A 61,285-nucleotide genomic window follows, 5' to 3' on the forward strand; every position below is an offset into this window, starting at 1 on the left:
CCAGCTGGAGAAGTCAAGGCACAGAGGGAGGACACGAGCTGCCCAAAGTTTTGCAGGTGGTCAGCGGGAGAGCCAGGAACAGAGCCCAGGAGGCAACTTGGTCCCAGGGGGAAGATGTGGGCAAGGTTAACACAGCAAATAAAAAATGATCCCTCTGAAATAAATGTGACCCATAAAATACATAAACATTGACTAGCCATAAACAGCATTTACCATTTACAGTATCAGAGCACAAGGATATTTGCCAGCCATTTGCAGCTTAAAGGATAAACAGCAGTTCTTTTGAACCTGAGTTATCAAAAGGGTTATATTTAAAAACATTCATTTCTCCCCAGTCTTTCACCCTTTAAACCATTTGTTTTATGCTTTTCCCTGATCCCACTGCTGTAAATATCACTTTTGCAATACAGTGGCAGTGCAGTAAATATCCTTTCAGGTAACGAAGCAGGCTGGGAGGGACTCCTCCAGTCCCTGAAACAAACTGAAATAGAAACACCGTGGGGATAAAATACAAGAATTGGAGGTTTGACTAAATGGCAGCTTTTGCCACCGTTTCTCTGAGTATATGAAAAATGGAGGCTGTGAATCCAGCTCAGAAACATTCACCTGGGAACATAAAAGAAAGCCTGAAAAAGCCAAAAAAATTACTGAGCATTTTGCTAAACCTTGGAGTTTTGTGGTGGCTGGAGGGCAAGAAAGCTGTGTTTAGTACAACTAACAGGTTTGTTTAGAATGAAATAAAAATCAACAGTAAACTACCTGGGATTTGGCTTCTTATCCCTTCCCAACCCTCTTCTTGCCCTGCTGCTTCAACTAGCATGACTTAGCTGCATCTCCAGATCCCTTCTAAGAAGTATATACGGGCCAGGGCTACAAACACTGTGCTTTTTCTTTTTTTTTTTTTTTTTTTTAAATAAAAAAGAAACCCCCAATATTTTAAATGCCTTCTGCTTGAACTCTATTTGAAGTTTGGAAATGTCTTGAGATCCCTGAAGTCTGATGTCCTTTTATCCCACAGAAAACCTTCACATTCTTCTGGGTCATTTGCATGGAAACTCCTCAGGGACTGATTCATTGTGATTTTCTCATTTTGGCTTGTTACAGAGTGAAATTTTTACTAAGATATTAAATGTAGTAATGGTATGTTTATTGGAAATATGTAAATACAAAATTAAAACACTGCTTTAAAATAAAACTTGAGCAAAACAAACTGAAAAAGTAAAATGCCAAATCAAAAAAAAGCATGTCTGCCATTATTGAAACTAAAATGTCATTTTTGGGGGCTTTTCCCATCTGATCTATGTTCCTGTGAAATGTTACACATGTAGGAATAGAGAAAGAATCTGCATTTATACAGTTTATGCTATCAGACTTGCTTGTCTTATAACAAATGAGAAGTTCCCACCTCTCCCAACTGCAATGCTGCCTGTACCAGTATGCACTTGCTTTTTAGTACTTATAGTGCTTATTCTTAAACTGGGCTTTGCTCTTTCCTGGCCCATCCCAAAGCTGGCAGATTTGACAGTCAAAAAAATGAAGGCCCCCATCAGAGTGGTATTTTACCATCAGGATTTTACAAACCAGGAAAAAGCTCTTAGAAAAACAAGGAAGGATTCAAAGGAGAATGCAGCACAGTGACCATTGCAGTAGTAAGCATGGGGCATCACACAGAGCTTCCAGTCACCAGCCAGCAAAGGAAAACCTCACTCTTGCCTGGGAGCAGAGGATGATGCTTCCTTGACTGGTCATGTTGGGGAGGACAAGCTGCATGTCCTGACTTCCCACTAGAGCCTTCTGCTGGACCTTACTGCCTATGGAAAGGCATTTATTTTAATGGAGTCTCATTCACCTGTAGGTAGCAGCCTTGGCTGGATTGAGGCTGTGTCAGTTGGTAGGGCAGTGCCGAGGCTCTCCAGCCCCATTAAACATAAAATAAATACAATATTATTTTCCAGCTGAAGTTTCCCAGCAGTTTAAGCACTCCAACAGTGAGCTTCACACTGCCATGGTATTAAACATGGTTCATCCATGCTGTGACATCCAAACACTGCAGACAAGCTTAGTACAGCCAAGCTCAGTTCAGCCAAGCTCATCCATCTGAGCTGGCAATCCAACAATGGGCATCAGCAAGTATGGTCTCACACCAGTGGGGACAAGATGGCCCCAGCAGCTCCAGCCCCTCTGCCCACCCACTGGTAGGAGCGCTGAGGCTGCAGCCGTGTAGCATGCTCAGCAACATGCTTTTACCCATAGTGCTGGTATCAGCACAGCAGATAATCCCACTTTGTACTGGAGATTTCTCAAAAAAAAAATATATTTGTCTTGTCCAGCCTGAGAATGATGCAACAGTCATAATCTGAACAGACATGTGGACAGCGAGGGACCAGGGTGCAAACCCAAGTCAGAAAAACCCATATGGGTTCAGGTGTTGTCTTCCCCTGGCACCTTCTTTGCCTTGATACAAAGCATCTACATACTTTTTCTTCTCCATCTGCACTCAGATAATAATTCAATGGGACCATTGTTTGGAGAAAAAACCTCCCTGGCTATGCACAACAATTTCCCATCAGTCTGAAGCATTTGATTTCAGGAGGAGCAAGGGACCAGGATCTTCTGCTGACCATCCAGCAGTGGGAGGAAAGAGGGAAGCTGGTATTTAAAAGCACTTTTTTTACTAAGGAGACATGGACATGAATGCCTTGGAGGGGGAGGCAGACCTTCCTTGTGCCAGGACACATGAAGCCTACAAGCTACACGTGAAGCGGCTCTACAGAATGGCAGGGCTGCTCTGTGGCCAGCATAAGCCATTAATGGTTTGACTGTTTACGTTGCAAGCAGGCTCAGGAAGAGCTTTAAATGCATATTTTCCTCTTGAAATATTGAATTCAGTGTTTTCATTTTCAGAGGCCTGGGTAAAAAATATGTTTCATATTTTAAAAGTAAACATTGCTTTTACAGAGGTATAAATGCAGACCTATAGTAGCCAGCACTCCTTTGCCTCTCACCTTATTTTCAAAGCTTTAGTGTTGCTTGTGTGCCACAACCTCTGCTAGTGAAAAATATTCACCTGAAATATATTTTTCTTTCTTTGCTAATTAACAGCAAAATGACACAGAGAAACTTTATATTTTCCTCAGCAAGAACAGCCATAGAGACTTTATTTACAGAGGGCTCTGAATGATCCCTATTCACAGCAAGCAAGTACTGTCTGCACCAGTAGATCCTTGTACTGATGCCAGAGCAACAGGAGAAACCCCATCGTAGACAGGGCTGTAGATAAAATCTCCTAAATGTTATGATTCTATCTCACTTTGTTCCTTAACAGTTGTCAATGTATGGCTGTAGCTGTTCTATATATTTTGGGAGCAAACATACCTGTGTGCTTATAAGCACATGAGGATATTAGTGAATAGTATTTATACATAGTGGCACTCATCTAAATCCATGCATATATAAACACATCCATGAAAAGTATGCATGGAGAAGAGTTTTGTGTCTGTATATATGTGCACACATACATATTTATATACCTAAACACATACATGCATGTATGGTCATACGTGTATATATTTATGCATCCGTTCATAGGCATAAGCATTTATACATGAAGTTTTTATACCCGGCTTTTTGTGCATGCACATGTACACGTGAAGGTCTGCGTGTGTTTTCTATACTACTCCATGATCATAATCTGCAATTTTTACATCTTGCATGAGCGTCCTTTTAATCCCAGGGGCTCTGAAATAGCAGGCAAGTAAAGGAAGGTGCCACAAAGCTTGGAAACGGGCCTCAATGACAGAAAGAGGCAAAATGGGAGCAAAAAAAGCTCATCTGAAGCATTTGCTCCTTATGCCTAGAAAATCTCCAGCTAGCTCCAGAGATGGTTGAAAGCCTGTGACTGATGGTGTGTACTTGGGAAGATAGCAGCAGGACAAATCCGTGCTGATTTTGCATGAGAACACAGCCATCTTTAAATATTTTAATTAATAGTTTTAATGTTGAAAGAGTTAAGAATAGTCTGGTAACTTCACTGAGGACAGGCCCTTTTTTCCGTAATCAAAGACCCTTTCTCCACAGGAGGTCTCAGTCTCTGTTGAAGAACGTTTGGAGTAAAGAGTGACTCTGGGTAAGGGAAGAGAAACTGGGTTTTGAATTAAAGGTAGTTTGCCACGGTGCTGTACCAACACAATGCAGATGAAATGGATGAGTGCTCCGAGGGTGTGTGGCTGGAAAGGTAAGCAAAGACTGATCCATCAGAGGAGAAGGGCTTTAATCAACGGACGATAGTGTAATACAGTAGTTAAAAAAAAAAGAAAATAGATGCACTGCTTTGTCATGATTCATTAAATTCATTAAATTCATCTTACTCTGGAACTAAATCTCCTTACTTCTCTTCCATAAATAAAACATTGGATTTCTGCCCACTTGCAGCATCATCAGTCTTATTCGTTGATTTAGTTTATTAGCTTTTTGTGGCAGGAGCTGCATCTCCCTCGTGTGTACAGACCTGAATGCTATGCTGTAAAAAATAAATCAAACTGATGATAATCTGTTTGTCTATCCTGAGTTTCTTGTCTATTTATCTAGTTTAGGGTACAGAGTTCTTTCTTTCCCTCCCTGCTCTGCTGCACAGGGGGCACAGCCTCATAGAGCAGTAACTGTTTCCTACAGGAAGAAATTTGTTCTGCATCCTACGTTTCCATGCATGCCTCCCCAAGCCCCACTCTCCTCTTCCTCTCCCCTCCTCCTGCCACCAAGCAATCGCCTGCAAATTCAGCCAAGGAAAAAAAACCCTCTGATTGCACAGGCTGGTTTCCAGCACTTGGCAAACATGGGGACTGAGAGATGATTTGTGTGTCGCTATTCCTGTGCCCCCCTCCAACCGCCGCTGCCTCCCCAGGCTATGCCAAGGGAAGGACACAAGCCTGACACACTGCAGACCATTTGCTTACTGTGGCAAAGCCCAGGATTTTCAGACAGGAGCTGGTGATTGACAGGTTAACCCCAGTTCCCCAGGGCTGGTTTCACTGGTCCCACTGTTATGGTCCCAGATTGCCCACATACCATGCCATTATGGGTCTCTTTATAGCTTCCCATCCCCTTTGCTGAGCAATGAAGCCATTGTGGAGGGGCTGAGGGCCAGCAGGGCTGGATATCCTCCCCCTCCCCACTGTCATGAAATATTTTCTCCTAGTCCTTCTTGCTTGTCCCTCTCCCTCCGTTTGCCCCCCCCTCCCCGCCTCCCCCCCCCCCCCCCCCCCCGGGGCTTCTGTACTTCACACGTGTCAGGGGCTGGCCCCATGCCTCCCCGAGGAAGGGCAGGTTAATACCTCCGGGCCAAAGCTCTTGCTTGCCACTCTGCATCCAGCCTCCAGCTCCTCCACAGCCATGGACAGGATTTTCTCTGCCTTGCTCTCTTTGCTGCTTCTCCTCCAGAGCTATGGCGTTTGCGGGGCACCTCCACAGCAGAGAGGTAAGTGGGGAGCTCAGTGGCAGGATGCAGCATGTCGATGCTCTACCTCCTCGGCACAGCCTGCTTTGGGACTGGGAAGGAAATGAAGGAAGAAGAAATACCCAACATCAGTCAGGGAAGCAAAGGAGCTTTCTCAAGTGTTTTCCCAAGGCAGCAACACCTGGACATGTGTTTGCTTCTGCCCATGACTGCTTTAGAGAAAAAGCAGGAGATCTGTGCTGAGGACAGCCAAGGTGGTGGCATCAGCTCAGGCCTGGCCCCCAGCACAGAGGCAGCCCCGGGGTTGCTGCTTCCAGCTGCAGGAGGCCCTGGCAGGAGAAGGGCTCTCTTCTGCCATCCAGAGCTACTTCTCCCCACAGCTCTGCAGAGGGCTGGTTTTGCCGGGGGCTGGAGGAGGGGCTGGCCAGACACCCCAGGCTCTGGTTAACCTCACCGAGCAGGAAGGTCTGGGTCTGGATGCTGAGGATGGGCCTTTCCCGGGTTTTGCTTCATTCATTTTTGAGCAAAATCCTGCTCTGTTTTTCTTTCCAAGTGGGGTGTCACGCAGCCAGATGGGAGATGAGCTGCCTGCTCTTTAAGTTGCATGGTCAGTGACTCCTAGTCTGCAATTAGTGTCAGCAAGTACCGAATACCAGGGGGAGGGCTGGAGGGTCTGGTGGCGAGGAAGCATCTCTCCTCTGCCAAGGGCAGCGTGCTGCCAGGAGTTCCAGCCAGCCAGGGGAGCTCACCGCGGGAGAGATTGCCAAGGCAAAAGTTACTGCTGGCTTTTAAAAATGTTTGAACAATCTTACGATGATGCATAATGCATATACCTGGGCAGGCTGACAATTGGAAAATAAGTGTGACAGTGACTGCCGACTTAGCAGTGGGTGATGAGGGGAAGTTTTCTGATATACTGAACAGTTTCTCCTTGGTAATTTGGAAAGAGAGAGTTATCTTCGCTGCAGAACCACTAGGCACTACCAAAGTCAGTAGACTAAACAGACAGGTCATTCAACTCAGCCTTACTGTGAGCAATTGGTATTTCTAAAATAAACACCTTTTAATTCTGAGTTACTAGGCAGGTTTCCTGTTCTTTTAATGAACAGGAAGCAAAGATGCCCTAAGAGATATTTTCTGCTAAATCAGTGCGTGAAATTCAGCTATTCCTGAATAACTTCAAGTGTGAACATTTTTAAAAATAGAGGAGGATTTTATTTCTGGTTTAAGCCCTTAAAATAAACTGTGCTGAGTCAAGATGTCATTCAGAGCAAGCACGTCTGACTCTCACCTCCTGGAAATAACCAAGGCCTGTTCTGCAGACCCTGGTGTCTGGACCATGGCTGTGACCAGACAGGCTGAATTCCCAAAGCTCCCATCTGATATCTCTTCTTTTCTCTTCACTTGCCAGAAACATACTTCACTCTCATAAAAAGAGGTTTAAAATGTTATTTAAGGCAAAATCACAGAGCTTCCATAAAAAAAAAACCACCAAAACCTCAAAACTTGCATTGGATCCAACTATTCCTAGGGAAAAAGAAAACAAACACTTTTATTCCTTGGTTTCTCACTAAAAAAAATATGGAGGCGATTCATTAGTTACAGTGGCAAAGGGGAATCTGTGCTTTATTTCTTGAGCAACAGCTTGCAAGACTTTGAGCCTTTCTCTGTACCTTCATTTCTCACCTGTGAAATGGGCATAACCAACCCCTGGTAAAGGGATTTGCAGTACTGCAGACAGACTGCCAGCTGAGTTTTTCCTTCCTCTGCAACAAATTCTGGTGGCACAGTGAAAGTCACCCACATGGGAAAGGGTTATATTGCATTCTAGTGGAACTAGAGCAACTGACAAAGCAACCACTGACTGCCTGCTTCCCTTCTACACACAGCATCCTTTAGAGAGACCTTCCTGGGAACCAGAGGCAGATTCAGCATTAGTGTCTCTCAGGAAACTAACTTGATTATATTCTTTATGGATATATCACAGGGTATTTATTTTCATCTTTCTGAAGGACTGAAAGCTCAATTAGATTTCACACTGAGACCTAGCTATAATATTTATGTCATAATTTGGAACAGATTTGTTGGCCCAAAAGCTCACATTTAAAAATCTGTCCACAGAAATCTCCTTTATGATATAACCTATATAGTCCCTCTCTGTGGAAATCAAATATTAACAGAGCACTTGATGCTCCTACAGAGATAGGCTAAACGAGACAAAAAAACCATAGAGAACAGAATGCTATAGATCTGGTGGGGGAAATGGGACAATTCATTTAGAAAATCATAAAAAAGTATTAGCCCTTTTTATGTTTTGCCACCGTTGAAAATTAAGATGGAAACCAGCATGAAAATGAGAAAAAAAAATCACTCAGCTTTTTGCATTGCTAATGCTTGCTGTTTATCCCATTTACTTTTGACAGTAGATATTCATGTCTTACTATGAGGCTGTAGAGATTAACTATCAATTACATGGTTCTACATCTCCCTATTGTATTCTCCCTCACTAGCTCACAGAAATAAAGTGGCGCTGGTCTGTGCTGCGTTACAGTATTTCATTATTAGTGCCACTAGCTATGAGACTATAACTTGAGGCTGGTTCATGTTACATTGGCTAGTTAATCTGGGCATCTTGATTCACAGCCCAGTCTGAACTGCTGAGTTTCATGCCTGCTTCTGGTCATGCATGACAAAGACATAATCTGATTAATTAATATCCATGTGAATCGTTTATCCCTGTCCAAAATGTGCTGATGCCTTTAGAGACTTTGATGCAGATGTGCATACCCAGGCTTCAGTTCGCAACTTTATTCCTCCCTCCATGCTGCTGTTAAGTTTTATACAGACATTCGCAGTAGCACCGGGTGACAAGTGGGTAACCTGCTCCCACAAGTGCAGCGCCAGCATCTCATCACCTTGCTCCCTCAGAAGTACATGTTGTCAACCGATAACTGTGCTTTTCTTACAGATGCTTGCCTGTGAAAGGAAAAAGAACATTTAGAAATATTGTTAAAAGTCATTTCACTGGGCCTCTCTGAGACAGGTAGAGAAAGTATTGAAGCTTGCAGGTCCTCTGCCCTCAGCTGCTGCTCTAACAAGACAGTTACTTGCCTCTTAGGGCGATTTTTTCACCTTTTTCTTTCATTTTTCTCCTCCCTCCTTACCCTTTTCAGGCACCCTGTGTAGAACGAAACCCACTGACCTGGTGTTCGTCATTGACAGCTCTCGAAGTGTGCGCCCACACGAGTTTGAGAAAGTCAAAGTCTTCATGTCCCGGGTGATTGAGGGGCTGGATGTGGGCCCCAACTCCACCCGGGTGGGTGTGATCAATTATGCCAGTGCTGTCAAGAATGAGTTCTCCCTCAAGACCTACCAAACCAAAGCTGGGCTCCTGCAAGCAGTCCAAAGGATAGAGCCGCTCTCCACTGGGACTATGACTGGCCTGGCTATCCAGTTTGCCATTAGCCAGGCTTTTAGTGACTCAGAAGGGGCCAGGGTGAGGTCTCCTAATTTTAATAAGGTAAGCAAATTATCTGTTTCTTGAAAGCTTCTTCTTTCTTGTGACTCATCATGGAGTGGTTGGAAAAATCAGAAAGGAGGAAAGGTGTTTTTATCTTTAGCATTGATGGTGTGGGGACAAGCAGAGGTTAATTGCCAAAGGGGGCAAACCTTTGGCAGGTGGAAACCTCCCAGCTCTTCTTGAAAACAAAGCTCAACTTTCTTTTAGGCAGAGCTGGCCAGAAGTTGTCAGGGTAAATCTAATCCAACTTTACTAGCTCTCCTCTCTGCCTGGAGTGTCTGTCCTTCAGGACACGATTCCCTGCTTCCAGTGTGCCTGCCACAAATACCACCATGAAATGATGATCTCAGCCAGGTTTGCTAGGCATGAGCATACAAGGATTAATGATGCTTACCTTCCCCAAAGTATTGTAATAAAGATGCTTCAGAATCCACCATAGTAAAAAGTGAGGCAACGCTCTGAAAGTTTCTTTTGAAGTTGCCCCTTTCCACTTACATGTATATCCGCTTATATATCTTATATTCCCAGATCTACATGTATATCCACTTATATATCTTATATTCCCAGATCTAAAGCAAAGTGCTGTTTCAGTGTCCTCCACTGCTCTTCCCGTTCTTCAGAGGCTGGCTGATGGCTGTGCTTTCCATTCTGGATATTCTCTTTAGGTGCACAGATTGTACTGAGCACTTAGCATTTAAGCCTGTGGCATAAGGTTGGCTTAACTCTATACGTGGCTGCAATGGGCATCGCTGCTCCTGATCCATATTCCCTGCCCAGGAAGCTCAGCCTTTAAAAAGATATTCCCCAGATACCTCCTTCATTCCTTTGGATTTGACTATGAATGAAACCAAACCTCAGCCCAGTGACTGTCATCAGGAAAACTCTCTTCTGAGCATGCAGAGAATGTCTATTCTTGACAATATGTGCTTCAGCTAAACACCATGAACACACTTTCTAGGCCCTCATGTCCCACACCAGCTCTGCGGGTTCTCTGCTATGAGGCTGGACCAGAAAAATACACAGAAGTGTTAGCAAGCAACCAGAGTTTTCCACCACCTGGAGAAAAGCCAAACTGCTGGAGCGAGGAAGTCTGGGATTTTTCTCCTGATTACAGCATTTTTGGAACATCAGCCACTATCCATTTCTTTCACTGCTAGTAACGCTCTAGGGGAGGCTGAGCAGAACATGGAAAAGGTGCCCAGGGATGGCAAGTCAGAAATGATACTGAAAAGTGAAAAACAGATGCTAGGTAATATCAGCCAACTGCAACAATCAGCAACCTGAAGGTTCTTCTGGTCTGGAATTGACAAGATACCCCTAAAAATGAGGCTGTTTCATACAAGGATGATCTAATTAAATGTCTTGTGTGCCCCCTCACCGTGTTGAACTATAAGTAACTTGCAAATATGAGGAAATCCATCCTCACATGGTCTTTTATGGAAGAAAACCAAGAGTAATATCAGGAGAAAAATAAACACTAAGAAACTTCCACTAAGTCTCATTGGCAATCAGCTCCAGAAAGAGAAGCTCACCTGATGAGCCATCATGAGCACATCATCACTCAAGCTCAGGAGTCACCTGGTGCAAAATCTAACAACCCAGCTCTTGCAGGGGAACTCTGAGACCTAATTGCAAAGTTTTTTTATTCAAAAGGAGTAACATTGGTTTCGTTTGTCAAGTTCTTTGAGGTTCTTTAAAAGATATCATTGCAAAATTGCAAGGTGTTATTAATATTATATTGTTATCATTTTTTAGTAAAGAACTTTAAAATCATTTAGGTGCAAGAATAATTGTTCTCATTCGACTGAACTGCTTCAAAGCCATTAAGTGTGGATTCAGCCTTTAGCCTACATCTGGTATTTTCTGGAGGTTTGAGCAACTGCCTGTTGTTGCCAAGGTGTGCTTTGCTTTTTCTTGCTTTCCCAGTGGCAGTGAGTCTGCTGCAGGGCTACCGAAGAGTCAGCAGCAGTCCACACTGCCCGCTCCCACTGCTCTCAGACAGGCTTTGGAAATGAAAGCCCTGAGGTCTCATTTCTCAGAGAGCTCAAGGCTGCCTGGTTTCTCCATGGGCTTCACTGAAGGGCTGTTTGAGGCACTGCAGGGGAAAGAGATGTTTCCTGCAGTGAACCCATTGCAGTGGAGCTGGTGGGAAGGCAGCAGGTCTCCAGCAGAGCCCTCCTGCCATCTTTGCCTAGCCAGAACACCCTATAGTTGAAACCGCAGGTCTCCTCACTGAGCACAACCCTGACACAACCCCAGCAACACCCCCAGGGTCTGCCAGCCTCAGAACTGAGCAGATCCTCACCCAGCTGATGGGGGAAATCAAGAAACAGGAAACCTATGGCCAGTCACCACACTTCGAATGGTACCTGGGTCATGAATGAAGGATCCTAAAGGAGGACTCTGAACTCCAGCCCAGTTGCATGAAGACAGCCCCCATTGGCTTCACTGGTTTTCTTATTGTTTACTTTCAATAATGGGAACTTTTTAGAGATCCCATTTCCTCTAGGACTGCTATGCAATCCATTCATGTCCCTCAGAAATCTTACCGTATTTATCTTCTCCTGTCTTTACCTAATTTCCCAATGTCTATTTTAAGACAAGGTGACCACATTTAGGTCAGGACTGGGACACAGTCCTGATTTATGCAATATTTTTATAATACTTTCAATATTAGTCTCTATTTTTTTGTAAATACAGCCTGACACCTTACATGCAGTGTTGACCATTACTGTAGATTGAAGAGATATTTTCACTGAGCTGTCTATGAAAATGCTTCAATCTTTAGCTAACTAATCTCTTCCACACCATTTAAGTAAGCCCTTTCCTTGTGCACTATTTTCCTGCTCGTCTGCTCTGCAGCTGGGCTGCCAGACAGCTCATCCAACATGCTCTTGCAATCCTTGTGGTTTCCTGACATCTCAATATGCGTAAGAGCTGGTATGTCCTGCAAATAGATCAAATGAGCCTCTAGTTTAAGTATTTGAACACTTTTAAAAAGATCAGATTTATTTTAGTGGTTTACTGCAGTAGCATGGCAAACACAGCAATGTTTGTGTGGACAGTGGTACAAAGAATTCTGAAGTTGTTTTGTCTCCCTGAAACCTTATTTCCTGGACATCTGAAAAAGCAGAATAGTAGTGGTCTTTTTAATGGTTTGTCTCAGGCATTAAAAAAGAAGAAAAGAAAATCACTACATGCTTTTCGCTCTGTCCTTCCACTTTTCAGCTGATCAGACAGACAGAATCACAGAAAGGTTGGGGCTGGAAGGGACCTCTGGAGGTCATGTTGGCCAACCCCTTGCTCAAGTGGGGCCACCTACAGCTGGTTTCCCAGTGTCCAGATGGCTTTTGCATATCTCCAAGGTGGAAGACTCCACAACCATTTGCATTCCTTGGTTCCCTGGTTATTCTTTTCTTTTTTCGAAGATATCCTGAAGTCCAGAAAATTCTTCCCTTCTGTGAACCTAAAGCTGCTCAGGGTGGCCCCGTCACCTGCCTGGGGGTGGGTGGGGTGGGTGGGTGAATAGGTCATGCAGTAATTTAGGGACGTGAAACTTCCAGAAATACTGGACATAGTCCTTACTCCTTCACACAGCAGAAACCCAGCAAGACCTTGTGAAAATCTGTGCTACGATTGTCAGCCATGTGGGATACTGATCAAAGCACCACAAGATCATTTGGTCTTGCTGTGCTCTCTGCGGCAAATGTCACCCTAGGAGAGAGAAAAGCACTATTTGTTTCTCTAGAAGCTCAGAGCAAAGTCTATTTATACCTTTATCAAAAACTGCAGGGGTGCCCAATTACTTTTATCTTTCTTTAGAAAGAACAACAAATAGATTGTCAAATTGCTGAGAAAATCAAGGGCTTATTCAACTTTCCACCCAATTCTCCTTTCAGTGCTGCTACAACATTGACGTTATACACTGCATAATGAGACATAGCTATCTCATTAGCTGCTGGATTGCCTACACATGGTAACCCTGAAACAGGAATACCTAGGGATGCCCGTGAATACTCTAGTGTCTTAGTTAACCAGGAATAAATTGTGTCATGAGAACGTGGGGGGTTTCTATATGACAGAAGTAACACAAGAAGGATCCAGAAAGTTAGGAATTCACGGGACAATGAAAAGTAGCTGTTAAAACAGGTGGAAGTTTTGACCTTGAACAGCAAAAGTTTCTGAGTTTCTTTAGGCCAAAACTGAAGATCCTGTTCAGCTATTTGAGACAGCAAAAGCGTTCACCCTTTCTTAATTCTTCTCACATGGCTACTGTGAGTCCAGCACAAGCCTCTGCTGCAGAGCCGCGTCAGCCTCTCCAGGATGCAGCGGCTGCTCCTTTCCCCTTTCCTCCAACCTGTCTCTTGCTCTTTACCAAACAAGGCACATACCTGGACTCTCAGCTTTTTAAATGAAACAAGGTCAGAACACAGAGAATTACAGACATCCTGTGACTGCAAATAATTTGGAGGTAGTTTGTTTGGTTGTTTTTTTTTTTTTTTAAAAAAAAGGATTGTTTTTTTTTTTCACACTGGAATTCACTGCCTCAGTCTGGCAGGGTGGGCACATATCTAGAGGTGGGATCCCAGGAAAAAAAAATCAGGATTTCCTGATTATCAAGATAACTTCAGATGATAGCAAGATCACATTATACTTGTTCTATTTCTTCCAGCCTTTCTGTAAGCACCTGGTCCTGGGCACAAGTGACAGGCTCCCCGGCTGGTTGGTGCTTACCATGACTCACTGGTACATTTGTTTTAGCTGTGAGCTCACTGGATAATTCCTGATGCCTGATTCAGACTCTTTGTACCCAGAATTTTTGTTTTCTCCAACAGCAGATCAGAAAGCAACATGAATTTTGAGTGCTTTATAGTAGATTTTCACAAGATGCATGGCGAAGATCTTTCCCATTGGATGCAGATGTGAATGCTGCTACCACACACCTCCTGGGTCACCTCTGGGGCTCGGGCCCATGTGGAGATGCCACCCTGATGTGAAGAATGAAAGGGACTGATTAAACTTGGGGAATCACTTTATTTAGACAGAGAAGTGCCAGGAGGACATGCATCACCTCCATCCTGTGACAAACACTGTGAGAAAGATACACGGCTACAGAAACCTCTTTGGTGTTGCTTGCAGAAGCTACTTGATAATACATATTGTTTCCTGACAAGCTGGCTTTTGATAAGCTCTAACTGGCTGCCCCCATCTCAGAGCTTCTGGGTGTACTCAGAAAGCAGAGCTGTTCAGCCGAGTGGCTGAGTTGAGGGCTCGCTCTCCTGGCAGAAGGCATGATTGCATGGCTGGCTCTGCTCCTTGTCCGGGCTTTTGCTCCAGAAACAGCCTCAGAGCTCCTTTTGGTCGACCTTTGACTGTCATGGTCATCCTCCTTTACAACACACACTGACATCTGCCACAGGTGATGCTTTTCCTTATTTCGGCCACAGGCAGAAGAGAAATATTTGAATTTTCCTATTTTTTTTTTCCTTTGGAAGCAGCCAGTTACAGAATTGTGATGCTACTAGGAGTTTTTAATTTTGTAGCCTTTAGGAAGTGCAGATAAACACCTGAACCTACAGACCTGTGTCAGATTGAGCAGCTCTACATTTTCATGCTTCACTGATATTTTGCATAGAAGGAAAGCTCTGAACAGGGCAGCAGAGTCCTTCAGTATTGCAGTATTCCTCTGGGGCAGGAGACTGCAGCATTCAGCCATCCCTCAGCTGAAGTGTGGGCAGAGGGGCAAGGAGACACTTCTTCTGCATGGCCAGCACCCCTTGGACACATGGGGCAGGGAACTCCACCCCTGACCTTACCCTAGATTACTTTTTTCCACCCAAGGATGTGAAACAGCCATCACACCAGCCTAACAGAGCAGCTGGTGGGTCTGATTTAATCTTCAGAAAGATGGAGATTATATATGACATAGAGGGGAATAGCAAATACTGCCTTCATGACCAGATGACTGCTCATCTAAACTCACTGCTGCTGCCAGATAGATTTTTTTTCCCCTGCCTTTTTCATCTGATGTTTCTTCACTTTCTGTATTGCTGAGGGTATTTGCCTACAATGTGGGGTTTTTTTGCTGCTTAGCAGCTCACCTGCTCCTGCTGATTATATTTCTCCACACTGCGATACACCCCAATCAGTTGCTTTGGAGTTGACAGTGGTGTCACAGTAACAGTTGTAAGGGAAAGTGGCAGGAACAGAGGAACTGACAAAGAACAAAAATCAAGGTTTTTTGGCAATGTCACTTAGCAGAAGAAAAATAAAGAGAAAAATGGACAAGGTAGCAACAGAAGCAGGACTCTTGGAGGCTCTCCACTGATTCAGGGCTCCATCTAATAGAAGGTGAAATCCAGTTCCCACTTAAACCCGCTGTCATTTTAATGCTGATGTTAGTAGGGGTAGGATTTCATCTCTGCTATTCATTGTGGAACAGGGAATCAGGAATCATGGCAGGCACTGACACACAGCATGAACTTAGGTAGATCTCTTCCCCTCTCTCTGCTTCAGTTTTCCCATCTATAAAATGGGGAAGTCTTCATCTCATGAAGTTTCCATGACACTTCCTGAGTTTCTTTAAAGTCCCATACTGAGTTAGCGTTGTGCTTAGTGTCAGCTGGGGGTTCATGAAAATAGTTAGAGTTCAGCTTGAGCATTAGTTTGCGTGTGAAGAACATAACCTTTACGTTGGTTTCCTTAGGGGCAAGATGCACCAGTTGTCCCTTAATTAAATCAGTCAGGTCCCTGGCAATTTAACCTTTCCAGCTCAGAAAGAAATAAATCCCACATAAAAGAATGGTTTGCGTGATCTCAGGAAGAACGAGAAGAGGGGGCAGGAAGGGAGTGGCATTTCCTTTTTGTTTAATTTTAGAAATGTGAAACCTTCTTTATTAACCCAGCCTGTTCCACAAGCAATAGTGATATTAACGCCCCTTCAAGCACCCACCTTGCCTCTGCCCTCCTCTGTGTAGGTGGCGATCGTTGTGACCGATGGACGTCCCCAGGATGGAGTGCAGGATGTGTCAGCAAGGGCCAGAGCAGCTGGCATCGAGGTCTTTGCCATTGGGGTTGGCCGTGTGGACATGCACACACTGCGGCAGATCGCTAGCGAGCCCTTGGATGATCATGTGGCCTATGTAGAGAGCTACAGTGTCATAGAGAAGCTCACCCACAAGTTTCAAGAAGCTTTCTGTGGTAAGTCCTTGCCACAACCCCTACGTTCCTAGCCAAGAGCTGCAAGTGGCTACCAGCAAGCTTTTCACATAGAACTTGTATGTGCGATCACCCTTCATCCATCTGCTTCCATGTTCCAAGGACTTGAGTCTGACAGAGCCCGAAGCAGTATGGAAAACAGATGCTCTTTGAAGTTGCCTTTCAAGAATTTCAGGTTTTGTTTAGGGAATTTCAGGTTTTAGTTAAAGAAGTCTCCAGAATTCACTGGCACAGAAGAGTTTGTAAATGTGAGCCACTTAGTCCTTGAGGCACTGAGAACGAACCTGGAAAACAGGAACTTTATATTGCTAAAATCATTGTCCTTATTGTTAAGCCTATCTGTCTGGGAAGTTCTGAGAATCTGGCTTGGAATTTCCCCCACCAGTATTGACTTCTGTATTCCCAGTCAAGTAAGGGACGGTTTCACTTCCCTGCCAGAGACTGAACAGCCTTTGCCCGACTATGCTGTTGTTTTTGCAAGCCTTGTGAGGCAGGAAATTCTCCTGGCTGGTACAGTATCTAATGCCTTTCTTACAACATATAAAAAGAGCCCGACTATCCTACAAACACATATTCACTCCTACATGAACTGTGAGGAACATGAACATGAACTCCTACATGAAAGTGAGAAAGCTTTATTACCTTCAAATGTACCCACAAGACTGTAGGAGGTGGTCTATAAATATCCACTTTATGTGTCAGCAAGAGAGGCCCAGGGGTTTCACATGCCCATCCTATCAAAGCACAAAATGTGTGGTGACACTTTTTAAAAGATGTGATACACTGCAGCGCCTATGGCAAGACATCGCAAACGTATATACACATATGGACCTGTAAAACTCTCAGAGACCAATTTCTCCAAGATGCGTAAAATTTCATGATTCAACTTTCAGGCTGAAAATGATGGGGCTGAGCAGCTTTTTGTCAAGGAAAATTTCTTCCTGTGTAGGGAGGAGGAAAATTTTGAATATAAAATGGGTCATGTATTATAATCAGGTGTCATTGCACCAGAAGCTCATGAAAGAGGGGAACAAATACTTCATACTAAAGGGAGGGTTAGAGACAAAATTTGAGAAGGTGTAATCCAGGCCATGAATATCCGTGGGAGTTTGTGTTGGCTGCCCTGGAGTCAGGAGTCAGCCAGAGACATAAAGGCCAGACAATGTGTTTTGAAGTTCTGGCACTGATGTAATTCAAAGAGATAAAGAGCAAAGGAAAAATACTTTCTATGCCTTGCTTTTCAAATGTGTAACATGCAGATGACAAAGTTCTCCCCATGGTAAAAACCCTCAGAGATGCATCCAAGGGAAGCACTGTGCTAAGGATTATTGTAGCTAACAGAGGATAGCACCATATTAACTGCCGAGTGGGTTGTTACAGTGCTATGCAAGCAGCTGCATAAAACTGTCCTTGGAGATGTACCCAAACACCACCTGCTCTTGCAAACAAAGGTTTGTGGGTACTGACAGCAGGAAGAACTGTGCAGCACTGGCCCCATAGCGCTCAACAAACACATAGGGAAAAAGGAAGACCCTTGGCAATCCAGCTACTAGTTAGATCTAATAAGCCACTAAGGTGGTGTCTGTAGGCTTCAGAAGACTCAACCTGAGAGCCCCGTGTTACAGCCATCTGCATGGTTAGTAATATTCCTAATGATATGAGCTATATATATGCTGGAAAGACCTAGCAGTGTTAGCACAATATGCAGATGTGTGAATTGGGAAGGCCAGAAGAAGCAGAAAATACACACAGAGCAGAATACAAATGACTTGAAATAATGAACAGAAGCCTCTTAACTTTGAAAGACTTTGTACCGCCTCCCATGGTTTTGGTAAACTTAACGCCCAGTTTTCTGCACAGATTTCCCTGGTATTTGTAAACTAATTTGGTTCAACCAGATCTATTTAGTTTTGAGTTTATTTTGCATCATCATTGCTGTAGCTGTGACAGTATTGTCAGTCACTAAGCCCTGCTGGGTCCGAGTGCTGCAGTTCAGCTTTTGTTTGCTCAGCATCTCAGGAGTCAGATCCAGGTTAAGATCAGCAGGCAGAAATGTTTGTAGAGAGCGAATCTGAAAGCTGCACGTGTGAGGGTCGCTCTGAAGTGAATTCCAACTATGTTTGCACATGAATCCCATCCAGGAAAGACAACTGCACATGGGGCTGAACTCACTAATCATAATTGTACTACATGGCTGGGAAAAATGGGTATTAGCCAGCCCAGATGGTAGGTTGGAAACCAAATCCCATCCAGCAGCTTTGGAGAGGGAAGTAGATTGTGATATGCTCAACAGGCAGAAGGGTTTTGCCCTTGTATGGAGACTGTTTCTAGTCCTGGCTCTGTCTTAGAGTCACAAGACTTGCAACAGCTTCTCCTTATCTCTCCTATCCCAGTCACTGCCAAGGAGTGATGACCTCTGCTGCTTTGTCTTTCCGCAGAGCAGATTTAGTTATCAATGAGTGTATGTCTGGGACAAATATGCTTTGTGCATTTGGTCTGAATTGAGAAGCCTTGGCATGGTCTCTGATTTTAATCTGCACCTTTGCTTACAGTGGTGTCAGACCTGTGTGCCACTGGAGACCATGACTGTGAGCAGGTTTGTACCAGCACCCCAGGAGCGTACAAGTGTGCTTGTAAAGAAGGTTTCACACTGAACAGTGATGGAAAGACCTGCAGCGGTATGTAATGATTTTCATTTGCACTGAGCTGAGCTGTGATCTGCAGTGGTATGGTGGGGATAGAACTGAGACAGGGGAGATGTGTTCTGCTCAAAAAGGGCAAAAAAGGAAATCATGCACTCCTAACCAATTATTTTCAAATTAATGTCAACTGTTGTTAAGTTTTGATCGATTAAGCCTATTTCATTACTGACAAAATGACACTAGGGTTATATTTCCCTACATAATTAATGGGGGTCTTAGTTTCTGTCTTCTTTTGCCCTCTTCTCATGTTTTGCTTCAGCTTGCAGTGGTGGGTTAGGATCTGCTCTGGATCTTGTGTTCCTGATTGATGGCTCCAAGAGTGTGCGGCCTGAGAACTTTGAGCTGGTGAAGAAATTCATCAACCAAATTGTGGACTCACTGGAGGTGTCAGACAAACAGGCCCAAGTTGGCCTGGTTCAGTACTCCAGTTCTGTCAGACAGGAGTTTCCACTGGGGCAGTTCAAGAACAAGAAGGACATCAAAGCAGCAGTCAAGAAAATGGCCTACATGGAGAAAGGAACAATGACGGGACAGGCTCTGAAGTACCTCATTGACAGTTCCTTTTCTATCATCAATGGAGCTAGGCCTGGGGTCCCCAAGGTGGGCATAGTCTTTACTGATGGACGGTCACAAGATTACATCACTGATGCTGCTAATCAAGCCAAAGACTTAGGTAGGTTTCCTGAATTCTCAGTGACTTCTTTCTCCCTTGGACCAAGTACTGCATCTAGTATCATCCTAGGTATAATTCTTTCCCTGGATACATCTCTTACTTAGGGTAGAAATAGGTCACTATAGAGTGACTTTGTCGAGGTGTTGCCTGACTACCCTTGCACACTCATAAAGAACTTGGAGCAGCTCTGGCTGGGGTTCAGATGAGTCTTGGTTTGCCAGCAGCTGGCCTTTGTTCCCACAGCCCCTCTATCTTTGATCTAAGTCTACTGGAGGTCTCTCTGCTGTGCAGGATGGAGTTTCACACATTTGGTACGGGGTGCACACTGGTCTAACATGCTTCACATAAATGTGAAGGAAACCACAGGGAGAAGCTTAGGATTTGTCTGATGTTGGTAATGAAAGTCACGTCAGCATCAGTGGCACTGACGGTGAGGCAGCAGTGACCATCAGAGTCCCATTGAGAATAATGGCAGTTGCAGGGCCAAGTGTGGCTTGGCTGTAGCAGCCTTAAGATCTGTAAAAGAAAAAGAAGAAATAAAACAATAAATAAAGCAGAAACACAGATTAAGGGAGTAACCATGGACTCCCTGTTCAAATCCCAGACACACTAAGAAAGCTTCTTTACCCTCTACTGGAATATTAAAAATGCACAGTGGCTACATATTGGTATTTTTGTATGTCTAAATACCATGAAGTATAAATATCTTGAGATATGCCCCTTTGCTGACCTGCCAAACAAGTTCCCAAATCTCCTGACATCTCTGTGTTAGATGGTGAGAATATGCACATGAATTGCTAAACCCTTTCCTTGCCTTTAACTTCTATCTCGATGGGACTAAGGGCTAGCACATCACAATAAAGGTCAGGTAGGAGCTTATGAGAAGTTGATATTTACAAAGCAAGGTGACATGTGGATGTTCAGCACATAAAACAAAAAGTCCTTATAAACTGTGTAGAGTTTGTTTTTCTGTGTTGACAAAAATTTATGCCTTGTTTCTTCCTCTTCTTTTGTCCCTACACAGAAATCTCCAACATGTGTTCATAACTTGTTTCAGTGGGATAAACAACAAGATGCTTATATCTAGATTCCAAACATGTTAATCGAGTTCAACTTTAAAAAAAACCAAATATTGGATACATCCAGAGGTAGAAAGACAAGGCAAAGGGGAGGAAGGGAAACCAGTGTCTAGACATGGACAGGTAGAGGCAAGTATTTTGAAACAGGTGTTTCAAAATCACTAATATCACCACTCAAGTCAATGGGAAAACTGCAGTTTAGTTCAATAGAAACAGATTTAAGCCAGACATGGCTGATCAATCTCTTGGCAGTATAAGCATCTACCTGGACATGTTCTTAACTCACAGTATAGGCTGCTCCTGACAGACTGTATGAGTTGCAATTTTAGAAAGAGGTTCAGCTACAATTTTACTGAACCGCAGGTCTCCATTGCACAGGGAACTTTGCCACTGCATAGGCTGATTAGTGGTTTTGAATTAGGATTGAAATCTTCCACTGTTCCCTTTTGCTGCATTATTGCTTCCATATTATTTGGATGCATGATTCTGGCAGGGTGTTATGATCATCTGTACTTGTATCTTCAAAACATGGTTCTTGCGGTGATAGTGGGCATTGTCTGCATAATTCCAGTAAGACTTTGCCTGCAAAAATATTTTGCAACCCTGGCTGACCTAATCAAAAGAAGTCTGTAATAGTAAAGGGTGAGGGCATTAATTTCCTGGTTAACATCTGCAGACCTGTGTGGAAACTAAGGGCCCAGAAGGTGACCAAGGACATGCAAGCCGACAGGGGGTTGGAACCATAGCAGCATGATGCTCCATGGCTGTCCGACTCACAGGATCCCATTGCTCGCAGGCTTTAGGATGTTTGCTGTGGGAGTTGGCAATGCAGTTGAGGATGAGCTGAGGGAAATTGCTTCAGAACCAGTAGCTGAGCACTACTTCTACACAGCTGACTTCAGAACCATCAGCAAGATTGGGAAGAAGCTACAAATGAAAATCTGCATTGGTGAGAGTGGGGGAGTGGGGAGAGGGCGGGATTTGGTCACAGCATTGGAAGGCTGGAGGCAGAAGGACAAAAATGTTCCTTCAGTTGGATGTTATAAAAAGCTCTCTTCTCAGCGTATCGAGTTGGCACAGTATCATGGAAGGATCATGAGACATCAACATTTTGGTTACCTAAACACAGCCACCCCGACACCTCAGCCACCTCCCTTTCTCACAAGCTGCCTTCTCCTTCCCTTTTTCTCCACCTTTCTCTCTTTCTTTGCCTTCCTCTTCAGAAACTATGAATTCAGGCTCTTCCAGGTCCTGGGAATAGCCAAAAGTGACATAAAGGAAGAAGAGATGCTCTTAAAAGAGAAGCTAATGGTTGATTTATTTGTCTTAATTTGAAGATCATCACAAAATTGGATATCTGAAGTGAAGCTTGCTAACCACTGGCTGGTTCTACAGCCAAACAGGTACCACAGGGGTGACATGTTTCAAGTTAAAAGAAGCATCTAGTATCTTCTACATGGCTTGTAGTGTCTAAATTGGGGCAAGATGAATGCTAAGTTGCTCATGTTTGGGTAGCCTAGTGAAGCAAAGACTGAGAGAGGACTGAGTGGGAGACAGGCACGATAAGAGTAGGTAAAGAATAACATAAAATTTAAAGACTATTGACCTTCAAATAACCTAGGTTTTAAAACTATTGAAAAAAGAACTACCACAATTATTTTAGATTTTTGTTTTGAAGGAATCATATGCCTTCTATGAAGTATTGGCCTTTTGCAATGCTTCTGCTTGTTCAGGCAGATCATAGTGAATCCCAAACACTTGGGCTTCATTCATAGACACTGAATACCTTGTAGGGCTTCCAAGAGTAACACTGCTGGGCTCAGCAGGAACCTAATACTCTCTTGTCAAGACCAGCTGGTCAGGCTCCTTTATCCTGCTAGGCAAATGCTTCCTTCCAGTTCCCAGCAGATACATTGCACACACCTATGATGGGGCTCATTTAGTTCCCGAGAGCTCTAAGAAGCTCAGCTCTACTTCTCATAAGTGTGTAGACCTGCCTTTGAGTGCCCATGGCCCCACTCAGTGCAGGTATCTCCACTCCTCTTATGGTATGTGGAGACACTCTACAGCATCAACTGGATGAAATAATGCACATTGCCAAATTTTAATCTCCTTTTCCCCTTTTCTTTGCAATCTCTAACATTGTTATTTGTGCCAAAGCTAAGAGATATCCATGTAAATATTAGTGGGTTAGCAGCAAGTGGCTCATCTGTTTCTATCCCTGAGTGTCTATTAGAGAGAAAAAAAAGTAGTGGTCAGGAGCCTTGCCTCAGGAAATCTAGATTTGATTCCTTCCATCCTTACAGATGTCCTGGGTCATGCTGGGCAAGTGTCCTGATCTCCAGATTCATAAAGATGGGACCTTCCTCCCTGCTGGGGAAGGTTGAGAGCGACAACAACCTTCAGGGTCCTGTGTCTGCAGAACCCGGTAGCCAGGCTTGCAAGATAGAGATTCTCTGCCATGGCTCCTTTAAAAAGTAGGAGTTGATCCAAGCTATATGAAACCCCCCAATATATTGTATTTAAATATCTTTCCAGAAAGGAAATCCATTTAGGCTTCAGCATTCAAAAAAAAAAAAGTAAAAATATATTTTGGAAAAAAATATTTGTTTGCAAAATCATCAATTTTGGTAAATACCTCAATGTTTGAGGTTTTGTGGGTTTTTTTGTTTGTTTGTTTGTTTTTGTAAGGAAAGGAAATATTTGTATTTGTTTGATTCACAGTGCCAGCTTGTATTTATCAACAAATGGCTAGAACTCTTAATATTCAGCTTTAGTTTATTCATGACAGGTTTAATCCTATTGTGTTTTTGTGCAAGTGATGTCCTTTCCCTTAAAAAGGCCTTTGCCTATGTACTCCTTCCATTTGTTAGGCAGCTGAGCTGACTCAGTGTGGACTGGGAAACATTTCCTTTCTTTTCCCAGTCATCTCAGTATCCTTTTTTGCTCCTATTCCAGTTTCAATTATTTTTTCTTGAAGAATATGTAAATTATTGACATAGATTGGCAAATTGATTAGCAAAACCAGCACATTTCTCTGCTTGCTGAAGAAATGAAGTACTGAAGCAAAGCTCAAACAAGTCTTGACTCTCAGATCGTGAACAGTGCCTCCAGTTTGTATTTCACAAAGTGAGTACGGCCCCGTGGTGATGTTATTGGGAAGGCAGAGGCTGGTTTGAGCACTGAATTTGGTCAGATTCAGATTTTTGAGGCAAACCCGAAGCATCAGTAGTAGAGCTTCAGAGGGCTTTCAGGAAACTGGAAATCCAGGGAAGACTTTTCGTGAACAGAGTTTGGCCTATATAAAAAGAAAATGTGAGATTCTATCGTCATCTGGGGTTAAAGCCGGAAGTGAATAGTCAGATAATTAGAAGGAATGATGTTTTTATTTCCTTCTTGTTTCTGATAAAGAGAATGAGAATTGCTTTATTTCACCTGTCTCAGTGATTTTGATTTAATCCTTTTTTTGTGCCATTTAACTCATCTTCTTGATATTCTGATCCACAGAGGAAGATCCATGTGAATGTAAATCTATTATGAAGTTCCAGACAAAAGTAGAAGACCTTATAAATTCATTGAAGCGGAAATATATCCTTCAGAAACTGTCTTTGTTCAGAACTCAGTGGGTTGGGTTGTGCTTTTGGAAAGAACCAGTGTGGAAAGTCTGCTTATGAGGGAAGGAGGTTGGGTAGGCTGTCAGGAAGCTGGGAAACAAGGTACTTGGGTTATGAATAGATATAACAAGAAAAGTCCCTGCACCAGAGTGAGTAGCTACTGGTCTGACCCAGAGTAAGTGACCAAAACCAATAGAGCCAAAATAGAATGTGTCAAACCATTGCAAGACAGCTATGAGCTATAGGCACTAAGACATAGGTCAGTTTTTAGAAAGATGCTTAAATGATGCCCATGTGATGTGTGTGGAAGCTTGGGTCATGCATGGGATGATGATGCTGCCTCTGCAAGCTGCAGGTCCTGTGGAGGAGGCCCGAAGGTGAGGGCTGAGAACAGCAGTGGCTAGCACTGGGCTGGGAGCAGGCAAAACCACTGGTGCCCACATGCAGCCTCCCCAGTCATTAAAGCTCCATGGAGGGGATTCTTTTTATGATAGTAAACATCTACAATGCAAACATCCAAGCTGGCTGCCTAAGTTGCTCCACAGCACTGGAAGGAAAGAAGGTCTTCTACAGCTAACCACCTCTTATTGTATAGTTGGTGGTCTGGATAAATTTAGATGGATATGTCCAATATTAAGATGAGTAGGTCCAAATTACCCCAGCTGGCTAAAACTAATTTTTGGGAGACTAACCCTCAGGTACCTACTCACTGCGAACATCTCCAGTGAGATGAGCTGGGTCCCATCTGAACTGAGTTTGTGGGGCTGCATTCTGCCACACTGGGTCTTGCCATATTGCACAAAGACCATGAATAAGTGGATGAAAGAGAAACAAGGAAAAAAAAAAACTTCTCATGGGGAGAGGAATTACTGAAACCCTGGGGTGGCTCACACAGGGCTAGGAAGATTTTTCATTACTGAGAATAAGGAGAGAATACAATTTCAAAAGCAATGTTCTAATTGATTCACACATCTCTGTGCTTTGCTATGTCAGTTGCAGGGTATATTTTCTACTCTTTAACTTCAGTTGAGTGAAATCCACGACTTCTGTTATGCAAAAGGTCAGAGTAAATCAGTAGTTCTCACCCAGCGGGTTGCCATTCCCAGGCACATCATGAAAAGCAATTAGTGAAAAGAGCAGAAAAATTGTGACACACTACAGAACTCCAAGAAAAGCAAGAAAAGCACTCTGCTCCACTCCTCACGCCACCCATCCTCCACAAGGTCAGGGATTCTCTGCCAACCACTCAAAACATGCTCCAATCATCCTCACATTTTTTAATCTTCCTTCCATAGGAAACGTATAGGTGTACATGAGTATGTGTGCATGCATGACTGTATCCCACCTTCAGTAAAAGTTCATCAACCTGAACCGTTCTGGAAATGCCAGAGCAGGTGATGACAGCATCCCTCTGGCCCTGCTTCCAGCCAGGCAGCTCCACTCCTTCCCTGTTCTGCCAGCCTGGGGACCACTTGGGCAAGGAATCACCAACGCTCACTGTCATTTTTTCCCCTTAACTTTTGCTCACTGGAAGCTGTGGCAAAAAGGATCGAAGCCCTGGAGAACAAGATCATCTAAGAGCCCAAAACAATATTATTTCCTTGCTTCCTAATGTAACAAAACTAGAACTCCTTCATTTGTAACAGAGGGCAGCCCAGCCACAGTGCTATGGCCAGCTTGTATTTTTTTAAAGAGTCTAGTCTACCTGCATTTGTTTAAAAGGGAAGAAGTATAACAGTAGAGCAGACATTGTATAGTGGGCAGAGCACTGGGTGTGGCTGAGAGCTAGATCACGCTAATGTTTGTTGCATCGTATAGAGTGCATATATTAAAAAAAACTGAAAAGATTTGTTCTCGATTTAAAGCTTAATATATATGTGTGTTAAGAAGTACTTGATTATGAGTTCTGTGAATCCTTGCTGTGTTCTTCTGCATCTTTTGTTTCTATGCATGAGATAATTTAATTTAAAAGTCAAAGTGACTTAAAATCAACTCAGATGCTGAGTGTAAAACATCAAAGCCGCTGATCAGCTTATTATTTAAGCATTATGCATTTGTCAGTAAGTAGGTGAAATGCAATAATGAGCTCTGTGCGCTGCAGACAAGATAGGATAGGACGCTGCTGCTAGTTGGGTTTATCCATAGCTGCTGCACAATGTAGAAAGAAAAGCTCAGCTTTCCTAGCCAGCTAGTGGTCCCACAACATCTCAGTGAACTAGCACTTGAGCTAGACCTGTTGTGGGTAAGCCCTGATAATGTGCAAGGAGCCAGCAGTTGTGGCTCTGTGTAAGGCAAGGCAGTGCCGCTAACACCAACCCCAGCAGACGTACCCCTGCTCCTCATCTCTCCGGTCTCCACAATTTCAGCCAAAGCTACAAATCATCACTAGCACCTAAACCACAGGGAACTGCTGCAGGAGCTGCTGCCCATGGAAGTGGTGCCTGCATTACCACGTCGACCAGAGGCTTACTAGCTCCTTCCTCATCCCACACCTCTAAGCACCTTCAGAGCCAGTTAAGTTCCTCTCAAGACCTTTCAGACTCTTCTTCTGTTCCTGGGTTCCCAGCACTGGCAAGGCAAAAAAGCAATGTGGACTGGAAGCATCAAACGCTGCCTATCTCCTACAGCTGTAGTCTGGCTAGGCGTTGGGGGAAGCAGCCGTGTTTGTTCATAGCACCACAGCGCACCAGTGAATGTGAGCACAAGGGGTTGGGTTTAGAGAGTTTTTTTATTTTTATTTTTTATATCAAAATATTTATACTTGAGACTCAGTGAAAAGCTTTTCAGAATAACTCAGCCTGTTCAGAAATGTCACCATAGTACATGTGTTTGGGATGAACATTAAAAGTTTGCTGAAAATTCTAAAACTGAATTTAACTTACTTTTCTGTGTAAGCTTCGTGGTAGTTGCCTGACAACAATACCTCTCTATAGTCTTGCTGGCGAGTAGGAAAGCCTTCATCTCATGTCACAGCCTTTTATTTCAATGCAGGAGAATGAACAGGTCCATAGAGAAACTGAGACCCCCTTCCTCAAAACAGAAAGCTTCTTTTAAAAAACAAATAATTTATTATATTCTTGGCCTTGCAGGAATGAGTCAACACATTTCCAAGCATTAGCTCAAGGATTACAGTCAGTTCTTGATAGCAAAACTTCGTCCTCTCAGTCAAATCTTGTATACCACAGACTCCCAAGTAACCCCTACCAACTCCTGGACTTCTCGGGATAAGATTTCTGTCATCCAATTTTACACATGTATAATATAGACCTCTAAAGGCTGAGCTTCTCATGTTACATTTGTTTCTCAATAGAAATAATATTAATAAAAAAGTTAGAAAAAATCCCACAGGGTATGTTTGTCAGCATTATCTAATGTGCACATTTTAGTGCAACAAAGCAGCACCCAAGCATATTTCTCTTTACAGAATAGATTATAACAACTCCTTCAGACTTATACAATTAACTTTTAAACACCTCACCCAAGGCAACGAAGTTGCCTCTACTTCCATCCAAGGAATCTTTTTCCTGGTTATGTGGAATCACTTTCCATCTTAAAGATAATACATTTCTAATGGGAGATAATATAATAAAAATAAAGATAATCGATTTATAATGCAGCAAGCAGAAGAAGCTTCTGCATGCTCTAGTTCTCAACTTCTCTTTTTGTCAGTGGCTGAGCTTCTGACAGTGCAGGATCTCACCTTGCTGGTGAATAACATTGTGTATCAACACAGTGTTACAGCCAAGCAATACTTAAAGAGGACTTGTCAGAAAGATGGGGACGGACTCTCTAATAGGACCTGTAGCCATAGGACAAGGGCTAATGGTTTTAAACAAAAAGAGATTGGATGCAACCTAGATATAAGGAAGTTATATTTTATGATGAGGGTGGTGTAATGGTGGCACATGTTGCCCAGAGAGGCGGTAGATGCCCCATCCCTGGTGACATTCAAGGCCAGGCTGCATGGGGCTGTGAGCATCCTGATTCAGTTGAAGATGTCCCTGCTTACTGCAGGGGGCTGGACTAGATGGCCTGTAAAGGTCCCTCCCAATGTGATTCTATGATCTGGTATGCATGCAGACAGAAAGTGTTACACAAACAAGCTATAGCGGAGGACTGCTGAGGGAGCAAGTGAGTAGCAACTCAGGAGCTGGGTGTGAAAATAAGGAGGAACATATAGGGTTGTAATGGATCATCTCCTTGAGTCAGGAATAATGGATCCATAATGGCTGCCAATGGGAAGACCTGGAGGTCCAGCAGTTGATCAAACAAGCCTATGTATCATCTTTTCACTGTTGCTTAATGAGTTGCTGATTCTGTTGTCACTGTTCAAAGCCAGGGTTCAAGTAGAGCCCCCAAAAAACAGAGATAATAGAAATATTTAACAATTCTCACCACAGTCCCTACTAGCTTCACTGGGTAATAGACTGGGCTCAAAAATCCTTCCAGCACCATATGTCCAGGGATGAGTTAGAGGATTTTTTTTCCCCATGACAAAGCCACGAAAAGAGATAACAGCAACTCCTGGCCAGAGAAAATTCCAGGAAGCATCCAGACTTTGTGAAATGCAGAGGGACCCTGCCGGAAACTCACTGCTTGTCAGGCTGATCTCCACAGGTGAGGTGGGGACGAAGCCATGGGTGTCGGTTTAACCCTGGCCGGCAACCAAGCACCATGCAGCTGCTTGCTCACTCCCCCTCACCCAGAGGGATGGGAAAGAGAATCAGAAAGGAATGTAAAACTCAAGGGTTGAGATAAGAACAATTTAATAAGTAAAGCAAAAGCTGCTTACACAAGCAAAGCAAAGCAAAGAATTCATTCCCCACTTCCCATGAGCCGGCAGGTGTTCAGCCATCCCCAGGAAAGCAGGGCTCCATCACACGTAATGGGTACTCGGGAAGACAAACGCCGTAATGCCAAATGTCCCTCCCCTCCTTCTTCTTCCCCCACTTTATATACTCAGCATGACATCATATGGTGTGGAATACCTCTTTGGCTGCTTCAGGGCAGCTGACCTGGCTATGTCCCTTCCCAGTCTCTTGTGCCCCTCCAGCCCTCTGGCTGGCAGGGCTCAAGGAACCCACAAGTCCCTGACTTAGTATAAACATCACCCAGCAATAACTAAAAACATCAGTGCGGTTATCAACATTTTTCTCATATCAGAGCCAAAACACAGCACTTTACTAGCTCCTAAAAAGAAAATTAACTCCATCCGAGCTGAAACCGGGATACTGGGAGCCTCATTTCTTACTCCCAGAAAAGACATGAGGTTCTAGCTGTGTTGAAATTGTTGTCTTGTGGCGCAGGGTTTCAATGAAAACAGAACTTTTGGGCCAGGGGTTTTTTTGTTGGTTTTTTGGGGTTTTTTTGCTGTTTCTGTCATGTTTGTACAGCCTAGTACTCATCTGGTCCTCATGGAATACATGGTTTAATGTAATGTCCAGGTTCCCTCACATATTTCTGGACATTCTCTACTCTGTTTTTCTCTTTTACCATTTCTTTCTATGTCTCTTCAATCCAACATCTGATCAGAAGCAATTCACTTCCATCTGATAAGATGATGACAGCATTATTTTTTTTTCCCCAGCTATAATCAGTTTGTCAATCATGGAAATGAGCTCCTGTAGTTAATTTTCTCATATGCCTATTTATTCTTTAAATGCCTTGAAAGTAAAATTTAATAGTCTCAGGAGCTAAAAGATGGATTTGATTTTTATTTCCTGTCATGGCACCCATGGAAATGTCTACATGATGGGATAATGTCATTCTGCAGTTTAAGCCAGAAGCATTAAGCAGAAAAGTTTGCCTGGCTTTTTCTGGTGATGGGATAAATTCCTGCAAGGTGAGGGCTGATTCTTCATCCTCACAGAAAACTGCATCCATTCCCACTACCTTGCCCATTGCCACTTTAATCCAACTGCTTCCATAAAACTCAATACCGATCATTTCTTTGGGGAGCAAAACCATCCCCAGCCCTTTCTAAGGAGGCTGATCCAGGAAGGACCATGCCTAGGGGCTAGTGACTCAAATTGGGATATGAAGGGCTGATATACCAAGTATTGCTCCTTCAAACCTCTGCAAGCCACCTTGAGGGAAGGACCTAGGAGGCACGGTGTCTTCCTAAATCACCAAGTTCCTTGTTTTGGAGCAGTACTCCTGGATGCTGCGAAGAAATGCCCCTACCTGCAGACACAGTAGTTTATGTTTTGGGTTTTTTTATGGAGAGCATACCATTATATCTGTCTTTCCCTAGCTGTCCTTCCTAGAGTAAGTATATCTGTCCACCTGTCTGTCCATCCATGCATCTGTCCATCTCTGCCTTCCATCCAACAAGTCACCAGGCCTATGTAACACAGCTGAAACCCTCCACCAGAAGCATGGCATAGGAGAGGGCTGGATATGGTTTGCAGGTGTAAACAGAAAAGAATGCTTGTGCAGTGCTCTGCAATGGCAGGAGGGCCAAGATACATGATCAGGAACAGAATTCCTTCTCTAACTAATGTTTTGTTTTGTGTTACAGATAAAGCAGAACTAAACTAATTATCAATTATTTTTTCCTCCCTTCTTGCTTCTCCTGGCTTAAAACAACAAAAGAGCTCTTGCAATTCCAAAGTCAATTAGTCACTGGGCTAGAACATAGGCTTTTGACATTGTAATTAGACTTCATTAATGGATCACCAGCAGCAGCAAGATGGAAACCTACTAGATGAGCCTCTCCTTGCATTTTCTTTCAGCTAATTACATGCTTATCTTGGAAACAAAAGATGCTGTGAATAAAGAAAAAAAACCCCAATTATGTGTCCCAAATTGCGGACTGACGGGCTTATAGTGAAAGCCTCCTTGCTTGAGGTTGTAAAATGGTCCTTCTGCAGCCACAGAACTTCTTTTCCTTACCTTTGCTGCTGCCCACTACATATCACCAGTCCTTCTCTCCATGTTGCCACCAATCCCAAGTTCGTTTAGGTCTTCTGGACACGTAATTTATAAAACGCTGTCCCTTGGGTGTGCAAAAAACCCTTGTCCACTTTTTCCTTACTTCCTCTTTGGGTGCTGAGCATGCCATGGAAGGACTGAAGCTGCCACTGCTCCCAGAGGCAGGAGGAGATCTCTGCCTTCCAGCAGAGCTCTCTTGCCAACAAGACCCCTCTGGGGAAGCAATTTTCTCATGCAGGTCATTGATATTATAGCACAGGGTGATTAGTAATCAAATAAAAAACTGCTTTCAATTAAGCTGAGGGCTTCTAGCTTGGTAGCATCTTTCAATAGCAATTTGTAACACTAATGCAAATACAATTACTGCTAATTAATGGGTAGGTAGCAGACCAGATATTACGACAATTTTTCTCCAAGCAACACCAGGCAGTGAAACCTGTCTCACACTGTATGAATGTACTGTTCCCTGTGAAAAGCGCTAAGCTTCCTCTCTCTTAGTCCTCTGAGGTAATTCAGTGAACAGATAGTTTAAGGTGCTAGTAAATTTACGTTGTGCAAATTATTATTTGTCATTTTATGTTCAACTTGGGAAGAGGCTTCAACAAGCCGTAGTACACTGCCCTGTGTAATTCCTTTCATGATGAACTTGCTAAGGATCAGAGCTCTGGCAATAAATTGTAAGTAGCTTTATACTTCAGATAGTCATTTGGATTTATTTATTTTTTAATCACCAATGATAGCAGGAACTGTTTTGCAAGTTTTACAATTGTTGTGGTATTTTACTGTTCTGCGGCCTATTCCCACTGTTATGTACTGCATAGATTAGACTGGAGATAACAATAAATGCTGAACAGTTATTTGTCCTTAGGTAGTGCTGTGTTCTTTGATGGAGATTGGATTGCTATGCCTCTCCTCTGGATGGAGAAAGTGAACCCTCAGGATGCAGAGCAGGCAGCATCATAAAGCACTTAAGGCATCATAGAAGGAGGTGGAGGGATGAGCAGGAAGGGAGAGTGCCTGGATCTCCAGGGCTCTCCTAAAGCAGATGAAGGACAGGGCACAGGGGAAATTTACAGCTGAGCAATGAGGTGTGTTACTTCTACACCTCTGAGCACACTCGCATTCCTCTGATTCTCCATCCTGGACGATGGAGACCTGTCCATGTGACCAAGTGATATCTCTGGGTCACAACAGATTTCCCCCCTTGCCCCCCCCACCCCCAGCACTGCCCAGCTCTCTTCCCTAGCTGGCGTGACCTCTTCTTGATGAAAAAGTCCATGTTTTGGAGAGAAGGAGGGAGTGCTAAAAAGCCTCTCCCTGTGTTTGGAGCTGAAGTTTGCAGCACAGAACGCTGCAGATTCATACTACAGCCCGCTCTTTCTCCCCGCCTTACAAAGGGCACAGCAAGGGAAGAAGAGTTTGAAAGGGGCCACTTCTCCACATCCATCAGTCAGCTGGAAACAGGGACTCTGGCACCACAGAGTGCCCTTATGTGGGCTGGGTTGTGAACAGGCATGTCCTGTCCCAGAGCTGGTGTGTAAAGGCGTACCTGCAGATAGCAAGGAACACAAACGGGTGTTTGTGGTTGCACTCAGATCGTGTGGAGGGCTCCACAGTCTCAGGGACTCTGTTCCTAGACCTTCCAGAAAGGAATATAATTAATAAACCACCTACGTGGGGGAAATCACTGCCTGACCTTTCATGCAGTCAACCTGCAGTGTCATCGCCTGACACTTCTGGTTTTTATCAGTGTACCCACAAATTAGCCACGATGTCTCACCAGCTAATAGGAAGAGAGTAATTACTGGTGCTACTGCTAGAGCTGATATCAAGGACTGCTGTGGGAAATAAAGGATTAATTTCAACTATATATGTAGGAGATCTTGATAGCAGCAGGTGAAAGGGGAAAAGAAAATTTAAAGTAGACATCAGTGCGGGAACGGACATACAATTGTAGAAGTCGAAAGATATTTGGAACTGATGTGCAATATTCTTAGTGTGTAGGACAGTGATGGAAACTTCTCAAACCCACAGGCTGTTTCCTTGTAGTAATCACTGAACAAAGTGGGAAAACTCACAGAGAGAAGACAGGAACAGAAAGATGGGGTTTTTTTCACATCTCAGGGGCCTGTACCCAAAATCAGAATTAGGGGGAGGGTGAGATGGGACTGGCATTAAACCAGCAAAACTTAAAATGGACCATCTGAGACGACACGCTGCAGACCCCAGGAGCTGGGCTGGGGTGGGAGGGCTGGTTGCAATTTGGCTGAAACAGGATCAAACCTGTGTGTTCCCGGGTGTCAGGGTGTACCAAGGGGATGGAGATGCCTCTCCTGTCTCTGTGCTGACCACTTGGAGTGGCTAGGTTGAGCACCAGGTACTCCTGCAGGTGGGCACCAGGGGCTGTGAGGGCAGGGCTGGGTTACACCCCTCACACTTTGCAGGATCATACTGGGTCGCATTTCTTACCAAAACGTCCAGTTTCTCCATATCCCCAGCCTATTCTGGAAAGCCTTGGAATACCAAATGCTCAGGAAATAGGGAGATAGCTGGCTGGATGTGTAAGAGGGAGGGTGATAGATGTGAGAGGGAAAAGGATCTTGGCTTTAAAATGTGTATGACTTCCTGGCCTGAATGAGGCTGTCTGTTTTAGGGCATAAAGAAAAAAAAAAAAACAAAAAAACCTGTGCTTGTTCATTTCAGGTAAGTTTTCCTGAGCAGAGGACATTTGGGACAACAGGTACAGCAGCGAGGGGTAAGGATGCCCCCTCCGCAGAGCAGCTGGTGGGACCAAGGCCCCCCCACTGTGCACACAGCCGGGCAGTGGGACACAGACCTGCCCTGCGGGACACCTGGCTCCAGGTGACCAGCCACGGCCCTAGCCATGCACTGCATGAACAAGCAGCTCTGGATGAGGTAGATGCAGTGCAGGAGTCAGGTTGGCATTTCTGACAGTGTGTTGAAGCACAGGATGCATCCAGATGTGGAGACGGACAAACAGCAGCCATTGCCTGGTGCCACATGGATTGAACTGGGAGCACTGGGACTCCATCCCTTCTGTTTCCCCACGCTACACCCCGGTGTGTTCAGCAGAGGCTCATGCAACACAGTCCCCCAGCACAGAGGGGACATCCCTTGCCACCTTGTACATCCTTGGGCACCCAGAGAAGCCCAAGGCTTGTGCCAGGCTCTGCTCTTAGGGCACATCCCCTGCTCTGCACCGTGCTGGATGGAGCCTGGTAAGGAACCCATGGTGGAGACTTGGTTTTGGGGGAGCCCTGCACCATGGCAGGGTGCAAGACCCTGAGACAAAACTCCACAGTCCTTTTGCAGGCAGCATGTTTAGGGCAGTAGGATGAAGGATGCTCTTTGCAGCAGTAATGAAAGGCGGGGGGGATGGGGGCAGCATCAGCAATGCAAAAGCTGATTTCCAAGAGGGCGAGGGGGCTACCAGCCAGGCTTTACATCCCTGTTACACAGTGCCGGGACGCACACCACTTGCAATATGTCACCGTGGTCACTAGATGTCCCCATATGAATGCAAATTACAGCCTCCCCCCCCACACACACACACCCCCGTCCTCCAAAACCCGTCCTCCACCCTCCACCCCGTGCTACTACCCGGCTGTTCTCCTTGACACTGACGGTAATTAAAGATAACACCACTTAGCCTTCTGCCATTTGCACTGAAGCAGCAATGTTTGATTTGTTGGACCTTTGCATCAAAAAAAGTTTAAATAAATCAGCACCTCTGCAGCAGCAATCAGTGGCAGCCGTGGCTAGCGAGGGGCTGCGGGAGGGCTGCAGTGGGGCTGTGCTTGCTCCCTGCGCTCAGGTTGATGCACCCTATTCATACCCTGCATCCTCTGTGCATCACCAGGCCGATGGGATTCTTTCTTGTTCTTGGGGAGCACAGGAAGGAAAAGAAGCTGCTTCCTTCCCGAGATGGTGCTGTGCTGAGCTGGGACCGGCGGTAACAGCAGCTCCCATCCCACTGCCCATGCTGGGTGCCTGGACAAGCCCTGAGGTTGGTGGGGGCTGCCTGAGCTGCCAATAGCCCAGGTCGGGGAAAGTGAGGCACAGAAGTGAATTGCCCAAGGCCAGGGAGATGTACTGAAGTAAGAAAGAAGGCTGGCCAGAGGGAGAGCAAGCCTGTGCCAGGGAAGTAGGGAGCAAACTAAACAGCAAGAACTGGCCACAGGTAAAGGCTGATGTGAGATTTTTGGTCCTCAAGGGTTCAGCAGTAGGAGTCAGGGCAGGGATGCTCGAAGTGTTCAGAGCTCAGCTGGAGGCAGCCTGGAGGAGCCTGCTCTGTGTTTGCCCTGCTCTGAGACACATGCAAAGCCAGAGACCTCCAGAGGCTCCCACCCACGCAGCTCCATGTCCTAACATCTCCCCCCAGGCCCCTTCCTGGCCTCTGTATGAGACTGTCGTCTGGATCCTGACATTACCCACCTGGCTGTCACCGTTCCGCAGTGCTGCACAGGAGTTCCTGCAAGAAGATTAATGGCATCACAGCATCCTCTGCAAGCACTGTGTCCTGACCCACAGCCTGGGCCAGCTGCCTTTTGGTCCCAAACCAGAGTCTCTCCTCTCAGACTTCAGGAGGGCTCAGAAAGCTGCGATCTCCCCTCATCTCACTGTCTGCACCCCTTAATGTAGTGCATGGGGAAGACTTCTTGGGAAGAGTTTGGATGCCTTGCTGGACAGACTCTTCTCCACAGGGGCAACCTCCTTCCCTGATCTCGTGCTCTGGGGACACTGAACATTTTTGCCCATGGTGGATTGGTTCCCTGACAAGGACGGTGATGGAAGCTGGGCTGTTCCTCTGGCAGAAGCTGGCTGTGGACAGTCCCTGTGGCAGCTTTATCCCCTGCTGTCCATGCTCCTCCTTCCAGCTCCTCTGTCTTGTTTTACCTGGTTGCTTATCTCAGACTTAGTATTTTCAGGTCATTTAAGCTGCTTCATTTCCTTAAGGAGAGCCAAGTGAAGGCTGTAACTGGAGTTGATAAATCCTTAGACGCGGAACTCAACGTTTATCTGCATAGGCAGATGCTCTCTATTTCTCCAGGCTGTGCAGAGGAGGACAAGTAGATCTAATTCCCTTGGAGACCATCTCTTGTTTAAAGGTAGAGGGTGACCCCACGGCAGACATCCCCACCTGCTCTTGCAGCGTGCCCTGCTTAGGGATGCTGATCTTTAGGCTCAGCCTGGGATCAGCTGTTCCCTCCTCAGTGGCCTGATTTTGTCAGGCTAGCACACAATGTCCTGGGGGCATGTTTTTCTTCTTTCTCTCTCAAAAGAGAGATCACAGAAGTGATTGGGCTGTGTGACAAGGCTGATCCCATAATATGTCCAGGAACTGCAAGACATCATTTCTCACATCACAGGAAAATGGCCCACAGCCACCAGAAGGAAAAAAAAAAAAAAAAAAAAAAAAAAAATGCTCTAATAGCAGGACATTATCTCATGACAATGGCTTTTAACACATGCTAACCCTTCCTATGTGCTTAGAAATCTAAGAAATGAAATGAAAGATGCTACCACTAAGGAGAGCTTCTATTTAGTGTCTCTGTCCAATTGGAGAAATGGGAAGTGGAATTTGAGACAGCAGTCCTGCAGGCTTAAGGAAATAGATTGAAAAATGCATTTGGAGTGCAGAAACAGCATAAAACATGTTGCAGTTTGGTTCATTTAGGATTCCAGTCATATGGGCAGTGACACTGTGGAGGATTTAGCTTGCCAATCAACATCTTAGTTATTTCCTCTGAACAGGATATCTTTATTCCGTGGCCATCTTTGCCTCCAACATCTATGGAGATTGCAAAATCAAGCAGTTTGGGTGATTTTGTTGTTGTTGTTGTTTTGTTTCGTCCAGAGCAGCATGAGAAGTAGGAAAATATCAATAGCAAGGAGAGAGCCCCTTGGCACCACAGGATTCATGCAGACTCACTCATCCCCAGGTCATCCAGCTGTGTCTGGCTTGGACAGAGGGATTACGTGTTGGTGAGGCTGGAGCTCAGCTTGCCAAGGATCATCTGCTTGGTCTTGGCTAGAAACACCTGCCCAAGTGCCTTAGGCTGGGGTGGATGAGGAGAGGAGGGAAGCAGTTTAGAGGAGGATGAACAGACTGAAAAAGAAAATCCAGCTTTCCTGTATTGCATGCTCTTGCCTCTTGGGAGTCCCAGGTACACGGTTGATGTCTGGTAGTGTTATAAACAATAACAATTAAAACAATTTTATTTTGGGTTCAATCAATTTAGGTTGAGAAACAATAAGCAAAAACAGTGCTGGGTGCGTGGAGAACTCAATTAGTTCCAACACACACACACCTGAGTCCTAAAAGCAGCATCTTTTATCCCTGGATCTTGACCAATCTCCTCTTGCCGGATGTTCGTCCCGCGCTTTCCCCATTGGGTCGTTAGGGTACACCTTCTCCTCCTATTGGCTCTCCTTTGGCTCGCTTTTTCAAATCTCAAGGTCTTTGTCTCCTTCGGTGGGCCTTCTCTGGCACGGTTTCGCTTTCCTTATCTCCTTTGGCAGGTTTTTCCAGGCAGCGATTGCCTCAGGGGAAGGGGAAGCCATCACATTGTCTTAAAGGAGAACCACACGCGCCCACTCACCACAACTGCGATACAGGTCCCAGTTTTACACAGGGTCCAACAAGTACACTTACCACAGTACATTCTATTTTTTACATGAATCATGACTGCGTTTATCACAGTAGCATGTGTGACATGGGGAATAGCCCAGCGCCCAAACAGAGAGCTGCACCCTGAGGGACAAGCACTGGTGAAAGACTCAGGCTGCAGACCCCAAGCCTGTGGGGCTCTGTCTGGAGCCCAGGCTTTCCCCAGCAAGGAGTGCGGTACCCAAGGGAACATGGTACCCAATGGAACGTGCTACCCAAAGGGATGCGATGGGGCCAGCATGCCCAGGGCCTCCAGCCTCTCTGAGCTGGAGCAAGCCTGTCTCTTCCCCCTCCTCCAGGACCTCTTGGCTCTCTTCATGGGGCATCCCATGGCCTTCCCATATTCCTGGAGCTCCCAAAAGTCAGAGACAGTGCATATATACATTATAAATGTGAGGACTGCCCCATTAGTCCTTGTATTGTTTCAAGGGGGGAAACAGAACAAACCAAACCATTTCAGACAGAAACAACTGTCTCAGGTTAGCTCCTTTTTTGTTTTGGTTTGTTTTTTTAAAAGCTTTTCCAGAGCACCCAGGGTGGGAGACAGCACTCAAATTCTCATTTTCATTCTGCTCAAGAAAGAAACCTTTGCCTGCAGTTGTTCCCTCAAAAATGAATCGTATTTTTTTTCCACTAACCCTCCCGGAATCAAATAGAGAAAAAGGGCCATTTAAATGAAAGATAGTGCTCAGAAGGTTTAATACATTAAATCAGATGCAGTGCAATAAAAAAACATTGGACCTTTTCTTCAATGAAGTATTTAGTTATAAGATCTCACTATTAACAATGATTTTTTGCCATTGTTTTTTCCTGAAAATATTTGAGGTCTACTACAAATGAAAAACAACCCTTCCAAAAAGAGCCATCAGAAAACAACTCTGGATTCAAATTAACATAACATGTTTTGTTTCGGATTCTGGAACTGGAAAAATAGACTTTTTTGCAGACATAGTAAATGCAAGACAGTGGGGAAGAAGGCCACACCCCAACACGTTAGCACAGAAAAATGTTTTTTTGCTTAAAAAAATATTCACATATTAGGTTGGAAAGAAACAAATAGGATCATTTCAATATGTTGAAACACTGCCAACTTTTTTGTTTTGTTTCTTTTTGGGTTCTCCCCCAAGATTCATATTCCTCTTATTTAAAAAAAAAAAAGGAAATAGAGTATAAGAAAACAACCCCCCTCACTTGAAACACTCCTAACCAAAGGTTTTCCTGCCTCATTTTCTGTGGGAAAGGTGTTGGTTTCCTGAGGAGCTCTGTGATGGCCCAAGCTGCTCCATGGTCAGCAGACCTCTGCCTTTTACACCTCCTGGCAATCTGCCTGCTCACAGCTAGGTCAGAGTCAAGGTTTCTCACACACTCTAAAGGATAGCTGTTTAGAGAGATTAGCACTGTGAATTTCTACTAAATTAAGGTCTCATGCTGCAGGACCTCTGAAGTGCTGTCTTCAATTCTCCACATACCTTCACAGTTTCAGTCCATTACACTGCAGCCTCAGACAGCACCACCTCCACTGGCACCAGCTCTCCTTTTCCACTGCTCTGCTCTCCCAAGATATTTTACATGCCACATCACTGCAGCATCCCTTTCTCACGTCTAGAAGACTAGGGGCATAAGCAGTCACGAGGCTCAACGCCATCACTGATGAGTAGAACTCAGCAGACCCCAGGTCCCAGCTCTGAGTGCAAGGTCATCTTTAGCAGGCTGAGCACCTGTATTTGTGGGTCAGCCACTCAGGACCCAGTTGAGTTCAGGTGCCGATGAACAATAGGTGCGTGCTGCCCTCCAGCAGGCCAGGGATAGATGCTGTGTACAAAGCACTCACAGCCTGACTGGTAAAACACAGCTTGTGGTGAAAGAGCCATGAGGCGGAAAGATGACAGACCTGCCATAGCCTTGCCTTGCTGAAAAGGAACAGCCCACAAGGCTACTGGAACCTTCAGGGGAGCGCTGAAGCCTACCCAGGAGAAGTTTCTGCTCTACACTTTTATTCAGGGGGTGGAAGCCAGCAAGGGCATGTCATGGGTAAAACCTAAGAACCAAACTGCTCTACAGATGTTGCCTAGCAAAGCTAGCATCTAGGCTTCAGTGGAACTAGTGTGACCCAGAAGTCTCATTCATCTCCTCCACATGGGAGTCGATCTCACCCAGAACAGACACTTTTTCTTTCTTTTCTTTCACTCATTTGTTTCATCCTTCGGGGGATGGGGGGGTGGGGGGGAAGATTAAATATCAGCCCCTTTTTAGCCTTGGGTGGGGCAGAAGGGAAGGAATCTTATTGATAACAATAATAAGTGCTGAAGAGGAAGCACATCTGCAGAGGATACTTTCCAATAGATTATTGTCTGCTGGGCGTCACCAGCCCATTTCCTCCCATCTGAATTCTGCTGGTGGAAGCACTCCCAAGAGACACAGCTTCACATCTGTACACAACACCAGAGCTCAGAAGAAATGTGAATCCTAGCTTTCAAATGCCAGTAATGAGAGCAGAGTGGGGGAGTAAGAATTGCTTCTTTTATTAATCAATTCCCCCCTCCCATCTGTACTGCCTGCCATCATCCATTCCGGAGAGCATTGTCTAAGCAGGAGAGCACAACCGCCAAGCTGCTTGTGAAGTCTATTGGTAGAGTAGCCTCAGGTACAACGTACTCAATTTAACAGTGATGCCACTGCCAGGGCTCTGGCAGCTAATGGAGGGCTTTGTCGGGCTGCCTGGAGGGGTGATCCATCATGCAGAGTTCAGGCCTGACTGCGAGTGGAGGATGCCTGGCTTGGGAGAATGATAGCTACCAGGGTATCTAGGCTAAGGAGGAGGAAAGAGAAGCATTCATACTGATCTGTTTAATCATCAGCAATGCCTAACCCATCACCTCTCAGCGCCAAGTGCCAAGACGCCCGAGGGGAGACCACAGCCTAGGGCAGAAGCAGACTCGAAAAGAGGAAGCTGTCAAGAAGTACAAGGGAAGAGCAAATCATCTTGGCATGGACAAGGTCAGGAATCAAAGAACTCCTAATGTTCCCTGGCAGAGGGGGAAAACCAGTTTGTTTAACTGCAAGTGAAATGGGTAAAATGATGTCTTTGCAGGGGAAAATTATAGAAGCTGGGTCTCAGCTGGGCTTCCAGTGATGCTCCTCTTGCTAACGGATGGCTGACATCAGGGATCCATCATTCCCAGGAATTTAGACAACCAATACAGCTATTAATTCCTCAAGAGTATCATTGCTCAGCCAGGACCAGTAAGAAGCAGTTTCAAATTTTCAAATTCTTGTCATGGCCAGTGTTACCAAGAGGGCTCTGGGCTGGAGTCCAGCCACAGCTTTGCTTTCCCGCGCCACTGGCCCCTGAGCCCTGGGCACAGGCTAAGGGCAGGAGAAGGTGCCCGGGCTCCTGGGCTGTTTTACCACGGAGCCTCTGCTGACAACCACAACCCAGCATCTTGTCAGTGCCAAAGTGGAGGTGAGTTTGCTTCAGCTTGCAGCTCAGGCTTCCAGCACAGCCCTTTCACTGCCATGGGCTGCTCTGACAGTTGTCACCTGAGTCTGCAGATGGTGCTGGCTCCCCAGTGACCAGGATAAGTGACATCTGGGACACAGGGCAGTGTCCACCTGCAACACCCCTCCTGACCTCAGGCCGTCAGCTCACTTCACTGGTGTCAGCGCTGACCAGCGCCAGCTGCCGCTTGCTCCCAGGCTGGCATACCTCATGATTCCGACCCCTTTTTTTTTTCTTCTCTTTTTTTTTTTATTTTTTTTGGTTGAGTTTTCTTTGAGAAGCCAGTGGGCTCAGCTGCAAAGCATCAGCTTCTCCCTGGCCTGCCAGGGACATAATTTATACCCTCAGAAATGAAGCAGCTGAGAGACGATCCAAGTATCAGGATGGGAATACCTCCGCTGTGGAGTTGCAGGAGGAGCAGAACACCCATGGCTGGCTGGCACCAGGAGCATCTGTGGTCCAGAGATGGGAGAAGCAGCAAGAGTGCACTGCACTGCTACTGCAACATCTTGCTTTCTCTCCAGTGCTCCCCCCTGGGGGCCCACCAACTCCTGGAAAGCAAACTGAGGGTTTGGGTCCATCATGGCATTTTGCAGCCACTCGGTACAGGCCAATGGAGAGCCCCATTGCTGGCTGTGTCCTGGGAAGTTAATCTGAGCATCAGCAGGACTGGAAGAGCTTCCAGTCAGGGCACCGTGCAATAGTTGTGCCAGGCCTGAGAAATTGCACCTGAGCACTAGTCATGCTGTAAAACACCAAAGGGAGCAGGTCTTGTGTACTCTTTAACAGGTGGAGATGCTGGAAAGACCCAGATCTGCATTAGGTGCAATTCCCATCACTTGGCAAGAGCCGACTCCTGCTATGCCGAGCACAAATGACTAAGAGGAAAAGAGGGTCAGGAAAAAGGGGGGTTGTCAAGTTTTACAGGTCAAAAACCTGCAGTGCAAAGGGCGGCTCACCTGAAATCACCACCAGCCTCTTCAGCACAGGATTCTCTCCACCATACTGCAAGTCACTCTTCAGACTGAGGCGCTTTCTGATACAGGCACTCTGTTGTTCTGGACAAAGCCACTTCCAACTTGATGTGAGGGTAAAAGGATTTGTGTCACTTTCTGTGGCCTTCTTGCCAGCAAGAATATGTGATTTCCATTAGCATCAGCAGACGTGATGAACCTGCACCTGCAAGGAAAAATAAAAAGGCATACCCCTAGATAAAGTGACCCCATGTAAAGGATAATAAATTTGAAGCTTTCAATCAATCCCATTAAGAAGTAGTATCTACAGTCTTGTAATCAAAATCCTGCCTGCAACACTGCCAGTCTGGCTCAGACAAACTTGTTCCTCCTTGCGGCCTTTTTCAGATATAGAGATTGCCTTGTGCTGAGGTGATATTGAATTGATTCAAAACAAATTTTAGGATGTTTCAGGCATTAAAGTTCTTCAGGAAGGTCAGTGGTTATACGATACGAGCAGCTCCTTTTCAGTCTACTCTTTAGTTTCAATTTACAGTTCTGCAGAGAAACATAGAGTGATCCAGTCCCCGGGTTTAGAAGAGAATAAAACAAACTCACACAGTCAGCATGGGCAGAAGTCTTTGCATTCGATTGCAGCAAGCCCTGTTTGTGTCAGTAGTTGGACCTTGGATCTCATGTCCAAAAGCACATTCTTTGTAGGGATGAGATTAAAGAGAAGTGCGAAACCAAAGGAATGTTGCCACACTTGGGTGTCCTTGGTGTAGAGACTGCAGCTTGCTCACCTCTGGGAATGGCACGGGCCACCAAGGGACGTTGTGAAATCCAGGAGGGAAGGTGCGGGGTATAGAGGGGAAGTTAGAGGCTGCAGGTATAGGATTGGACTCTTGCATGCAGGATTGTGAAAAAGGTCATATATCTGGTTCTTTTCACAGGCTATTGAGGAGAGAAATGTGACAGGCAATGCTACACAGTATGAGCCCACAGAAAGTGGGGGCAGCTGGGGCTGCAGATAAGGGCTGTTGGAAGTCTCCTGGAGGACAATGTGGTGAGGCACCTGAGTGATGGAGGAGTGCTAATGAGATGGATGTGCAAGAGGGGAAAATGGTAGTGGTGCTTTGACCATGATGGTCTGAGGATTCCATGGATACAAGGTTTGCGGGGAGAGGTAATAGCTTCTATTAGAACAATTGGTATCATTGAGGGGAAAAAATTACTAGCTTTTGAGCACCCAGTCATTGCAGAGTTATGAAAAGGAAATTGGGGGTGAAGTATTACCAAAAGTACACAGAGAGACAACCTGACATACACATTTCTATAGCTGGTGGGCTGCTTGGTAGAGCTGCTGTTGTCTGATGCTCCTTTGGGGCACTTCCATTCCAGCAGGCAGGGTGTAAAATGCTTCTGAATCAGAGTGGAATGACTCACATTTCCCTTGTTCTGTTTACTTATGTAAATGATAACAGTAAGCTCAGGACAAATGGAGCTGCATCCTTGTTGCTCTCACACAATGTACATTTTTCCTTCAGTGGCCAGAACTACTGCTATGCATTATTATGCACTGCAGTCAGAGACACATTGGTTCAGTGAGCCATACAGAATATGTACAGACAGTATGAATCAAAGGAAATATCCTCAGGGTGAAAGCCAGTGTTCTCCATTCGTGGGGAAAAAGAAAATTCACTTAATCAAAACCAGCAGGTCAGAGGCAATTTTCATTGCCGGGGCAGCTACTAGAGGGAGACATTGCCACATTCTCTAAGCCAGGGCCACCTAATTCATGGCAGTATGTCCATAATATCTTTCAAATAATGAGCAACATGAATGCATTAGTATCAAACCCAGGTTAAAAGGACCATTGACCTAGCTGAATCACCAGCAGCCCCTGATAGCCTCACAACTGCTTCCATCTGCAGGTGGTCCCTCTCTACCTCCACTGCTCTAGAAGCCACTGGTTATTCTGGGAAGCCTGAACAGCCTGTCATGTTTCCAATGTTGAAAAAACAACCTTTCTCTTCTGCTGTAATCTTTGCCCCATCTTATGCATTCCTTTCAGCAGAGGGGACTCCATGTATGTTTGTAGACTTCCCTTGTGATCTCCTTCCTCTTCTGCTTTCCAGCTTTTCCAGCTTGTTTGCAAAGTGGAGTTGTTCCTTTTATTTCTGGAAAGGACTAATGAGCTCTCTTGGTAGGGCATCTTAGAAGTGTCACTTGTCTGCAGGTTATTTAGCATTTCAATGCCGGTACACAGTGTAAAACAGCACCAGTACTCTTTTATTAACTAGCAGTCATTAAGTCAGCTTGATTGGTTGCAATAGCTTATCTCCTTTTTTTTAAAAAAATATTTTTTATTTTAGATTATATAAAAAGCTAACATGAGAAAATTTAACTTTTTATTTATCCGCTGATGAAAATGGATCACCCAAGATAAAACGTTATAGCAAGTTTTCACAAAACAATGCCACAATTGCTGAGTGCAGTCCCTGCTGCTCTGACCACCTATGGCTGGGTTTACATGGTAGCAGAAACTGTTTACCCTCTCTTCATTAGGACAGAAAGCAAGTGCAAATCTGGTGGAAGTACTTGAGACTTGAAAGCAGAAACAGGCAATTCTGTCCACCTCACTTGTCTTTAGAGAAAGCAGGAGCCATGAATCAGACGGAAATTGCTTTAATCTTGCTATGTATTAATAATACTCAATTTCATTTATTGTGAGAGGAATGCAGACCTCCCCTGCCTCCTGCTATGTTCATAATTTATCCACAATTAAGTTCTTCTGCTGTAGAATTAATAAACCATTATATTATTGATACCATCACAGACCTCCTCAGGAAACCAACACCTTTCCCACAGAAAAAGGGGTTAGGAAAACCTTTGGTTAGGAGTCTTTCAAGTGAGGGGGATTATTTTCTTATACTATATATTTTTTTTTTTTTTATTAAGAGGAACATCAAACTTGGGGGAGAACCCAAAACGAAACAAATCAAAAAATGGTGGTGTTTCAACAAATTGAAATGATCCTATTTGTTTCTTTCGAACTTAATCTGCAATTTTTTTTTTAATAAAAAAACATTTTTATGTGCTAATGTGTTGGGTTGTGGCCTTCTTCCACACTGTCTTGCATTTACTGTATTTTTGTCTGCAAAAAAGTCTATTTTTCCAGTTCCAAAATCCCAAACAAAACATGTCACTGTGTAACAGGCATGGAAACCATGGCTCACATCCCTCTCCCCCTCTTGGAAATCAGCTTTTGCATTGCTGATGCTGCCCCCATCCCCCCCGCCTTTCATTACTGCTGCAAAGAGCATCCTTCATCCTACTGCCCTAAACATGCTGCCTGCAAAAGGACTGTGGAGTTTTGTCTCAGGGTCTTGCACCCTGCCATGGTGCAGGGCTCCCCCAAAACCAAGTCTCCACCATGGGTTCCTTACCAGGCTCCATCCAGCACGGTGCAGAGCAGGGGATGTGCCCTAAGAGCAGAGCCTGGCACAAGCCTTGGGCTTCTCTGGGTGCCCAAGGATGTACAAGGTGGCAAGGGATGTCCCCTCTGTGCTGGGGGACTGTGTTGCATGAGCCTCTGCTGAACACACCGGGGTGTAGCGTGGGGAAACAGAAGGGATGGAGTCCCAGTGCTCCCAGTTCAATCCATGTGGCACCAGGCAATGGCTGCTGTTTGTCCGTCTCCACATCTGGATGCATCCTGTGCTTCAACACACTGTCAGAAATGCCAACCTGACTCCTGCACTGCATCTACCTCATCCAGAGCTGCTTGTTCATGCAGTGCATGGCTAGGGCCGTGGCTGGTCACCTGGAGCCAGGTGTCCCGCAGGGCAGGTCTGTGTCCCACTGCCCGGCTGTGTGCACAGTGGGGGGGCCTTGGTCCCACCAGCTGCTCTGCGGAGGGGGCATCCTTACCCCTCGCTGCTGTACCTGTTGTCCCAAATGTCCTCTGCTCAGGAAAACTTACCTGAAATGAACAAGCACAGGTTTTTTTGTTTTTTTTTTTTTCTTTATGCCCTAAAACAGACAGCCTCATTCAGGCCAGGAAGTCATACACATTTTAAAGCCAAGATCCTTTTCCCTCTCACATCTATCACCCTCCCTCTTACACATCCAGCCAGCTATCTCCCTATTTCCTGAGCATTTGGTATTCCAAGGCTTTCCAGAATAGGCTGGGGATATGGAGAAACTGGACGTTTTGGTAAGAAATGCGACCCAGTATGATCCTGCAAAGTGTGAGGGGTGTAACCCAGCCCTGCCCTCACAGCCCCTGGTGCCCACCTGCAGGAGTACCTGGTGCTCAACCTAGCCACTCCAAGTGGTCAGCACAGAGACAGGAGAGGCATCTCCATCCCCTTGGTACACCCTGACACCCGGGAACACACAGGTTTGATCCTGTTTCAGCCAAATTGCAACCAGCCCTCCCACCCCAGCCCAGCTCCTGGGGTCTGCAGCGTGTCGTCTCAGATGGTCCATTTTAAGTTTTGCTGGTTTAATGCCAGTCCCATCTCACCCTCCCCCTAATTCTGATTTTGGGTACAGGCCCCTGAGATGTGAAAAAAACCCCATCTTTCTGTTCCTGTCTTCTCTCTGTGAGTTTTCCCACTTTGTTCAGTGATTACTACAAGGAAACAGCCTGTGGGTTTGAGAAGTTTCCATCACTGTCCTACACACTAAGAATATTGCACATCAGTTCCAAATATCTTTCGACTTCTACAATTGTATGTCCGTTCCCGCACTGATGTCTACTTTAAATTTTCTTTTCCCCTTTCACCTGCTGCTATCAAGATCTCCTACATATATAGTTGAAATTAATCCTTTATTTCCCACAGCAGTCCTTGATATCAGCTCTAGCAGTAGCACCAGTAATTACTCTCTTCCTATTAGCTGGTGAGACATCGTGGCTAATTTGTGGGTACACTGATAAAAACCAGAAGTGTCAGGCGATGACACTGCAGGTTGACTGCATGAAAGGTCAGGCAGTGATTTCCCCCACGTAGGTGGTTTATTAATTATATTCCTTTCTGGAAGGTCTAGGAACAGAGTCCCTGAGACTGTGGAGCCCTCCACACGATCTGAGTGCAACCACAAACACCCGTTTGTGTTCCTTGCTATCTGCAGGTACGCCTTTACACACCAGCTCTGGGACAGGACATGCCTGTTCACAACCCAGCCCACATAAGGGCACTCTGTGGTGCCAGAGTCCCTGTTTCCAGCTGACTGATGGATGTGGAGAAGTGGCCCCTTTCAAACTCTTCTTCCCTTGCTGTGCCCTTTGTAAGGCGGGGAGAAAGAGCGGGCTGTAGTATGAATCTGCAGCGTTCTGTGCTGCAAACTTCAGCTCCAAACACAGGGAGAGGCTTTTTAGCACTCCCTCCTTCTCTCCAAAACATGGACTTTTTCATCAAGAAGAGGTCACGCCAGCTAGGGAAGAGAGCTGGGCAGTGCTGGGGGTGGGGGGGGCAAGGGGGGAAATCTGTTGTGACCCAGAGATATCACTTGGTCACATGGACAGGTCTCCATCGTCCAGGATGGAGAATCAGAGGAATGCGAGTGTGCTCAGAGGTGTAGAAGTAACACACCTCATTGCTCAGCTGTAAATTTCCCCTGTGCCCTGTCCTTCATCTGCTTTAGGAGAGCCCTGGAGATCCAGGCACTCTCCCTTCCTGCTCATCCCTCCACCTCCTTCTATGATGCCTTAAGTGCTTTATGATGCTGCCTGCTCTGCATCCTGAGGGTTCACTTTCTCCATCCAGAGGAGAGGCATAGCAATCCAATCTCCATCAAAGAACACAGCACTACCTAAGGACAAATAACTGTTCAGCATTTATTGTTATCTCCAGTCTAATCTATGCAGTACATAACAGTGGGAATAGGCCGCAGAACAGTAAAATACCACAACAATTGTAAAACTTGCAAAACAGTTCCTGCTATCATTGGTGATTAAAAAATAAATAAATCCAAATGACTATCTGAAGTATAAAGCTACTTACAATTTATTGCCAGAGCTCTGATCCTTAGCAAGTTCATCATGAAAGGAATTACACAGGGCAGTGTACTACGGCTTGTTGAAGCCTCTTCCCAAGTTGAACATAAAATGACAAATAATAATTTGCACAACGTAAATTTACTAGCACCTTAAACTATCTGTTCACTGAATTACCTCAGAGGACTAAGAGAGAGGAAGCTTAGCGCTTTTCACAGGGAACAGTACATTCATACAGTGTGAGACAGGTTTCACTGCCTGGTGTTGCTTGGAGAAAAATTGTCGTAATATCTGGTCTGCTACCTACCCATTAATTAGCAGTAATTGTATTTGCATTAGTGTTACAAATTGCTATTGAAAGATGCTACCAAGCTAGAAGCCCTCAGCTTAATTGAAAGCAGTTTTTTATTTGATTACTAATCACCCTGTGCTATAATATCAATGACCTGCATGAGAAAATTGCTTCCCCAGAGGGGTCTTGTTGGCAAGAGAGCTCTGCTGGAAGGCAGAGATCTCCTCCTGCCTCTGGGAGCAGTGGCAGCTTCAGTCCTTCCATGGCATGCTCAGCACCCAAAGAGGAAGTAAGGAAAAAGTGGACAAGGGTTTTTTGCACACCCAAGGGACAGCGTTTTATAAATTACGTGTCCAGAAGACCCAAACGAACTTGGGATTGGTGGCAACATGGAGAGAAGGACTGGTGATATGTAGTGGGCAGCAGCAAAGGTAAGGAAAAGAAGTTCTGTGGCTGCAGAAGGACCATTTTACAACCTCAAGCAAGGAGGCTTTCACTATAAGCCCGTCAGTCCGCAATTTGGGACACATAATTGGGGTTTTTTTCTTTATTCACAGCATCTTTTGTTTCCAAGATAAGCATGTAATTAGCTGAAAGAAAATGCAAGGAGAGGCTCATCTAGTAGGTTTCCATCTTGCTGCTGCTGGTGATCCATTAATGAAGTCTAATTACAATGTCAAAAGCCTATGTTCTAGCCCAGTGACTAATTGACTTTGGAATTGCAAGAGCTCTTTTGTTGTTTTAAGCCAGGAGAAGCAAGAAGGGAGGAAAAAATAATTGATAATTAGTTTAGTTCTGCTTTATCTGTAACACAAAACAAAACATTAGTTAGAGAAGGAATTCTGTTCCTGATCATGTATCTTGGCCCTCCTGCCATTGCAGAGCACTGCACAAGCATTCTTTTCTGTTTACACCTGCAAACCATATCCAGCCCTCTCCTATGCCATGCTTCTGGTGGAGGGTTTCAGCTGTGTTACATAGGCCTGGTGACTTGTTGGATGGAAGGCAGAGATGGACAGATGCATGGATGGACAGACAGGTGGACAGATATACTTACTCTAGGAAGGACAGCTAGGGAAAGACAGATATAATGGTATGCTCTCCATAAAAAAAACCCAAAACATAAACTACTGTGTCTGCAGGTAGGGGCATTTCTTCGCAGCATCCAGGAGTACTGCTCCAAAACAAGGAACTTGGTGATTTAGGAAGACACCGTGCCTCCTAGGTCCTTCCCTCAAGGTGGCTTGCAGAGGTTTGAAGGAGCAATACTTGGTATATCAGCCCTTCATATCCCAATTTGAGTCACTAGCCCCTAGGCATGGTCCTTCCTGGATCAGCCTCCTTAGAAAGGGCTGGGGATGGTTTTGCTCCCCAAAGAAATGATCGGTATTGAGTTTTATGGAAGCAGTTGGATTAAAGTGGCAATGGGCAAGGTAGTGGGAATGGATGCAGTTTTCTGTGAGGATGAAGAATCAGCCCTCACCTTGCAGGAATTTATCCCATCACCAGAAAAAGCCAGGCAAACTTTTCTGCTTAATGCTTCTGGCTTAAACTGCAGAATGACATTATCCCATCATGTAGACATTTCCATGGGTGCCATGACAGGAAATAAAAATCAAATCCATCTTTTAGCTCCTGAGACTATTAAATTTTACTTTCAAGGCATTTAAAGAATAAATAGGCATATGAGAAAATTAACTACAGGAGCTCACTGATGAAATGATCATTGAATGAAATTCATTGATCAGCAGATGTGAAAAAATAACAAAACTCTGTAGTGGTGTATAAAGTGATACAGTCAGGATCTTTCACAGAAAATCCAGACAAGCAGGCTTGTGCCAATAAGCCAAGATTATAGTTTGAGCAGCAGTAGCATGAGGACAGAATTGCCTTTGCTTCTCAAGCCAGCAAACTGGAGCTACCTAGAAAAGATCAGCAACATTTCAACTTCACTGCAGCCATTACTGCTGGGTAGATCAAGGTCAGCCAGACACCACAGCTCTCCAGCAACTACCAATTAGGCCATGAACACTGAAAAGAAAGACCTTTCCAAAAGGTCACAGAATCAAAACACATTGGCAGATTTGTTCCAGATGAATGGAGGCAGCCGTTCATGAAAGAGCATATGGTGGAGGCGTCCATGTTTTAGAATTGTCAGGGTTCTTGTTTAGGACTGGTGACGTACGGAATTAGACTCTATAACTCGAAAGTTATAAAGTAGGTATGTTTATTGCGCGCAGATGCACGGGGGATCGCTCCTCCACAAGCGTGCATGCCCAAAGTGAAGAACCATCTCACATATATACAATAAAACAAATGAATATTCAATTAAAGCCTATACATATTCATTACCTAAACCCCTTACTCTCGCTTCATACGTTAATTAGCTTATCAGTCCTTTGCCTGGAATGTGGTGGTCTTGCAGGTTTGTAGGCGATTCATGTTCAAGTGACCATCTGTGACCATCCGGATCTTCTCCAGCAAGGACACTTAGCACTCCCTCCCTCTAGATAGCATTGGAATATCTCTCATCCTTTTCTCATTCTTTTTAAATAGCCCCCTTGTTAGAAGAAGAAGGGCAGGCGTCTCCTCAAAACTGTAGGCGTCTCCTCAAGGCTGTGTGCCTATCAGACATCGCACCCATGACTAGTCACCATACCCACATTCCTGGGCAGACATACACAGTCACAATCGATGTCCATTGTCCCCATTTCACACTATTTCTCCATATCACCGGGAACTTCACTCCTGTTCTCTTCTGACACCTATGAATACAGACACTTAAAAAGAGATTTATCTCAGATGCCTTTTACCTTGGTGTGCAGTGAGGTCTGTCCCATCCAGAGGATTCACAATGCCTGGATAATCCCTTCCAAATGAGAGATGTTTGATGTAGTGCATCATATTGATCTGAAACGGAAATGCTAATAACTCAAACAACTGCACAGCATCCAAGGGGCAAGGTAAGGAGCTTAAAGTTAATTATTTTTATATTTTTCCGAGTATGGCTCTGGAACAGAGACAGGTCCTCCCTTACTCTGTGCGTCCTAACAGTAAACTCTGAAGCACTTGCTCTTCTTTTTTGTATTCATGGCAGATTCCAGGATGCGTACTTTCTCCTTTTCCTCCTGGAAACAGCCAGATGCCAGTGCCCTTACCCCCCACCTACAGCGCAGGCTGTTGCACCCACTTCTCTCCCTGTCATGGGAGCACCGTGCTGTCAGCTGCCTCGGTGGCGCTGGTACGGGCATCATCTACTTTCCTCCCAGATCCAGAAGCAGCTATGGAAATACCAGCCTTAGGAAACTGGGGAGCGCAGCTAAGGAGCAAGGCAGTCTCGGGACGAGGGGAACAGGCTTGCCAAGCAACAGGCAGATGTCCCAGACCATCCTTCACAGCCCTGTGTGAAAGCAGGTGCTAGGTTCTGCTCAGACTCGTAAAGCCAAATCCATCTGGGATCAGTACACTAGGATCTCAATGTGGCAAAGGCAGGGAAATCCAGAAGGAAAACAGACCAAGAGAACTAGAACATTATCTTGGGAACACTTACATAATCAAGTCCAAAGCTCTGCAGATCGTGAAATGTAATATAAAAACAGTTTAACAATATAGTTCACACTGTGATAACAAGCATACCTGTTTACCTTATTCTAGCTTATAAGGGAGTTCCTCTCATTTCCATTGAGATCTAAAATGGCAAGAAAATCCCCTGGGTTTCTCTCTTGCTTGCAGTAGGGCACATGATAGATAAAACTGCTGCAATTCCCCTCCTGACATACACTAGCCACTGCTAGAATGAATGAAAGTATCTTTAATTGGGGTTACTTCAGAACAGGTATTTTGGTCTTCATCTGAATGTGTTCTTAATCTACGGCAAAAACAAGACCCCAGGGGCAAGGAAGGAAAAATTCACAGTTATCTATCTCTGTCACCACCTGATACACATGACTCCTCTAACTACTGTAAAACAGAGGCACAACAGATCCAAACTAACAACTGAGCAAAGCACAAGCCTTAATACCAAATGGAAGTTCCCTAATGAAATTATCATCATCTTAGCAACTCTCAGGGGCTCTGCCTATCAATCAGCCTTGTTACAGCTGCCCAGAGAATGCACAGGGAAAGGAAAAGACTGTGGGGAGAGCCTGAGCAGGATGTTTGCAAACAACTGGTACGACCAAGATGACTATCACTAGTGCCAGGGTTTGGGGTGTTTGGCCTGCCCTTCCTGCATACAGCGATATGACAATGCCAGCAGCAGCATGCACCCCCAAAGGGAGCTGGAAATCAGGGGCAATGGGAGGCAACTGATATCTTTTGGTTGGTTACTTAAATTACTTTATGTAATGCCAGAAACATCAGTCTCAGGATGAAATATAACTTACAACTTGATTTCAGTATTGCTCCTACCAGGTTTGTCCAAAGTCACACTATCATCTTAAAGTAGCCAGAGGCCATGGTGCATTTTAACACTGGTCAGGAAGTCAGATCTCAACTTTCACCTTTGCAAAGATAAACATGCTTCAAAAAACGCAGTCTGTTATTTAGGAGCTGGTGGAGTCAGATCACCCAGTGCTGCTACATGATCAACAAAGATCAGGAATGCTGCTCCCTTCAAGTGTTTCTGGCACACAGCCTAGCACAAGCCAAGCCAGAATGCTAAAGAGCCGACCAGAACTAGCCTCTCCTTTAAAACATTTATTCAACATGAGTGTGCTGTGAACTCGGGTTTTTTTCCATCAACATCTTCCATTAAAACACCAGAAGCTTTACCTGCATTTATATAAACCCCTTACTAAAGAGATATGCATGCATAACAGAGAACATACAGTTAGAAAAAGGAAATGCTAAGCCTAAACTATGTTCCTCCTAATGCTCTGATCTAGGGAGAGCCTTTCCATTTCACAGTTAAAATGTTCAATGCTCACAAACGAAGGTTGCAGTCACTGGAATTAAGACAATGGCTCTGCATTACAAAGAGCTCAGAGCTGCACTGGCTTCAGATATTCTTGGTGCTGTCTCTGACAAATGTGCAGACCTGTCACTGCCACTAGCAGAGTGGTTTGTGTGCCTGTGCTGGCAACTGCATCACGGAGCTCCTTTGGCTTTAAAAAAGAAATTCCTACTAAAACTTTGGAAATACATGTGAAATGGTGGCCAGGGAAAGGAAAGAAAAGCAAAGTGGCCTTGGGATTATGCTATGCCATTTTTCTTAACGGAACACTCTGTTTCATGTTGCAGTACTATCTGCAGTTAAGGCAAGAGTTAAGTGCCTCAGCTGTCCGTGAAGTGTCAAGCCCCACTGCCTTTTGCACAGACACCAGCAGGGTAACCTTCGCGGAATAACAAAGTTCTACAGAGCACTTGGCTCTGGTGGATCTGCATTTAAACTGGACCTATTGTCAAAGGAATAGAACAGTCTTTGTCTCCCCATCCTTCTGTTGATGGCCCATTCCTGTCCCACCCTCTCTTCAGATAAGAGTCACATCAGAGAATGCATGCAGCAGGCTGAAACGTGTGAAGTACTGCTTTATGTGAGGCTGTTCTTGTGGTCAGAGCAGCTCCAAAGTAAGGTTAAATCACACAGCTGCAGGAATGCTTGTGCTGGCACCAGGTGGCCTCCCGGTAGCTGCTCTCCTACAACCCTGCACAGGATGATGGCGGTTATTAGGTTATCAGCTTTAACACTCGGGTGGTCACATTCCTCAGCACCTGAAGTGTGACCCGAGTACTAGCAAGGCTAACAAGTCTTACAGAGCAGCACCAGACAAATTCAAGGGCACCCCTTGAGAAAGACCAGTCATTAACTAACCTGTTACACTAGTTACATTGTGTGTGACCCATTTTAACATTAACTGGAGTTAAGGCTCTCCAAAACATTTTCCCCCAGTGCTCTGCTTGAGAAGTGCACCCATGTGACCTCATGAGGGTCAAGGGCAAGGTCCTGCATCTGGGTCTGGGCAAACACCCCCCCCCCCCCATATCAATACAGGCTGGGGGATGTAAGGGGTTGAGAGCAGTCCTGCAGAGGACTTGGTGGTACCATTGGACGAAAAAATGGACATGAGCCAGCAACATGTGCTCACAGGTCAGAGCTGACCATGTTCTGGGCTGCATCCAACGATGGTCAAGGGAAGCAATTCTGCCCCTCTGCTCTCATGAGACCCACCTGGAGCACTGCATCTGGCTCCGGAGTCCTTGGCACGGGAAAGACACGGACCTGTTGGAGCAGGAGAGCCACAAAAATGATCAGAGGTCTGGAGCACCTCTTCTAAGACGGGCTGAGAGAATTGGGGTTGTTCAGCCCAGAGAAGAGACTCTGGGGAGACCTTATTGTGGCCTTTCAGTACTTAAAGGGGGCTTATAAGAAAGATGGGGACAAACATTTTAGTGCGGCCCGTAGCAATAGGACAAGGCTTAGTGGTTTTAAACTGAAAGAGGGTAGATTCAGACTAGATAGAAGAAATTTTTTATGATGAGGGTGGTGAAACACTAAGAGAGGTTGCCCAGAAAGGTGGCAGATGCCCCATGCCTGGGAACATTCAAGGTCAGGTTGGACAGGGCTGTAAGCAACCTGATCTAGTTGAAGATGTCCCTGCTTCCTGCAGGGGGGGCTGGACTAGGGGGCCTTTAAAGGTCCCTTCCAACACAAACCATTCTATGATTCTGTAAACTACCAATATCATTCCAGCCACTGTGTATTTTTATATATTTGAGGAAGTCGAAGTCCTTCACAACTGAAATTTTACTGTGAAAGTTCTGAATTGCCTTGAAATTCTCAAGAGCTTTTCTCCAAAACGTCCCTTCCAGAGATGCTGATATTCAGGTCCTGGACCAAACACCGTACCTGAGGTTGTTTTACAGCAGGGCATCAAAGTTTTGTAGAACAAGTGAGGCTGAGAGACTGCTCAGAGACATTCTCCTCCATGTTCTCCCACAACCATGTGGCAGCACCTTCAGAAAACACTTTTCTATTCATTCCCAATAGTTCTAAACCTCTCTAACGAAATTTCAGCAATGTCCTCCCTCCTGAAGCAGTGCTGCTGTTACCACAGACAGCAATGCAAAGATGTTCAAAGGAAATGGTCTGAAACACTTGGAAGCTAAAGGTCACAATAAGCAGGAAAAGAAAATACTTTACCATGTACATGAGACTGTTGGAAACTTTTTGCCGGTGCAAACTGGAAATTTCCAGCTACCTGCAGGAGACAGTACTCTTTCATTAAAAGGCCTGAATCTATACAAATAAAGCAGTCATACTGGTGGTTGGATTTTCAAATTTTTGTTTGAATAAGATAGACAACAAGCAACTCATTTTCATAAGTGACAATACCAGCAGATACTGTCCTAAAAGAGATATGAATTTCCCCTCTTCCTCACAGGCAGTCATGCGGAAAGCCATCATCACATACCGATGTTGACAACAACTGTTCTATGCAGAGTATTTTAGTGGACATAAAAATGAGAAGAAGAAGGAATCAAGTCTACTGGGAGAGAACTAACTGCTGCTGTAGGAAATAAAAAGGTATCACAGAAAAGGAAGGATAAAGTAACTGGGAGGGTAAGCAGGCAGGGTAAGAAAACCCTTAATACAATAAATAACAGTGGTCCTATGTATGCATCCATGAAAACAAGCCGTGTTCAAAAATAAAGCACTAAACCTACCACCAAAAAAAAAACCCCACAAAAAACCCCACACTCCAAAATCCTCCAAAAGACAAAGGTTATTAAAATTTTAACCTTGAATATGAAAAGGATATGGATATTAGACATCAGTCCTCCCCAACACTTGCTAGCAATCATACAACACCCTCCCCTGGAAGATTTCAATGCATCAAGCTCACATGCTACATTACACCTTTGAATGTCCGTGCAAACCTAGCGCATATGTTAACTGCGGACCCGATGAGAATGGAGATGCGCAAAAGTCCAAGTGCCTAACAAGCGCCCCCAGAAATTTCCCTAGTGACAGCCACCCTTGGACCCTTGCTACCCACAGCACTCCCTTTTGAATCTTTCACCGGGGTGATGGCCCAGCTCTGAGTCGTGACTAAAGCAAGCCCAGTGGTAACCACGTCTGCGCGCATTTTTCCTTTACCAGTCAATACTGCTATAGTTGCCATTTAAATAAATGACTGAACATCAAGTGTTACTAACAGAAACTGATAACCATGGAGTTTCACGAAGATGGGTGTACACTTCCAATCTAACTTGCCACACACGTGGTGGAAATCAAACTAGCCATATACTTTTACCAGACAGCAGAAGAAATTGCTTGCTGCATGCAATACAATTTGATCGCTTCCAAAATGCCTCTCCTGGATGAGACTGTTTGCTCCCTGCAAGTTTCTCTTCCTCTCTGTTGATAATATAAGGAGCAAGAGCAACCGGTTCAGACCGAGTAATCCCAGTGGAGGCTGGCAACACAAATAAGGCAGGAGGCCTACATGTGTTAACAGAGAATTAGGTACAGAAAAGCAGGGTTTGACCCCAGACATTACATTCATCACGCCACAGCCTCTGAATACAGAAAGGCTGCTAAGTGACGCAACAGTAAGAATGCTATCACCACACTTCTGTGACAACAGGAGAAGCTCTCGTACCTACCCACTGTTCAGCTCTTGACTTAGTTTAGCCTTTCAGGTTTTAAGAACAGAAAAGTTAAATCTGAGTTACAACAAATCAGCAAATTTATTTCATGCCAATACACAGAACTACACTATCTCCCAGAAGAGATAATAAGGACCTCACGTTTTAGAAAGACAAAGTCAGGACAGTATTACCATTACATTGCAACACTACCAGAATCGTTCCCGGTTTGTATTGAAGTACAACAGTAAGTCATAACATGTAAAAAAACACAGAGGAGAGGTATATGTAGCCAAGGACCACTTACTCCAACTTGTAACTGATCAATCAACTGAAATCTATGAATCAGATATGCATTAACACACACAAAGCAAACGTAGTAAGATGCGGGTTTAGGCTTAAGGGTCAAGTCAGTGGAGCCTTCCCTGGAGAGAGGCTCTTTAACCAGCTCGTCCCATTTGTCAGCCTCCTAGGATTTAAAGATGCAACCAAAGTCAAGTTTTGCCAGAGCAGCTGCTTGACGTCTAGTAGGAAAAGCCTGTTCACTCAGCAGCTTTGCTCCTGAAATGCATCAATGAGTCCTTCTCCCAGTTTCAGAGGGACCAGGCAAAGACTTGCCTCACAAAAGTACCAAGTATAATATATATATACACACACAGAGGAGCTTGTCTGATCTGCCAGTGTAATAGATGTGTCCTATAAACTCTTCAAGAGTTTGTAGTGTTTAAAACGCTGTGAATTCAGCCGTCCCTTGTTCCCATGAATCTCATAGCAGGCATACGGTGATGGAAAGGCTATGAGAGCATCCATCCAAGAATGGCAGAATAGCATCTTACCATGTCTCTCGGCTTCTGGAGTCACACGATTGGCAGCTTTATCCAAGTGCTGTTTAAACGGCTTGTGCTCTACGTCCTGCTGCTGCTCTCCTGTTACATCCATGGCATCGATGCTCAAATCTGAAAGCAGTGAGCAAGGGAAGCGGTCTATGAACATACAAGTGTTATGACCTGTGGCAAACTGAGGAAATGAAAAGACAGAATCTTTCACCCAGCACGGTAAGAACGTGCCAAACCGGGAGAGCGTGTACGGCTAGGACCAAGTGACCGACAGGGAATAAAACACAAGGTGCAGCACGCTAAATGGCCTTCCCAGGTACCGGGTTTGGTTTGGTGTCCCAGAAGGACTGTTTCCAACTTCCAAGAAAGCGTTACCCTGAAAGATAAACGTGCTTAAGGCAAAAAGCCAAAAGCAAACCCCTCAAAGCCCAGAACCATTCTCAGGAACACACGAGTTAAGCCTAAAATTGGTTGAAAGCTGCCTCCTACCTCTTCCCCCGCCGCCTTTCCCCCTTCAACATCAGCACATTTCCTTGTGATCCCTTTTCACAAAAAAAAGATTGAGGCCTGTGGTATCAGCTTGGTACCGAAGCACCACGATGTGCTTGCTGGCTACATGCTCTCTTAGAAAGCTGACAGCTTCTCCACACATAACAGCTGAGGCTTCCAGTCTCTCTGGCCTTCCCACGCCCTGTGAAACGTGAGGAAGGCAAACACCGATAACATCTCGGGGGGTCAGGAGGAAGTCAAGATGCACTACATCTAGAGCCCAACGCATTACCCAAAGGAATTACCACAACAGAACAAGAGACAGGAACGATCGGTAGACAGGCAGATAACATGTACAGCAATAATACCCACGTCAGACTTGCAGGACGCTTCCAGTCACTTCATCCCGCAACTTTGTTTTGAATTTAGTTAAAAGGTAATCAGATTCTTAACGCTCATTCTGCTTTTATAACTTCTGGAGAAAGGCTAACACGTGGCCTTGGCATTACAGTCAGAATTCAAGTACCAAAATCACAGCAAAGCTGTGCCTTGTCAAGTGACTTCCAAAGCAGGCTCTCGAGCCTTTCAACAAGATAGTCAAATCTGGAGTCCCAAGGGAACTCTGTGCCAGCTCCGTCAGTGCGACCAAGCTCTCTGACAAAGTACACCGCCATACAGAAACATAAGTGGGTTTATACCTCAGGCTCTTTCACAATCTAGAAAAATAATACTGCCCGATCGGACACGCTGGTTTAAGCGCCTAGCAGGCCTGGCTGCGTAACCACGAGGGACCAACAATTCCTCCCTGGCTGTTGCCCGAGCCGCAGCGCAGCACACGGAGCCACGTGGGCCCTCGGCAAGTACAAAAGTGATCCCTCCGTAGTCAGCAGTCCGACTCACAAGCACAAGGCACACGTGGAAAAGTAACATCTAGACTGACCTTCAGTTTAGCTCCCCTTGATTTGTCAACGTACAATTCCGGATGAACCTAGGTACAAAGAAAAAACAAAAGAGCCCCGTTTCACTGGGAAGCAAATCAAAAGGCCTCTTGCATTCGGCTGCTCCGGACCAGGAGCTGAATGTCAAGACACAGGATCAGCGAGACACCTGAACTGCTGCCTCCCAACCCTCCCCGGTAGTTAAACGCTTGCCCTTTGTAATACTTTTTAGAGAAATCAGCAGTCAGGGACGAGGGGTGGGGATTCCACCGCCGGCTTTCTTTCCCTTGCCTGCTCGCAGGGGCGGGAAGAGGCTCCCGAGCCACCCCCCCGCGACAGCGTTACCGCAGGCCCCGAGGCAGCCTCTGCGGCCCGCGGGGGCCGGCAGCCCCAGCCGGCTGCCACGGCTCAGGCCAGCGGCTGAGGGAAAGACAAAGCCCCGCGCACAGCTGCGGCGGCTGCGGCGGCTGCCCGGGCAGCCCGGAGGCGGCGGGTGGGCGGCGGGGCGCCGCGGGCCGACCCCTCTCCCGGGCCCCGCCGCCACAAGCGAGCACCGGGGCCGCCCCGCCGCCGCTCCTCGCCTCCTCGCTGAGGTAGCGGCGCAGCTCCGAGAGACAAAAAAGAAAACAACCAAAAAAAAGCAACACCGTGAGGAGCCCGCTGACCACCGTCACTGCCGGGGAGACGAGAACCGGCGGCAGCCCCGCCGGTCCCAGGCCGGGCCGCCCGCCTGCCTCAGCCCGCCCGCCGCCGGCACCACCGAGCGCCGGCCCGCCACATCCCCCCCACTCGGCCGCTGCCCGCCGGCCCCCGCCCGCCCTCAGCCCGAGCGCTCACCCACCGCGCCGCCGCACGTCCCGGCCCGAAAGTCTTCCAGGCTCCCGGCGAAGGCTCCGCACCTCCACGGCCGCTCCAGCGCGCCGCGCGGGCCGGAAGTGAACCCGCCTTTCCCGGGCCGGATGCGCCATCTGCCCCTACGCACGAGGCCGGAAGCCCCGCCCCTAGGGGTCAAAGCCGCTTCTGCGCAGGCGCTGTCCTCCGTCGGCCAGAAAGGCTTCTGCGCATGCGCCAAACCCGGATTGTGTCATATGCCCATACGCCCGAGGCCGGAAGCCCCGCCCCCTTTGGCGTCAAGCCGCGTCTGCGCATGCGCTGCCCTTAGTTTGCCAGAAAGCCCTTCTGCGCATGCGTCGAGGCGTGTTGCGTCATCGGCCTGCGACGAGGCCGGAAGCCCCGCCCCCTTTGGCGTCAAGCCATTTCTGCGCATGCGCGGCCCGATTGTTGGAGCGCTGCTGCCATCTAGCGAAATATAATTGGGTACTGCAGCCGCCCTGTTGGTGGAGCGCTGCTGCCACCTAGCGAAATATAATTGGGTACTGCAGCCGCCCGGTTGGTGGAGCGCTGCTGCCACCTAGCGAAATATAATTGGGTACTGCAGCCGCCCGGTTGGTGGAGCGCTGCTGCCACCTAGCGAAATATATTTGGGAACTGCAGCCGGCCCGGTTGGTGGAGCGCTGCTGCCATCTAGCGAAATGTAATTGGGTACTGCAGCCGGCCCTGTTGGTGGAGCGCTGCTGCCACCTAGCGAAATATAAATGGGAACTGCAGCCGGCCCTGTTGGTGGAGACCTGCTGCCACCTAGCGAAATATAACTGGGTACTGCAGCCGGCCCTGTTGGTGGAGCGCTGCTGCCATCTAGCGAAATACAATTGGGTACTGCAGCCGCCCTGGTTGGTGGAGCGCTGCTGCCACCTAGCGAAATAATTGGGTACTGCAGCCGGCCCGGTTGGTGGAGCTGCTGCC

At 45.6% G+C, this 61,285-nt stretch overlaps 2 protein-coding genes across 2 annotated transcripts; one reads left to right on the forward strand and one right to left on the reverse strand.

The window, feature by feature from the left end:
- Positions 1-5,247: 5,247 nt before the first annotated feature.
- MATN1 (matrilin 1) lies at positions 5,248-37,789 on the forward strand. The gene is made up of 8 exons (XM_037380080.1): positions 5,248-5,473; positions 8,626-8,972; positions 15,950-16,172; positions 18,743-18,868; positions 19,152-19,565; positions 21,441-21,593; positions 24,152-24,266; positions 37,735-37,789. The coding sequence occupies exons 1-8, from the start codon at positions 5,389-5,391 to the stop codon at positions 37,787-37,789; spliced, it is 1,518 nt and encodes a 505-aa protein (XP_037235977.1). The 5' UTR covers positions 5,248-5,388.
- Positions 37,790-41,633: 3,844 nt separating this feature from the next.
- Positions 41,634-60,488, reverse strand: LOC119144102 (endoplasmic reticulum-Golgi intermediate compartment protein 3-like). Its single transcript, XM_037379025.1, has 5 exons — positions 60,320-60,488; positions 59,485-59,532; positions 58,056-58,236; positions 51,444-51,540; positions 41,634-42,560 (listed from the first exon to the last, which is right to left on the reverse strand). Exons 3-5 carry the CDS (start codon positions 58,210-58,212, stop codon positions 42,401-42,403), a joined length of 414 nt encoding a protein of 137 aa, XP_037234922.1. The 5' UTR covers positions 58,213-58,236; positions 59,485-59,532; positions 60,320-60,488; the 3' UTR covers positions 41,634-42,400.
- Positions 60,489-61,285: the final 797 nt, after the last annotated feature.

This window comes from Falco rusticolus, chromosome 3 (genome assembly GCF_015220075.1).
Source record: "Falco rusticolus isolate bFalRus1 chromosome 3, bFalRus1.pri, whole genome shotgun sequence".
Lineage (NCBI taxonomy): Eukaryota > Metazoa > Chordata > Aves > Falconiformes > Falconidae > Falco > Falco rusticolus.

Excerpts from the sequence above, each read along its gene's own strand:
- MATN1 (XM_037380080.1), top strand. The coding sequence starts at position 5,389 with ATGGACAGGATTTTCTCTGCCTTGCTCTCTTTGCTGCTTCTCCTCCAG. Across the intron at positions 8,973-15,949 it reads GGTCTCCTAATTTTAATAAG|GTGGCGATCGTTGTGACCGA; the intron begins GTAAGCAAATTA and ends TCCTCTGTGTAG. Across the intron at positions 16,173-18,742 it reads GTTTCAAGAAGCTTTCTGTG|TGGTGTCAGACCTGTGTGCC; the intron begins GTAAGTCCTTGC and ends CTTTGCTTACAG.
- LOC119144102 (XM_037379025.1), bottom strand. The coding sequence starts at position 58,212 with ATGTTCATAGACCGCTTCCCTTGCTCACTGCTTTCAGATTTGAGCATC. Across the intron at positions 51,541-58,055 it reads TCCAGAAGCCGAGAGACATG|ATCAATATGATGCACTACAT; the intron begins GTAAGATGCTAT and ends TTTCCGTTTCAG. Across the intron at positions 42,561-51,443 it reads AGACCTCACTGCACACCAAG|GTGCAGGTTCATCACGTCTG; the intron begins GTAAAAGGCATC and ends TTTTCCTTGCAG.